We start from the raw sequence: 71,285 nt of genomic DNA on the forward strand, positions 1-71,285 counted from the left end.
TTCTTTACGAGGCATTGAAAAACCTCCCTGGTCTTTTGGTTGAATCTATGTTTGAAATTCACTGCTTGACTGAGGGACCTTACAGACAATGGTAAGTGTGAGGTACTGTACAGAGATGAGGTAGTCATTCAAATATCAAGTTACACACTATTATTGCATACAGAGTGAGTCCATGCAAGTTATTATGTGACTTGTTTTGGCTTACCATTGACTCAAGACATGCCACTTAACATTTGTTTTAAATTTGTACAAATTTATACAAACAATTCCACTTTGACATTATGGAGTACTGTGTGTAGGCCAGTGACACAAAATCTCAATTGAATCCATTTTAAATTCAGGCTGTAACACAACAAAATGTGTAAAAAGTCAAGGGGTGTGAATACTTTCTGAAGGCACTATCTGTCTGTCTGTCCGTCCGTCTGTCCGTCTGTCCGTCCGTCCGTCTGTATATCTACAGTGCCTTGCAAAAGTATTCTTCCCCCTTGGCATTTTTCCTATTTTGTTGCGTTACAACCTGTAATTTAAATAGATTTTTATTTGGATTTCATGTAATGGACATACATAAAATTGTCCAAATTGGTGAAGTGAAATGAAAAAAATTACTTGTTGAAATAATTCGTTTTTTAAATTTAAACTGAAAATTGGTGTGTTCATATGTATTCACCCCCTTTGCTATGAAGCCCCTAATTAAGATCTGGTGCAACCAATTACCTTCAGAAGTCACATAATTAGTTAAATAAAGTCCACCTGTGTGTAATCTAAGTGTCACATGGTCTTAGTATATATTCTGAAAGGCCCCAGAGTCTGCAACACCACTAAGCAAGGGGCACCGCCAAGCAAGCGGCACCATGAAGACCAAGGAGCTCTCCAAACAGGTCAGGGACAAAGTTGTGGAGAAGTACAGATCAGGGTTGGGTTATAAAAAACATCCCACGGAGCACCATTAAATCCATTATTAAAAAATTGAAAGAATATGGCATCACAACAAACCTGCCAAGGGAGGGCCGCCCACCAAAGAGGAAATTAAAGAGGAAATTAATCAGAGAGGCAACAAAGAGACCAAAGATAACCCTAAAGGAGCTGCAAAGCTCCACAGCGGAGATTGGAGTATCTGTCCATAGGACCACTTTAAGCCGTACACTCCACAGAGCTGGGCTTTACGGAAGAGTAGCCATAAAAACAGTCATTGCTTAAAGTAAAAAATAAGCAAACACGTTTGGTGTTCGCCAAAAGGCATGTGGGAGACTCCCCAAACATATGGAAGAAGGTACTCTGGTCAGATGAGACTAAAATTGAGCTTTTTGGCCATCAAGGAAAACACCAGACTGCTCGCGCGCATGTCGATTTCTGTCTACCTACACCAGACGCGATCAGGACACACGCATGTTGAAATATCAAAACGAGCACTGAACCAACTATATTAATTTGGAGACAGGTTGAAAAGCATTAAACATTTATGGCAATTTAGCTAGCTAGCTTGCTGTTACTAGCAAATTCATCCTGGGATACAAACATTGGGTTGTTATTTTACCTGAAATGCACAAGGTCCTCTACTCCAACAATTAATCCACATATAAAAGGGTAAACCGAGTTTGTTTCTAGTAATCTCTCCTCCTTCATGCTTCTTCTTCTTCTTTGGACTTTATATGGCTGTTGGAAGTGGTGGAAAAAGTACCCCTTTTTTTATACTTGAGTAATAGTAAAGGTACCTTACAAGAAAATGACTAAAGTGAAAGTCACCCAGTAAAATACTACTTGAGTAAAAATCTAAAAGTATTTGGTTTTAGATGTACTTAAGTATCAAAAGTATAAATTATTTAAAATGTCTTACATTAAGAAAACCAGACAACACGATTTTCTTGTTTTTGTTTAATTTACAGATAGCCAGAGCCACAGTTCAACACTCAGATAAAATTCACAAACAAAGCATTTGTGTTTAGTGAGTATGCCAGATCAGAAGCAGTAGGGATGACCAGGGATGTTCTCTTGATAAGTGTGTGAATTAGACCATTTTCCTGTCTTGCTAAGCATACAAAATGTAATGAGTACTTTTGGGTGTCAGGGAAAATGTAAGGAGTAGAAAGTACATTATTTTCTTTAGGAATATAGTGGAGTAAAAGTTGTCAAAAATATCAATAGTAGAGTAAAGTACAGATACCCCCAAAAATGACTTAAGTAGCGACAGGTAGCCTAGTTGTTAGAGTGTTGGGCCAGTAACTAAAAGGTAACTCTGCCGTTCTGCCCCTGAACAAAGCAGTTAACCCACTGTTCCTAGGCTGTCATTGTAAATAAGAATGTGTTCTTAACTGACTTGCCTAGTTAAATAAAAAAAATTGTACTTATAAGTATTTTTACTTGTGTACTTTACACCACTAGCAGTTGACAACCAACTTTAATGTGCATTACCACTACCATCTGGTCTGGAGTGTGGACCTCAGTTCATCTTTCAATCACCCATGTGGGTATATGCTCCTAAAAACAAATGAGGAGATGGGAGAGGCAGTGTGGGTGCAGTGATTGAATAACATTCATATGTACATTTATTTTGCGACGCGAGCGGTGTGGTAAAATGTAAGCCATCTCTATTCAAAGGAAGTGAAAACCTAGTCCTCAAGTTCAGTTGTTGAGACCAACATTTACAGTTTTACAATAACCTCAAATACAACTTGTTGGATATTATTCCACCAATCTCTTAGCGCTGGACATGAACAGAGTATACGCGTAATAGAAGCATCAACACCTTTACATCTCCAACATCTGTCGTCTGGTATGAACTTAAGCTTATATAACCTTTGTGGAGTCCAGTACCATCTATATTTTATTTTCAACTGGATAAATTAATTTCCCATTTCTTTATACTGTACATGGTATTCAAATTAGACAAGATTTCCACTCCTCATGGGATATATCTCGAGGAAATTATTTTGCCCATTATTCTTTAACCTTATTTAAAGGATCAGACAATTGCTCCTGTAGCAGATGATAAATTATTGGAGCCAGTCCCGTTATGGGTTAATGGCTTGGATAGTATTTATTTAATCGGGCTGGCTATGTGTAACGGCCATCGTAGGAAGTGGACCAAAATGCAGCGGGTACGTGAATGCTCATATTTATTTTATTACGAACTCCACACAAAAACAACAAAACAAAACCACGAATGACAGCTAACAGTTCTGCAGGCTAAACATAGCAGTGCAAGAATACAACTTCCCACAAAGGGACATGTGAAAAACAGGCTACCTAAGTATGACTCTCAATCAGCAACAACGATGTACAGCTGTTCCTGATTGAGAGCCATAGATAGAACCTAGAATACGACACATAGAACATAACCCAAAAACCCCGGGAATACTCAAACCAAACACCCCTCTACATAAACACACACCCCGAACCACATAAAACAAATACCCCCCTGCCACGTCCTGACCAAACTACAATAACAAATGACCCCTTTACTGGTCAGAACGTGACACTGTGGGACAGGTACAGGGGCTTCCCAATCATTTTGACAAAGAACTTCGTAGCTCGAGGTGTCTCCAATACTGATTCTGTGGCAGCTTATACTTCTCAGTAATTTGGGTAAAATTATTGCTTACAATGCTCATCAAATTGATCCAACAGATAATTGATTCCTACTTGTTGCCACTGTACCCAAAACATTGTTTTACCTCCAATTAGGATACGCTTATTGTGCCACAGAGGGGCGTGAAGCTATTTATAAAGGTCCCAGCGTCCAGCTCTATGTATCTTACCCCACAAGGTTCTGGTATTTGTAACAGTAGGGTGATCCTTCAGTTGTGGTCTCACTGTGCCAAACATTCCAAGCCAGGGCGAAACTCCCCCACAGGCCTCAGACTCCATCTGGAACCAGCCTGGTTTAGACACTCCCTTCCAACATGGCAACCAAATACTGATATGTTTGACATTGATAGCCCAGTAGTACCACCTGAAGCTAGGGAAACCAAATCCACCTTTTTGGGGGGGACATGGATGTTTTTTTATACCAAAAAGGTGCTGAGAGTTACCCCAAAGAAAATCTAGGACATGCCTGTCAATATCTTTAAAGTAAGAATCCTGGATATACTGTATAGAGGGAGATGAGATAGAAAATAATATATTAAAGGTGCCAGCATCATTTTAATAGAATTCATTATACCCCATAATGAAAGATATATTTTTGACCTTCTAGCTAAATTATTTGTTATATTTAGAAGTAAGGGTTTCATATTCTCTCCAACAATATCCCTGTGGCTGGGTGTTATTAGAATGCCAAAGTATTTGATACCCTTACGGGATCATCTACATTTCCATCGGTTAATGTTTGGGCGCATGAACCGCTAGCGGGACACCTATGACAACATCCGGTGAAACTGCAGAGCGCGAAATTGAAAATACAAAAGTCGTAATATTAAACATTAATGAAAATACAAGTGTCATACATCATTTAAAAGCTTAACTTCTTGTTAATCCAACCTCGTTGTCAGATTTCAAAAAGGCTTTACAGCGAAAGCATACCATGCGATTATCTGAGGACAGCGCCCCACATCAAAATACTTTTTCAACCAGCACCGGCGTCACAAAATCATAAATAGCGATTAAATAAATCACTTACCTTTGAAGATCTTCCTCTGTTTGCAATCCCAAGGGTCCCAGCTACACAATTAATAGTAATTTTGTTCGATAAAGTCCTTCTTTATATCCCAAAAAGTCAGTTTAGTTGGCGCCAATGATCTCAGTGATCCACTCGTTCAACATGCATACAAACGAATCCAAAAAGTTACCAGTAAAGTTTGTCCAAACAAGTCAAACGATGTTTCTAATTAATCCTCAGGTACTCTAATATCTAAATAAACTATAATATTTAAGACGGAGAATAGTATGTTCAATAGGGAAGATAAGTAACGAAGAGTGCGCACCTCATTCACGTGCCAACAAGACAACTTTTCTAATGAGAGACACCTTGGAAAAACTATGACTACTTGCTCATTTTTCAAAAAACAAGCCTGAAACCCTTTCTAAAGACTGTTGACATCTAGTGGAAGCCATAGTAACTGCAATCTGGGTCCTATATATATCCCATAGGCTAGCATTGAAATGGCCTGTGACCTCAAAAAAAAAAACTCTGGGTTGATTTTCCTCTGGTTTTTGCCTGCCATATCAATTGTGTTATACTCACAGACATAATTTTAACAGTCTTAGAAATGTCAGAGTGTTTTCTATCCAATGCTACCAATTATATGCATATACCTGCTTCTGGGCCTGAGTAACAGGCAGTTTACTTTGGGCACGTCAGTTTTACAAAATTCCGAACAATAACCAGTATGCTAAAGATGTTAAAGAGAGTGGATAAAGATAAAGGAAGAGCCTCATATTTATGCCAGTTAATATGATAAACAGATAATAATGTAAATTCATCAACAGTTTGTAGTAAGCAGGGACAGATATCTCATGTTGAGACAAGAAGAGTAACATACCCGCTATAACTCCATGAATAAGCGGGTGACCTCTCAGTTTCTGGGCCAGGGGTTCCAAAACTTGCACAAATAGACCGGAGCTTAAAGGCCATCCCTGTCTTGTATTTCTATTTAACTGGAAAGGGTTGGATATGAGACCATTCGTTAAAACACAGGCATAAGGAGTGTCATATAACGTTTTAAATGCCAAATTGTGTAAGTGGGGGATAAAGCCAGTCTGATCCAGGTTGATGATGCTACCAATGACAGACGATCTGTTTGAAAGCACTTTTGCTAAGATCTTTTCATCACTATTAATAAGAGAAATAGGCCGATATCCTATCGGATCAAGTGGATCTTTCCCTTTTTTGTGGAAAAGAGAGATACTTGCTGTATGCATGGAAGAGGGAAAATATCCAGCTTTATATGCATCATTATTTACCTCTAGCAAAACTGGAGTAATAATTGTCTCAAACGTTTTATAGAAGTCAGAAGGGAGGCTTGTTAGAAGGCATATTCTTGATAACCTAAGAGATCTCTTCAACCCTAAGTGGCGCATCTAACTAATCTTTATTCTTATCTGAGAGTTGTGGTAAATTCAGGTGTGCAACAAAGCTATCCAACTTTTGTTTGTCCAGTACACCCTGTGATGTATAAAGGGTGTTGTAGAAGCCTCTAAACTCCTCATGTATCTGCTTTGAAGAGGTAGAAATTGCACAATCTTGCCAATCTATGCCAGCTATATGGTTCCTACTGTTTTGCGGCTTTAGTCTGTATGTCAGCAAGCAGCCAGGTTTTTCACCCATCTCCCAGTAAGATTGGTTAAGGCGGAACTGTGCATACTCAGCTTTTTTATGATATAATCTATTAAACTCATAATTAGCAATAGTAGCAATTATCTTGTTTAACATAGTTCTCTCTCTGTTTTGGGAGTATAAGGTGTTAAGTGCCTTAAACTAACATTGTAGTTCAGTGGAGCGTAGATTGGCTGTCTTTTTCTTGAATCAAGCATAAGATATAATCCTCCTCCTCAAATATGCCTTAAGAGTATCCCACCAAACCGTCAGAGTACTTTCCTGTCTCTTGCTAGTTTGCTCAAAAAATAGATATCTCATCACTAATCATTTTGATGAATATACTATATTTTAACAGAGACGTGTTCAAGTGCAATATGCGGCTCCTAGGAGTCTGTGAAAACTTGGAAAGGCATATGAACACAGGAGCATGGTCTGAAATTACTATATTACCTATAGTAGCACTGAGAGATATATCCATTAGCAACTGTGAGATTAAGAAGTAATCAATCCTAAAGTAAACATTGTGCGTGGGGGGAAGAAAGAATAGTCCCTCCCATCGGGTACATTAATCTAGGTATCTTTTAAGACTAAATCCCTAGCTAGAAGTCTTATTGCAGCTGCTGATTTACTCTCCACCCTGTTCTAGGCTGAGACCTGTCAAGATCCTTGTATAGAATCTGGTTAAAATCACCCGCCAACAATATTTGGATGTCACCCAGTTCTAAGAGAGTTTGAGATAAGACATGAACAGAATTGTGCCTGTCTGCATTAGGTGCATATTCAGTATATTGCAAAGAACACCTGAAGTTCCCATCAAGAGCCTGCAAACTATAATATAACGACCATCTGAATCAATTAGCACTTTAGTTTTAGTTAAGTTCACGGCCTTCCTTATGAATGAGAATAGATACTCCCCTGCACTTGCCTGTACCCGGGCTAGAGAAAGCCTTTCCCACCCAAGACCATTTTCGTTTTTCTGATTCCTTTTTATTCAAATGTTTCTCCTCGACAAAAGCTATATCCACCTTAGAAGACTTGAAATATGCTAACGTTTTCTTTTTCTTGATTATATGGTTAATCCATTTAAGGTTCCAGCTGGCAAATTTTAATTCAGCTATATTGGTCATTGAGTTATAAAGAAGTCATAATAAGCGTATGTACAGTTCTTCCACATTTAGTTCTGTTACAGCCTTATTATTTTCCTCATAAATCTACACACAATACCCCATAATGACAAAGCAAAAATCGGTTTTTAGAATTTTTTCCAAATGTATAAAAAAAAAAAAAATTAATTAATATATACATTCACATAAGTATTCAGACCCTTTACTCAGTACTTTGTTAAAGCACCTTTGGCAGAGATTACAGCCTTGAGTCTTCTTGGGTATGATGCTACAAGCTTGGCACACCTGTTGTCATGTCCTGACCAGCAGAGGGAGTAATTGTATTAGATTTTGGTCAGGACATGGCAGAAGGGTATTTGTTTTATGTGGTTCGGGGTGGTGGTTTGTTTAGTAGGGTATTTGATTTATGTATTCCGGGGGTTTTTGGGCACTGTTCTATGTTCGTGTATTTCTATGTTCTGTCTAGTCTTTTGTATTTCTATGTTTTGTTAATTGCGGTTGGACTCTCAATTGGAGGCAGGTGTTTTCTAGTTGCCTCTGATTGAGAGTCCTATATATAGGTGTGTGTTTGTTGAGTACTGTGTGGGAGATTGTTCTGTGTATAGCCTTGTGCCTTACCAGCATGTATATAGTCGGTGTGTTTTCTTTGTGTACGTGTTTATTTTTGGTTCTCCTTCTTCACCAAATAAAAGAAGATGAGTGCACATATTCCTGCTGCGTTTTGGTCCACTTTATCCGACGACAACCGTGACACCTGTATTTGGCAAGTTTCTCCCATTCTTCTCTGCAGATCCTCTCAAGCTCTGTCAGGTTGGATAGGGAGCGTCGCTGCACAGCTATTTTCAGGTTCGATCGGGTTCAAGTCCTGGCTCTGGCTGGGCTACTTCAGGTCATTCAGAGACTTGTCCCGAAGCCACTCCTGCGTTGTCTTGGCGGTGTACTTAGGGTCGTTGTCCTGTTGGAAGGTGAACCTTCGCCCCAGTCTGAGGTCCTGAGTGCACTGGAGCAGGTTTTCATCAAGGTCATGGGGTCTGAATACTTTTCGAATGCACTGACTGGAAACGCGAAGCAATTGCTTCACATTTATACATCCTGTGAAATATCTGTCTCATTGTTATATCTGTGGCTATAGTTCTTTGTCAACACCTACTGGAAAATCATAGCTTTGCATTGAATTCACACTTAATCTTTAAATAGTGCTAATCTGAAGGCCCTTAAAAAAATATTGAATTTTTTGCTGTTGAGAAAAACATTAAATAAAAATAGCCTACTGGTAAGAAACAGTCCAGTCAAATCCAGCCCTAGGGCTGAGTCTAGTAATCTCTCCTCCTTTCTAAGCCATTTATCAGAGAGACCTTGATAGTCCTGCATCCAATAGAATTCTGGGTTCAATGGTCCTCTCTGGCGGATCTTTTCTGGATGAAGCTGAGGCTTCGTCTGGTGAGTCAAACTTGAGCTTGGCTTGATTGAGTTTGATCTCAGTTTTTACCTGTTTGAATGCCATCCTCCGGTCGTTAACTTGTTTAGAATAGTCTGGGAAGAACATAATTGTAGATCCCTGCCATGTCACCTGTCTCTTCTCTCTCGCTGCTCTGAGAATATCCTCCTTCACCTGATAACGTAGCAATAATAAAGAAATTTGGCTTGGCCCATAAGACCCTCAAACTTTTACAGATGCACAATTGAGAGCATCCTGTCGGTCTGTATCACCGCCTGGTACGGCAACAGCACTGCCCGCAACCACAGGGCTCTCCAGAGGGTGGTACGGTCTGCCCAACGCATCACCGGGGGCACTCTGCCTGCCCTCCAGGACACCTACAACACCCGATTTCACAGGAAGGCCAAAAAGATCACCAAGGACATCAACCACCCGATCCACGGCCTGTTCACGCCGCTATCATCCAGAAGGCGGGGTCAGTACAGGTGCATCAAAGCTGGGACCGAGAGACTGAAAAAGATCTCAAGGCCACCAGACTGTTAAATAGCCATCACTAGCCGGCTACCACCCAGCTACTCAACCCTACACAACCTAGAGGCTGATGCCCTATATACATAGACATGGAATCACTGGCCACTTTAATAATGTCACTTTAATAATGTTTACATACTGCTTTACTCATCTCATATGTATATACTGTATGCTATTCTACTGTATTTTAGTCAATGCCACTACGACATTGCTCATCCTAATATTTATATATTTCTTAATTCCATTATTTTACTTTTAGATGTATGTATTGTTGTGAATTGTTAGACACTACTGCACTGTTGGAGCTACGAACACAAGCATTTTGCTACACCTGCAATAACATCTGTTAAATATGTGTATGTGACCAATAAAATTTGATTTGATGGGCCGCGGCCGGCCTCCCTCTTTCTGCTCTCTTCTGGGTGGGCCTGTGGGGACTGTATCTCAAGTGGCCTCTCAAACTGGCATTCCAGCTTATTCGGGATTTCGCTCTGTAGGGACTGTATCATGTCTTTGTTTTCTGTCATCTCAGGAACGCCCACGATTTTAATATTACAGTGACACCCTCTGTTGTTGTTTGTCCCTGGTCCACTGTCTGTGTTTCTCTGTGTCTCCCAGGGGCGAGTGGAAGTGGAGGCCGGGAACGAAAACATGAAGTTTGAGACAGGACCATTCTCCTTCTACGGTGTCATGGCCCTCAGTGCTCCCACGTTAGGCGAGTCCTCTCTCTCTTCCATTACATGCTCTGTCTGTTTCTCTCTCTCTTCTCTCTCAAAGCACAACCTTTTCTCTCTGCTTCCTCTCTCTCTCTCTCTCTCTTTCTCTCTCTCCTCTCAATTCAATTAAATTCAAGGGGCTTTATTGTCATGGGAAACTTATGTTTACATTGCCATAGCAAGTGAACTAGATAATAAACAAAAGTGAAATAAACAATCAAAAATAAACAGTAAACATTACACTCACAAAGGTTCCAAAGGAATAGAGACATTTCAAATGGCATATTATGGCTATATACAGTGTTGTAACGGTTTGCAAATAGATAAGTACAAAAGGGAAATAAATCAACATAAATGTGGGTTGTATTTAAAATGGGGTTTGTTCTTCACTTGTTGCCCTTTTCTTGTGGCAACAGGTCACAAATATTGCTGCTGTGACAGCACACTGGTATTTCAACCAATAGATATGAGAGTTTATCAAAATTGGATTTGTTTTCAAATTCTTTGTGGGTCTGTGTAATCTGAGGAAAACATGGGACAAGATCAAATTGGTCCTATAGTAAAACTGATATGTTTTTATTTATGACATTTGTTGTTGCCAATTTTGGTCTTTAATAAAGGGCAAACAAACACGTTTCCTACCATCTACCCCTTTCACTTGTTTTTTTTAATAAATTTGTATATTTTGTCGTACTACACTGCTCAAAAAAATAAAGGGAACACTTAAACAACACAATGTAACTCCAAATCAATCACACTTCTGTGAAATCAAACTGTCCACTTAGGAAGCAACACTGATTGACAATAAATTTCACATGCTGTTGTGCAAATGGAATAGACAACAGGTGGAAATTATAGGCAATTAGCAAGACACATCCAATAAAGGAGTGGTTCTGCAGGTGGGGACCACAGACCACTTCTCAGTTCCTATGCTTCCTGGCTGATGTTTTGGTCACTTTTGAATGCTGGCGGTGCTTTCACTCTAGTGGTAGCATGAGAAGGAGTCTACAACCCACACAAGTGGCTCAGGTAGTGCAGCTCATCCAGGATGGCACATCAATGCGAGCTGTGGCAAGAAGGTTTGCTGTGTCTGTCAGCGTAGTGTCCAGAGCATGGAGGCGCTACCAGGAGACAGGCCGGTACATCAGGAGACGTGGAGGAGGCCGTAGGAGGGCAACAACCCAGCAGCAGGACCGCTACCTCTGCCTTTGTGCAAGGAGGAGCAGGAGAAGCACTGCCAGAGCCCTGCAAAATGACCTCCAGCAGGCCACAAATGTGCATGTGTCTGCTCAAACGGTCAGAAACAGACTCCATGAGGGTGGTATGAGGGCCCGACGTCCACAGGTGGGGGTTGTGCTTACAGCCCAACACCGTGCAGGACGTTTGGCATTTGCCAGAGAACACCAAGATTGGCAAATTCGCCACTGGCGCCCTGTGCTCTTCACAGATGAAAGCAGGTTCACACTGAGCACGTGACAGACGTGACAGAGTCTGGAGACGCCGTGGAGAACATTCTGCTGCCCTCAACATCCTCCAGCATGACCGGTTTGGCGGTGGGTCAGTCATGGTGTTGGGTGGCATTTCTTTGGGGGGCCGCACAGCCCTCCATGTGCTCGCCAGAGGTAGCCTGACTGCCATTAGGTACCGAGATGAGATCCTCAGACCCCTTGTGAGACCATATGCTGGTGCGGTTGGCCCTGGGTTCCTCCTAATGCAAGACAATGCTAGACCTCATGTGGCTGGAGTGTGTCAGCAGTTCCTGCAAGAGGAAGGCATTGATGCTATGGACTGGCCCGCCCGTTCCCCAGACCTGAATCCAATTGAGCACATCTGGGACATTATGTCTCGCTCCATCCACCAACGCCACGTTGCACCACAGACTGTCCAGGAATTGGCGGATGCTTAGTCCAGGTCTGGGAGGAGATCCCTCAGGAGACCATCCGCCACCTCATCAGGAGCATGCCCAGGCGTTGTAGGGAGGTCATACAGGCACGTGGAGGCCACACACATTATTGAGCCTCATTTTGACTTGTTTTAAGGACATTACATCAAAGTTGGATCAGCCTGTAGTGTGGTTTTCCACTTTAGTTTTGAGTGTGACTCCAAATCCAGACCTCCATGGGTTGATAAATTGGATTTCCATTGATTATTTTTGTGTGATTTTGTTGTCAGCACATTCAACTATGTAAAGAAAAAAGTATTTAATAAGATTATTTCTTTCATTCAGATCTAGGATGTGTTGTTTAAGTGTTCCCTTTATTTTTTTGAGCAGTATATTTGTTCTGTCTTTTCTGAAGGATGGAACTGGAATTGCAACCAGCTTTGTGTATGTCTTGTTTTTGAAAGGGAGATATTTTGAAAAAAGGTTCAATTTTCAATTAACTTAAAGTGAGAGGTTGTAATCTGGATAAAGGGAAAAAGTCCATTTTTGAACAAGTGATGAGCCATTCTAACTAATCTACTGGAGAACCTGTTCAAGTTTAAGTATAACTTTCGTATGACTGATACTTTTAGTGAGAGGTTTAATTCTTTAATATTGAATTATTTTATCCCCCCAAACTCATATTCATTATATAAATAAGCACGTTTACACAATTATTGCTGAATGAGCTTCCTTGATGTTTTCCTATACTTCCCAATACCTTTCTGGTGCATTTCATTCACTTCAAACCATACTTACAAATCAGTCTGACAGTATTTTTGACTAATTGTTGTCATAGTGTCAATTACAAAAGTAAACATTGGCTGGATCGTGAAAAGAATTTGATCTCAAAATGGGGTCACAGGCCAAAAGTTTGTGAACCCCTGGAACCCCACTGTCATGGAGGGCTCACATACAGTTTTCCAATTTATTGGTTAGGAGTGCTTTGTGATTGCTCCTTCAGCATATTCTATTTTACTTCGTCCCGCACGAGCCGTTGTTTACAGACAGATGGCTCGTTGCCGACGCTTCTGTAGCCTGCCGCCCTTGATAAACCAAATCTAAACAATTCGGTTTTAGCAAAATAACGTTTCCAGTCAACAGAGGCATCCCACTAAGCATTTATAGTCAGGCAACGTCTTAAGGACGTATTTGTTTGGTCCTATCCGGACCGACAGGTTTTTTTGGTGGAGTCTGGACAGGCCGTGATTTCAACATCCACGGAACCAATCATAGACGCCTATATTTGGTTCAGATTTGGTCTGGATCAGCCTTGATTTGGCCCAAACATAGATGTCTATAATTGGTTCAGATTTGGTCACTACAGTTTTATCTTTTGTTGTATATGCAATGTAAGTGCCTTGATGTGTTTGGACCCCAGGCAGAGAAGCTGCTGCCTTGGCAAATACAAGTCTATCTTTCACAAGTTTGGAAAGACCAGTATAGTATAGTAAAGCACAGCAGAGTACAGTACATTACAGTACAGTACACAGTACAGTAAAGAAAATTATAGTAAAGAACAGTACAACACAGTAGAGCACATTAGAGTACAGGTAAAGCAAAGAAAAGTAAAGTATAGTGTACTGTTTTGTACTCTAATGTACTCTACTCTACTGAATTCAACTCTAATGCACTCTACTGTTCTCTATTGAATCAAACTCTATTGTACCATACTCTACTCCATTGAATTATACTACTGTACTGTACCATACTCTACTGTACTCCAGGGGTTCCCAAACTTTTTCACTCCCCCTTCACACCTCCCCCTTCCAGCATTGGGAAACATCCCTGCGCGCACACACCACGTCTATATCTATAGGCACAAGCATTGTTCATGACACAAACTGTTCACATGCCTCTTGTTGGCGGAGACAACATTTTGTAAGTTTAAGACTAATTTCCTGCAATTCTATAAACTTTGCCATGGGATGCAGAGAAAATTGTGTAGTTTTAATGCTCATTTCCATGTTGGGTTGCATGATTTCAAAATGGGGTCACATTTGTTTTTCAAATCAGTTTCGGAATTCTGACTGTCCAAACAGCAAGTTGAAGTGTGGCTTGAAATATCAGATTCCATGTGCTTTTTGGCTGTTCAGACAGCTAAGATGTTTTATAAATCCATGTGGCTCCACTTCACTGAGGCACTGGCATCGTATGTTATTCCATGGTAGCTTATTAACATTGCGAATTGCGACATCTGGTGGTATCAGTGTGAAGTTAACAGATGTCTAGTTTGTGACGTGTGTGTGTGTGTGTGTGTGTGTGTGTGTGTGTGTGTGTGTGTGTGTGTGTGTGTGTGTGTGTGTGTGTGTGTGTGTAACACTTCTGACTTTCTCTCACAGGCCATTTTAACATAAAGTGGATATGTGTGTGTTTTTATGTGTGTTTGCTTTGAGAAGTAATGTCTCTTGCATTAACTGTATTAATATGTCTCTAGAATGCACCTTTGCCTGGTTCGACAGTGGCATTCACATTATTCACATTTAGCCTACCAGTTCGTTGCAGTTTTGCCTGTGTTAGAGTGTGTATGCATTTTTTTGTGTGCCATCGCCATATCCTTGTGTGCATGCGTCTGCACATGAGAGTGTGTGTTTTTGTTGATGACTCTAACGCTACATTTTATGTGTGTGTGTGTTTCAGAGTTCTGCTGTCCGTCACACATCAGTGGTTTGAACAGGACAGCATCTCTGAGCGCTGAAGATAGTACAGAGTCTCTGTCTGTCAGCGGCAGCAATAGCCAGCTCAATACTCAGTTCACTGTCCCCTCACCAACATACACCCCCGACTTCTACGTACGAGCTCTCACAGACCTGCAGTTTGTCAAGGTAAGGAGGACCATCCATCCATTGGAGAAATCTAACACAGCAAGGTAGCTAAGCTGCAAAAAGTTAAGAGACTGAACTCTCTGCATAATTATATCAAAGCAAATGCCAAGCTTTAGAAATACAATACATTTGAAAGGATTCCCAACTATAACTTGCAATGATCATTGTTCCTCTTACTCTTTTCTACTCTCTTTCTCTCTCTCCCTCTCTCCATCCCTTTCTCCTTCCTTCTCCCTCCCTTTCTCTCAGATCTCGCAGGCCCAGTATCAGAACGGTGTGAGGTCGTCTCGTCTGGACTCCATCCCCCAGTCACCTGACTTCGGCCAGCCTCGACTGGAGGGTACAACCTCCCCCGTTTTGACCACCACTCCCGGCCTCCTATCCTCCGACACTCCCAACCCAACTTCCACCGCGGAGACCGCCTCCCTTCTGGCCGACGAAACCACCTCCCTCCTCAACGAGCAGGAGTGTCTGCCCCACAACCTGTCAGAGAGCAACATACGACACACACACACACAATAGTACACATACTTATATATGTGCGTATACACACAACCAAGGACTGTGGGCGCGAACATCCATACACACACACCCTGATGGTGAACAGCAGGGTCCAGAGAGACAGAGCAGGCCACACACATTATTTTCAGGTAACTGAAACAGTAATGGAAACACTTGAGTAAATGAGAGATACAGGTGTAGTTCCTGAGTTAATTATGCAATTAAAATCCCATCAAGCTTAGGGTCATGTGTAAAAATGCTGGGCAGGCCATTATTTTGGCTAGAATGGCTATGCCCCCATAGGATGACAATCCCCCATCCACAGGGCACGAGTTGTCACTGAATTATTTGATTAGCATGAAAACTATGTAAACCATATGCCATGGCCATCTCAGTCACCAGATCTCAACCCAATTGAACACTTATGGGAAATTCTGAAGCGATGCCTGAGACTGCGTTTTCCACCAGCCTCAATGCTAAATGATGGGATTTCTTGTAGAAGAATGGTCTCGCATCCCACCAACAGAGTTCCAGACACTTGTAGAATCTAAGCGGTTCTGGCTCGTGGTGGCCAAACGCCCTATTATGCCAAACGCCCTATTAAACCTATTAAGTTGGGGGTTTCCTTTATTTTGGCAGTTATGTTTATGTACATATGCAAAAACACACAGACATACACACACCCTAACTGGAAAAAATTATAGTTGTTTCAACTAATTATAATTAAGTAACTGGTTCCACACTTTTTTAGTTTACTCAACTATTCGATCAAAGTGTTACCTGAACTTACAATTTTTAGTTGAACCAAACATGGCTTCAACTTGAGAACTTCCAGTCAGCTTAAAATGTTGTAAAAAAGGCTGTGGAACTAGTTACACACAGACAGTGCTTTTGACATTCAATAATTTCAACATACATGTTTAACACATAGTACATGATCATTTATACAGTAATTATTATTCAACATGTCCTCACCTGGGATTTGAACTCACAACCTCTTGGTTCAAGGCATACTGAGCTTCCTGCTGCACCACCATGGCTCTGTCAATGACTGATTTCAGTTGTATTGCTACACTTTGCACTTCAAAGTAAATATCAGATCTGTTAAAAGTATAGTTGGATTAACTGATAATTGATACAGACATGGTGGCATAGCAGGACGATCGGCATGCCGTGAACCAAAAGGTGAGGATATGTTGCATAATCACTGTATAAATGACCATGCACAAAGTAATAATGTACACTCAGTGTACAAACATTAGGAACACCTTCCTAATATTGAGTTGCACCCCTTTTGACCTCAGAAAAGCCTCAATTTGTCGGGGCATGGATTCTACAAGGTGTTGTATTTGTATTTATTATGGATCCCCATTAGCTGCTGCCAAGGCAAGATTAAGGCAGTTATACAATTTTGTATAAAAATATATTAATTACAGAATTCACAACACACTAAGTGTGTGCCCTCAGGCCCATACCTCACTGTCATATATCTACAACGCAAAATCCATGTGTACGTGTTTGTATAGTGCGTGTGTTATCATGTGTTTGAATGCATGTATCTGTGCCTATGTTTGTGTTACTTCACAGTCCCCGCTGTTCCATAAGGTGTATTTTTACCTGCTTTTTAAATCTGATTCTACTGCTTGCATCAGTTACCTGATGTGGAATAGAGTTCCATGTAGCACTGTGCGCCTCCCATAGTCTGTTCTGGACTATGAAGAGACCTCTGGTGGCATGTCTTGTGGGGTATGCCTGTGTGTCCGAGCTGTGTGCTAGTATTTTAAACAGATGGCTCGGTACCTTCAGCTTGTCAACACCTCCTACAAAAACAAGTAATGAGGAAGTCAATCTCTCTTCCACTTTGAGCCGTGAGAGATTGACATGCATGTCATTAATGTTAGCGCTCCGTACACTTTTAAGGGCCAGCCGTGCTGCCCTGTTCTGAGCCAACTGAAATTTTCCTGAGTCCCTCTTTGTGGCACCTAACCACACGACTGAACAGTAGTCCGGGTGTGATAAAACCAGGGCCTGTAGGACCTGCTTTGTTGATAGTGTTGTTGAGAAGGCAGAGCAGTGCTTTATCATGGACAGACTTCTCTGTAACATCTGTCTTCAAGAATGGACCAAGGCGCAGTGGGAATGTGGATACTCATGGTTTAATTCAAAAAAGAGTAAAGCATCGACAGTGAAAAAACAATAAACAAGACAGCAACAGTTTTGCAGGCTAACTAAACGCAGTGCAAAAACAATTACCCACAACCCCAAAGAAAAACACACACTCCTATATAGGACTCCCAATCAAAGGCAACTCAACACACCTGCCTTCAATTGGGAGTCCAATCACCCACACAACATTTAACAAACACAAACCCCCTGCCACATCCTGACCAAGACTAACACAATTACGCCCTCTGCTGGTCAGGACGTGACAGTACCCCCCCTCAAGGTGCAGACCCCGGAATGCACCTAAAAAAAAGAAAACACAAAAAAATCCCCAATACCCCAACAAAACCAATAAACAATAACCCCTAAACAATAAGGGAGGGAAGGGAGGGTGGCTGCCGTCACCGACGGCACTGTGCTACACCCTCCCTCCCCAACCCACCTATCCTGGAGGTGGCTCAGGTGCAGGACGTGGACCTCGCGCCACCTTCGGCGTCACCCACTTCGGTGGCGCCGATAGCTGCGCCGGGCAGACGGACCACTCTGGCTGGGCCGGAGGACAGGCGGGCCACTCGGGCTGGGCCGGAGGACAGGCGGGCCACTCGGGCTGGGCCGGAGGACAGGCGGGCCACTCGGGCTGGGCCGGAGGACAGGCGGGCCACTGTCTGGCAGACCCGGAGGACAGTCGGGCCACTCTGGCAGACCCGGAGGACAGTCGGGCCACTCTGGCAGACCCGGAGGACAGTCGGGCCACTCTGGCAGACCCGGAGGGCAGTCGGGCCACTCTGGCAGACCCGGAGGGCAGTCGGGCCACTCTGGCAGACCCGGAGGGCAGTCGGGCCACTCTGGCAGACCCGGAGGGCAGTCGGGCCACTCTGGCAGACCCGGAGGGCAGTCGGGCCACTCTGGCAGATGAGGGCAGTCGGGCCACTCTGGCAGATGAGGGCAGTCGGGCCACTCAGGCCACTCCGGCAGACCCGGGCAGTCGGGCCACTCCGGCAGACCCGGGCAGTCGGGCCACTCCGGCAGACCTGGGCAGTCGGGCCACTCTGGCGACTCCTGACTGGCGGGCGGCTCTGGCGACTCCTGACTGGCGGGCGGCTCTGGCGACTCTTGACTGGCGGGCAGCTCTGGTGACTCCTGACTGGCGGGAAGCTCTGGCAGCTCCTGACTGGCGAGGCTGGGCTGACACACTAGACGCCTGATGCGTGGGGCTGGTACTGGACGTGCCAGCCTGGAGACACGCACCTCAGGCTTAGTGCGGGGAGCTGGCCTGGGGCCCCATTCCTGCCCTGCAAAACTGCCCTTGGGCCCCCCCCCAAAATTTTTTTTTATTGGGGCTGCCTCTCGAGTTTACTTAACTCTTCCATAGCCCTGGAAACGCTCATCCTTAACTCTGCCCATGTCCATCCTTCCTCCTCGTTCGTCCGCTGCTTGGTCCCTTGGTGGTGGGTAGTTCTGTAACATCTGTCTTCAAGAATGGACCAAGGCGCAGCGGGAATGTGGATACTCATGGTTTAATTCAAAAAAAGAGTAAAGCATCCACAGTGAAAAAACAATAAACAAGACAGCAACAGTTTTGCAGGCTAACTAAACGCAGTGCAAAAACAACTACCCACAACCCCAAAGAAAAACACACACTCCTATATAGGACTCCCAATCAAAGGCAACTCAACACACCTGCCTTCAATTGGGAGTCCAATCACCCACACAACATTTAACAAACACAAACCCCCTGCCACATCCTGACCAAGACTAACACAATTACGCCCTCTGCTGGTCAGGACGTGACATTCTCCCCATTTTAGCTACTGTTGTATCAATATGTTTTGACCATGACAGTTTACAATCCAGGGTAACTCCAAGCAGTTTAGTCACCTCAACTTGCTCAATTTCCACATTATTCATTACGAGATGTAGTTGAGGTTAAGGGTTTAGTGAATGATTTGTCCCAAATACAATGCTTTTAGTTTAGGAAATATTTAGGACTAACTTATTCCTTGCTACCCATGCCGAAACTAACTGCAGCTTTTTGTTAAGTGTTTCAGTCTTTTCAGTCGCTGTAGTAGCTGACGTATATAATGTTGAGTCAAAGCCAGTGGCATGTCGTTAGTAAAGATTGAAAAAAGCAAGGGGCTAAACAGCTACCCTGGGGAATTCCTGCTTCTACCTGGATTATGTTTGAGAGGTTTCCATTAAAGAACACCCTCTGTGTTCTGTTAGACAATAGTTCCCAGCACTGTGGCTAGGCTGGACAATAGAATGAGTCAAAATTCACCCAAGGCTGAAAAATGGCAAATGAACGTTGGTTAAGCTGAAACACTTGTGCAAGCCCATAGAAAATGAATGGAATCAAACATTCGCAGAGCCTGTTTTGACTGGAGTGAAGCTTAGAATTAATTTTCGCCTAAATGGCACCAAAAAATGTATCCTTTTTTATTTGACCACTACAATCTGTTCTTAGGACGAAACTGAAAAATAACTTGTGTAGAAAGTAAACATCCGAACCTTGATGGTGCCAAGTGTGCTTATGTCTGCATAATGAGGAAGTAGGAAAAAAATGGCAACCTCTGACTATTTCTGTTCTAGCGTTTGATGGCAACTGAATACATGTCGGACTTGAAAAAATCTAAATATACACATTGCGAGATATTTGCCGAAATATACCAGCGTGCTTCTCCATAGGAAAACAATGGGGGGAGCTCAGCATTCCAAGGGAAAAAGGTATTTCGTGGACTTTGATGATAACAGAATACACTGCCCAGCCTTACATAATTAGAAAGAGGAGATTCTCATGATTAAAATGGTGTCCAATTTTTATTTTTTTATCGAAATATACGCATTGTGAGATATTTGGCGAAATAGACCGGCATACCTATATTTCCCTATAGGAAACAATGGGATGACCTCAGAGTTCTATGATTTTTTGTTGTTTACATTTTAACTACAAACAACGTGGGCATGTCTCATTGCCAACAATAGCAAAGCAGGCATTGTGATGTAGAACAATAAGCTAGGTATCGAACGTTCAGAAGGCGAGTTGGTGCCACGGTGCCCAATAGAACTAATAGGAGCCGGCAGGGTGAAAAATGCCATAAAATAAGGCTTGTTTTTTTGTGATTACTTCAAAACTATGGCAAACAGCTGGGACATATGGTAATATTATGAAACTGGGCTCCATGGCGGATGCAATGAACTAGGTTTTATCAGGAAAAAGGAATGTTAAAAATGTCATGTGTCCAGCCTACTGAGGCATTGTACCCACTTTGCTTATTGTTGTTTAGCTAGCTAGCGTTAGCTGTCTGGCTCATTAGCTAATGTTACGTGACATGTGTGATCTTAAACGTTGTTTATCTAGCTAGGTTCATTGTTTACCTAGATAGCTAGCTATATGTCTTAAGCTAAAGTGTACTGTCAGCTAGCTAGCTAACGTTAGCTGGCTGGCTCCCTAGCGGACGTTATTATTCATTCCCCTGAGCTGTTTGCTTTTCTAGTTAGATCCTAATGTTAGGCAGTGTTGGCACTTTGTTCATTGTTGTTTAACAAGCTAACATTAGCTGGCTGGCTCGTTAGCTAACATTACGTGACGTGTGTACATCCCCCGTTGAATATGGACGGTGTCAGTAAACGTCTGCAAAAAGCGTAATGAAATTGTTGCCAGCAGAGCTGGTTAGACTGTTTTTAATATTATCCAGAGATAAACAAATCATCGGCCAGATCGTGAAGTCTGCGCTCTGAGAGCGAAACGAGATGGGTGGGGCTAAAGCTTAAGAGGGTGTGAACGATGCTGAATGGGTGTCGACAAAGAAGAGCTCTTCACTAGATACCAAAATATTCAAAGGCGATTTTCTCAAAAGCAGAATTACTTTCCCGTTGTTCCTCAAATGCGGTGTATGATATACCATTTTGTAGCTCTGAGTCTCTACTTTTATCTAATGTAAAAAACACAATTTCACATTTTGCTACATAAGACCAAATCCAGGTGGTGAGTCACATATCGTCCGATATTATCCTCAGTAATTTTCCATCCAGATTGTCAGACGCCAGTGGCTTGTCATTGTTGATAGACAACAATCATTTTTTCACCTCTTCGACACTGACTTTACGGAATTCAAAAGTATAATTCTTGTCTTTCATAATTTGGTCAGATATACGTGGATGTGTAGTGTCAGCATTTGTTGGTGGCATATCATTCCTAAATATGTTTATCTTGCCAATGAAAAGTCAAAGTAGTTGGCAATATCAGTGGGTTTTGTGCTAAATGAGCCATCTGATTCAATGAATGATGGAGCCGAGTTGGCTTTTCCCCCCAAAATGTCATTTAAGGTGCTCCAAAACTTTTTACTATCATTATTTATATAATTTATCTTTGTTTCATAGTAGTAGTTAATTTTTATTTAGCTTAATCACGTGATTTCTTAATTTGTAGTACGTTTGCCAATCAGTTGGGCTGCCAGACTTATTTGCCATACCTTTTGCCTCATCCCTCTCAACCATACAATTTTTTTTTAACTGTTCCACAAGGATGCTAGCCCATGTTGAAAGGCACTTCAATCTTTTGTCTTACCCATTCACCCTCTGAATGGCATGCATATACAATCCATGTCTCATTGTCTCAAGGCTTAAAAATCCTCCCTTAACCCGTCTCTTCCCCTTCATCTACACTGGTTGAAGTGGATTTAACAGGTGACATCGATAAGGGATCATAGCTTTCACCTGGATTCACCTGGTCAGTCTGTCATGGAAAGAGCAGGTGTTCCTAATGTTTTGTACACTCATTGTAGAGTCCAGTTTTGGTTCCAGAATCAATGTTAACACTTGTTATTTTAAAGGAGGTGAGTGTTGGCCCACCAGTCCAGCGCAAAGATATTACAGAGAATATATCCATTTGGTGACTGTGTTCTTTTTGGAATCTGCTGTGGTGCTGTGTTGTTTGATTTACAAAACATTGATAAATTGAAAGGAAATATAAAGTGATTACTTGGTAAAATAATGTTGTGCATTTGGACCACTACTATATATTTGGTACATTGTTAATGTTTTGTACAGTCAGTGCATGACAACCTGTGTCAAATATCTATGTTGAAAACATTGTATGAGGATCCACCCCTTTTATTCAATTTTCGCCTAAAATGACATACCCAAATCTAACTGCCTGTAGCTCAGGCCCTGAAGCAAGGATATGCATATTCTTGGTACCATTTGAAAGGAAACACTTTGAAGGTTATGGAAAGGCAAAAGGAATGTAGGAGAATATAACCCAATAGATATGGTAAAAGATAATACAAAGGAAAAACAATTTATACAATTTTTGAAATGCAAGAGAAAGACCCTAATGTATTATTCCAGCCCAGGTGCAAATTCGATTTTGGCCACTAGATGGCAACAGTGTATGTGCAACGATTTAGACTGATCCAATGAACCATTGCATTTCTGTTCAAATTTTTGTATCAAGACTGCCCAAATGTGCCTAATTTGTTTATTAATAACTTTTCATGTTCAAAATTGTGCACTCTACTCAAACAATAGCATGGCATTATTTAACTGTAATAGCTACTGTAAATTGGACAGTGCAGTTAGATTAATAAGAATTTAAGTTTTCTGCCAATATCAGATATGTCTATGTCCTGGGAAATGTTCTTGTTACTTACAACCTCATGCTAATCACATTAGCCTACGTTAGCCCAACTGTCCCGTAGACGGGACACCGATCCCGAAGAAGTTTTAAAAGCACTGTGTGTAACCAGCTGCAGCCTTTTTTTTGTTAAGATGCCCAAATAATAGTTGAATGAACATATGAGACAAATTGAGCAAACACATCATTTTATGTTGACTGAATTATTGCCTGAGTTGACTTTGGACCTAAGTTTGGGCCAACCATTTTTTTTTTAAGTTAAAAAAGGTTGTGGAACCAGTTACTTTATAATAATTCGTTGAAACTACTTTTTTTTTTTACAGTGCTGACATAATGCCATTCTGACTTTTACCCATTTCAAAAGTCAACCCTGTGGCTGGTAATGAGGGACATCGTCAGCTAGCCCCCAACCCCTAACAGTCTTCTCCAGCATGGCAATTTTCCCCAAAAATATGAATATTACTAACAGATTAATCTAATTTTGGCCAAGGGATCCATGGAATAATTTTCGAGGGTGTAATACAATACCATGTAATATTATGAATCTACAATGTATGTTCTTAACCCTGGGCAACATGGGCCTTGGAGCCTCACAGGGATATTGGTATCCAAAGTACTCCTTTTCGTAATCCCCCAAAATATTTTTTTTTGCATAAATGCACTGTAACAAAGTTCTCTGCCACATGACAACATGTGTAGAATTGTAGGAAATGAACTCATACTGCAAAATTCTCTTTAATGCCAAGAGGCGGGCCTTTAAAATGTTCCTTCCCAGGGCCCGAGACATGGTTCATCCGGCGATGCACTGCCGAAGTCCTAGTAAATATCCTTGTATGCAATTTTTTATCTCACTCAAGTTGTTTACTAATTATGAGGGGGTCCCTGATAAATTAACTATCACAAAAGGGATCCCCTTTTCCAAAACGTTGTACTACGCCCCCTTTTTTATACACAATGGGAGGTCCTCAAGACTAAGCTAAACATAACAGGTTATTTGGCATCAAGGAGTGGAGCATGGGAATCAGACAATATCAGATCTCACAAACAAATATCAATAGGTTTATACATTTCATTCACATACTCAAACAGACAATGATAATGTGCTGCAACACTCACGGAGGGCGTGCCCAGGGAGAAGGAGAGCAGGTCTAGGTGGTATGGGCTACCAGCTCTCACAGTCTCACGTCATAATTACCTGTTCATCCATGTTGCTTACACGTCAAAGTTTTCAGTTGGTACCAATGTCCTTTCAAAGTGTGTTTAAGGTTAATTTTAGGCATTAAATGCATATTTTTAACATTTGTCATTAACTCAGAATGGTTCAGGTGGGTTGGTGTAGGCTTAAAACTAAAATATGAAAAACAACTTTCTATCACTGAATTTGAACATGCAACCTTTCGAATTAGAGGCAGATGCTTACGCCCATCCTCGTCCACAGAGAAGCAGATGATTACACCTGTAAAAACAGCCAACTCATCTCCTTTCCAAGACCCCAACTTTCTTTTGGTTTTCCTGTTGAAATAAGGTCACACCAACCATTACAATTTTATTACCCAATTAGCAGCCTTTTTTCCCCGGGACTTAGCATGATACCCGATCAGGCAGGGCCTCAGGCAGTCTGTAGTTTCCATTCTGATGACCAACCTGTTTTATTTATTCTAGAAGAAATTGCTTTTCTTTCTGATGTTTATTGTACGCGGAGCTAAATGTAAGTGCCAAAATCCTGATGTCTTGTTGTTTGGAGCTAAATAGTGTCTGTTGTAAATACAGTGCCTTCGGAAAGTATTTAGACCCCTTGACTGTTTCCACATTTGTTACGTTTTAGCCTCATTCTAAAATTCATTAAATAAATAACAACTCCTCAGCAATCTAAACACAATACCCCATAATGACAGGTTTTGAAAATAGGTTATTAGAAATGTTTGCTAATTTATTAAATATAAAAACCAGAAATACCTTTTTACATAAGTATTCAGACCCTTTGCTATGAGACTCAAAATTTAGTTAAGTTGTATCCTGTTTCCATTGATCATCCTTGATGTTTATACAACTTGGTTGAAGTCCACCTGTGGTATATTCAATTGATTGGACATGATTTGGAAAGGCACACACCTGTCTATATAAGGTCCCACAGTTGTCAGGGCAAAAACCAAGTCATGAGGTCAAAGGAATTGTCCATAGAGGTCCAAGACAGGATTGTGCCAAGGCACAGATCTAGGAAAGGGTACCAAAACATTTCTGCAGAGTTGAAGGTCCCCCTGAACACAGTGGCCTCCATCATTTTTAAATGGAAGAAGTTTGGAACCACCAAGACTCCTAGAGCTGGCCTCCCGGCCAAACTGAGCAATCTGGGGAGAAGGGCCTTGGTTTGGGAGGTGACCAAGAACCGCATGGTCACTCTGAGAGAGCTCGAAGAGTTCCTCTGTGGATATGGGAGAACCTTCTAGAAGGACAACCATCTCTGCAGCACTTCACCAATCAGGCCTTTATGTTAGAGGGGCCAGACGGAAGCCAGTCATTAGTAATCAGGCACATGACGGGATACGTTATCAGAGTCGGTAAAGCCACCCGGTTTCTTCACGCATCGCGCCGACAGAAACAAACATCTTTCTGGTAAGAAGAAGGGTGGGGGTGTATGCCTTAAGATTAATGAGTCGTGGTGTGATCATAACAACATACAGGAACTCAAGTCATTTTGTTCACCTGACCTAGAATTCCTTACAATCAAATGCATTATCTACCAAGAGAATTCTCTTCGTTCATATTCACAGCCATGTAAATCCCCCCAAAGCAGACACCTCGACGGCCCTGAAAGAACTTCATCGGACTCTATGTAAACTAGAAACCACATATCCTGAGACTGCATTTACTGTAGCTGGGGATTTTAAAAAGGCTAATCTGAAAACAAGGCTCCCTAAATGTTATCAGCATATCGAATGCGTGACCCGGGCTGGCAAAATTCTGGATCATTGCTACTCTAACTTGCACGACGCATACAAAGCCCTCCCTCGCCCTCCTTTCGGCAAATTTGACAACGACTCCATTATGTTGCTTCAACCTATAGACAGAAACTAAAACAGGAAACGCCCGTGCTCAGGTCTGATCAACGCTGGTCCGACCAATCTGATTCCAGACATGAGACGTATGTGGCAGGGTCCACAGTCAATCATGGATTACAAAAAGAAAACCAGCCCCGTCGTGGACACTGACGTCTTGCTCCCAGACAAACTAAACAACTTCTTTGCTCGCTTTGAGGACAATACAGTGCCACTGACAAAGCCAGCTACCAAAGCCTGCGGGCTGTTCTTCACCGAAGCCAACATGAGTAAAACATTTAAACGTGTTAACCCTCGCAAGGCTGCAGGCCCAGACGGCATCCCGAACCGTGTCCTCAGAGCATGCGCAGACCAGCTGGCTGGTATGTTTACGGACATATTCAATCAATCCCTATCCCAGTCTGCTGTTCCCACATGCTTCAAGAGGGCCACTTATTGGTCCTTCGAATTCCTAAACAACCCATTCATGCCGCATGAAGTAACTGCCAGATTCCAAAGATGCCAGTCACCAGAGAAGATCCTCCACAAGTTGTGGTCCACCGTCAGGCTCGCCCCCCACATCGTCTGGTCGACTATGAGGTAAGCTACAAGACAAGGCAGACACCACATACAACAACACACCATTACAATGAGGGACAACAAAAACAGCAGCAGCTACCCTCCTGTACAAGATGAGAGAGAAACCAGTTCTTCTTCCAGAACAGTCTTAACGTGCCTGAAACTGATAGAAGAGGAAACTGAGAAGTTGACACAGGAGATACTGGAACTATCGGAAGAGCTAAATTCATCCGCTTCAATGAGTCCCCAACTGTTCAAGTCATTACCCATGCTGACCCGCAACAGTGAAGATGGAGCATGACCTTCATCGGTTGCCAACTCACCAGCCCTCCATAGCAGGCGCACATCAACTAGAGATTGCCATCATCAAAGTCAGCCTGAGCGGGCACAGCTGGTGACAACCAGAGATGGTAAACTGCAGTCACAAAGGCAGCGCGATAAGATAGAGCAGCTCATTGAAAACCTTGGGATCAGAGGGCTCTCCTTCTCAGACCAGTCATCATCATCGTCATCATCTACTCAGTCAACCCCTCGCAGTTGTGAGCCAACACACCAGCGAGACCGGTCGTCTTCTCATTGCAGAAATTGTAGCCCTACAGCGCCACCTAGAGGGCTGAATTCACATGATTGACAATGTCAGTCAAAACCTAACCATTGTGGTCAGCCTACACCTGATCGTCGTCGTCAGCACACACCTGACCGTCGCCGCTGTGACTACTCACCTGATGAGTATGGTCAGCCTACGCCTGATTACCGTTGTAAACCCTCAACTGATTGCCATTGTCAGCCCACGCCTGACTGTTGCCGCTGCGACTATTCGCCTGACCATCGCCGCTGGGCCTACTCACCTGATCGTCATTGGCACTCACCTGTCCCCTACCACACACCTTCTCCACCCAGCCGGAAGCGCGCCTATCGTGGACCAACTCCTAACATCCCCAACTTCATCAATGAAGACCCATGAGAGTTTGCAAGACTGAACGTGGCCCTCGACAATGTGCTGCCTGTAGATGCAACAGAGTGTTTCAGATATTGGTGGTAAGAGCTTGAATGAACAACTCTTTTCCAGACCTACCTTGGGAGCTACTCTGCTTGGAATCCTTCTCTGTTTCCAGAACTCTGTGGTCATCAGCAGTGACATAAAGGGGATGTTCCATCAAGTCCGCCTGCTACCCGAAGATCAGCATCTTCTCCGGTTTCTGTGGCGAGACCTAATCCGTGATGATTTCAGGTGAGTGGCAGGTTCTTCACTTTGGGACAACATGTAGCTACCGCCGCACCATGTTTGCCCTTCAGAAGTATGTGTTCGACCACAGCGACCAAGAAGAAGATGTGCGCTTCTGTGTAGAATGCTGTTTCTATGTAGACAACTGTCTACAAAGCCTCACTTCTGTGGATGAGAGTCCTGGTCGGAGAGCAGTGAGCTGTTGTTTACCCAGGATGGCGTGGAACCCCAAGAGAACACCCTTGGATTACGATGGCAATGTCTGTCTGATACCAAAAAATGATGTCATGGCTTTAGAAGCTTCTGAAAGGCTAACTGACATCATTTGAGTCAACTGGAGGTGTACCTGTGGATGTATTTCAAAGGCCGACCTTCAAACCCAGTGCCTCTTTGCTTGACATCATGGGAAAATCTAAAGAAATCAGCCAAGACCTCAGAAAAAAATTGTAGACATCCACAAGTCTGGTTCATCCTTGGGAGCAATTTCCAAATGCCTGAAGGTACCACGTTCATCTGTACATACAATAGTACGCAAGTATAAACACCATGGGAACATGCAGCCATCATACCGCTCAGGAAGGAGACGCGTTCTGTCTCCTAGAGATGAACGTACTTTGGTGCGATAAGTGCAAATCAATCTCAGAACAACAGCAAAGGACCTTGTGAAGATGCTGGAGGAAACAGGTACAAAAGTATCTATATCCACAGTAAAACGAGTCCTATATCGACATAACCTGAAAGGCCGCTCAGTAAGGAAGAAGCTACTGCTCCAAAACAGCCATAAAAATGCCAGACTACGGTTTGCAACTGCACATGGGGACAAAGATCGTACTATTTGGAGAAATGTCCTCTGGTCTGATGAAACAAAAATAGAACTGTTCAGCCATAATGGCCATCGTTATGTTTGGAGGAAAAAGGGGGAGGCTTGCAAGCCAAAGAACACCATCCCAACCGTGATGCACAGGTGTGGCATGTTGTGGGGGTGCTTTGCTGCAGGAAGGACTGGTGCACTTCATAAAATAGATGGCATCATGAGGAAGGGAAATTATGTGGATATATTGAAGCAACATCTCAAAACTTCAGTCAGGAAGTTAAAGCTTGGTCGCAAATGGGTCTTCCAAATGGACAATGACCCCAAGCATACTTCCACAGTTGTGGCAAAATGGCTTAAGGAGAACAAAGTCAAGGTATTGGAGTGGCCATCACAAAGCCCTGACCTCAATCCTATAGCAAATGTGTGGGCAGAACTGAAAAAGCGTGTGCGAGCAAGGAGGCCGACAAACCTGACTCAGTTACACCAGCTCTGTCAGGAGGAATGGGCCAAAATTGACCCAACTTATTGTGGGAAGCTTGTGGAAGGCTACCCAAAACGTTTGACCCAAGTTAAACAGTATAAAGGCAATGCTACCAAATACTAATTGAGTGTATGTAAACCTCTGACCCACTGGGAATGTGATGAAAGAAATAAAAGCTGAAATAAATCATTCTCTCTACTATTATTCTGATATTTCACATTCTTAAAATAAAGTGGTGATCCTAACTGGCCTAAAACAGAGAATTTTTACAAGGATTAAATGTCAGGAATTGTGAAAAACGAGTTTAAATATATTTGGCTAAGGTGTATGTAAACATCCGACTTCAACTGTATATAAGCCAGTCTATTTTATTTCAAACATGAATGAGGTGGCATTGTGTGACAATAAATGGTGATATCTTAGTTTTTGTGGTCAGAAATGGCATAGGCCTAAACCTATACCATGAGTGTGAATCTGGAAATGAAATTCAAAGATTTTAAGAGTGGAAGTGGGGAGTGTCAAATATCATCTTGAGAAATCCTTGACTGCTTTCTAAACATGTTGAATCACTGGGAAATCCGTTGGTAAACCGGTTTCGTGAGAACCATAACCACAAAGACAGTCTGTGTCTGGAAAGTCACCCAATTCTCTATATAGTACACTACCTTAGACCAGGGTCCATATTTTACTTATCTGGTCAAAAGTAGTCTACTATATAGGGAATAGGGAGCAATTTCAGACACACGCCAGATAGTCATACCTTGGTAGGTTTCTGTGATTTAGTCAACATTCCAATCCCATAGGTTTCATACAGGGGTGATAAGAATTGATATACTGTTACACAACTTTTTTCGTTATGTCCAATGGTTATTCTATACAGGTGAAACGTTAGTGAGCCAAACACAATACATTAGAAGAATACTCGTTTTGTGGCATATTATTGAACATATTGACCAGATTGAGCATGTTTCCATAGGGAGTTCAGATATTATACAAAAAATCCTGATATTTTTGTGAATTTGGGAGATTCACCCAATGGGTTCTAACAATGACTGGCAAAGATAAGCTAATATGGTAGTAGGTAGCTGGACACAGTCCAAGAGTCTGTCTGTCTGTTGTCCTGGCAGATTGTGGTCTATGTTCTAACCTCTCGTGACAACTACATTACTTCAGGAAATGGGGAAATAATAGAGGAAGTCCCTTGTTACTTCACAATATGATGAGCCGAGATTAAGGAATTTACTAACATCTGAAAATTCCTTAAATTTAAGCAGGCTTGACATAATCAGAAATGACAAGATTAGGAAATTATAGAATAGAACAAAAACGTATAGTATTTCACCTGAGGGAACAACAGGATTAAGCCTACTCTCCATTTATTTTTATGACCTCAGGCAACTTTAGTTTAGTTTCCTAGGCCTTTAGGAAGACGAGTATGGATTTAAACATACAGTAAATATTGTATTTGTATTTACATATACATTACATTTTTTGTCATTTAGCAGAGGCTTTTATCCAGAGCTACATGTATTTCCAGTCAATCAGGGCATGTAACTAAATTGAGTAGGGAAAAACAACCACATATGATACCACAGTCATTTCAACTATAGACAATTCTTTGCACTTTAACCGTAATGTATGAAAAGTAATTTACAAGTAAAATTAATGTAAGATAGTATTATAATACGTTTTATTATAAAGTCAGGTGTTAAGTTGCTTAATCTGACTCATCTTAGTGTTGACATGAACAATGTTTTATCTTCTATTCATTTAGTTATATTGAGATTTGAAATATAATTTCTAATAAAAAGTCATGAAAACACACAAATGTCTTTAATAAAGTATATTGGCACGATTACAATGCACTTACTCTATCAACAGGAAAAAAAGACAAATGCATTAGTTTCCTGTTTTTAAAACATTTTTATTTAACCTTTATTTAACCAGGTTAGTCCCGTTGAGTTAAAAAACATATTTCTTTGAGAGACCTGGAGCAAGACAGCAGCCTCAACACATCAGTATCAGACAAACAGGCATATGACATCAACCAGAAGATAAATCAATACAATAAGTGGCACGTCAGTAACGAGCATGTACACAAGCCAGAATTTAACATATGAGTGCAATACTGTACGTCAAGCTGTTGCGAGTCCAGTATTTCATCACCAACATCATTAAAGAGGCAATCTGCAGATGTTACATTCATTTTTGGAATAAATTAATGACATTTAGGCATACCCATTGATTCTTGAATTTATAAATGCCTCATGAGCATATTTCAGGATATCTATAGTACCCCATCAGAACCCAAAATATAGCTTGCTTTACTACAATGTTTGTAAACAGAACATATAAACAAACACTATATAGCTTCAAAACATGGTTAAAACGCTATTTTTTTTTATATCGTGGATGGTCAGTTATTGCATTCATAGCTCTGTCTCTGAATTTGAGAGTGGTTACATTTCTCCAGCCCCATCCCTCAGCTTTTTACTGAAACAGGGGCGGGAAAACGCTTTGTTTATTGTTTGAACTACGGATTGTCCCTTTAAACAATACAACGTACTAGCTGGTCTGGTAAAACCATCCCACTTCCTCCTGTGTGTAAAGGGAAATTCCTAGTGTGTGCCCAGGGTGTATATAAGACATACAGCTCACCACATGTAGTCAGAAAACAACTTAGGATTCACAAGGACTAAGGACTGAATACAAGACACTGTTACCTACCTACAAACTACAAAACAACTCAAGGTAAATTAACTTTATATCCTGTCTTTACTCATGTTTGCTATAATACTTCTACTGTATTGATGTCCATGTATTATACTGCTAATTGTGGTAGCATTATTTATTGCTATATAGTGTTAGTAATAACACATATTTAAAAGGTTTATTTAGACTGGACTGTATATGTATTTACTGTTTCCAAAAAATCTGAATGAGCTTTCAACTCTTCAGCATCTTTAAGCAACTGACTAAGCATGATGCCAATCTATTATGGACAGGACAGAGCTTTACAAACGGATCATTTTATTTTCCAGATCTAACTATACAGACATGGAATTTGAGTCAAACTACAGTTTAATAAAGGTGAGTCCCCAGCTCCTACAAGGACAAGACATACCCACAACATTTGGACATAAAACATGAAAATGTAATATTTCCTCCTCCCCATGTGCAGAACACCTCTGAAAGTAAGGCATGGAGCTCCAAGCTGCCTCAGGGTCTGGATCTGGAGGTATCCCATCACCCCATCACCATGCGTCACATTGCCAACCTCATCATCGCCATGGAGAGGTTAAAGGGTGGCGAGGGGGTTACCATGGGAACCGAGTTCAAGGACAAGGACCTGCTCAACTTCTTGCTGGAGAGTGCTGTGGAAGGTAGGGAGCAAGGTCAAAGACAATGGACTGGATTGGAGGAGCACCCTAAGGGGCTAGCCTGATCCCAGATCTGTTTGTACTGTTTGGTATGACAATGACCATAGGAGTTGGCAAGACAGCACAAACAGATCTGGGACCAGGCTACCCCTAAGGGGATTTCCAATGTGTACCACTACAATACCATTAGCTATCACCACTGGCCTATGTTCCAAAGTTCACACTATAGAATACCATTTAAAATGCATGCCCAACACATTGCTTCATTAAAAGTGGTATGCTACTGTAGTTTGGATATCATAACAGAGCCCATAGACCAGTAGGGATGGGATGGAATTAAATTATTATAATTTTTTACATTTAACCTTTATTTAACTAGGCAAATCAGTTAAGAACAAATTCTTATTTACAATGACGGCCTACACCGGCCAAACCCGGACGGCGCTGGGCCAATTGTGCGCCGCCCTATGGGACTCCCAAACACGGCCGGTTGAGATACAGCCTGGAATCGAACCAGGGTGTCTGCAGTGACGCCTCTAGCACTGAGATGCAGTGCCCTAGACCACTGCACAACTCGGGAGCTCAATCAAGTGTATTCATACAACCATTCACTCATCTCCTACATCCTTTTCTCTCTTCTCATCAGAACATATAGTGTTGGAGTTGGAGTCGGCGCCCCCTACGAGCAGGAGGGAAGCAGGGTTCAGCAGTACATCACAGTACGAGTGTAGCGTCACTGACTCTGAGAACAAGTGCTGGGTCCTGATGAGTGAGGCTATGGAGCTGCACGCCATGATGCTCCAGGGAGGCAGCGGCTACCACAAAGGTATGTTAACAACTGAGGCTCAGTCCCAAATTTCAAGGATTTTATGTAATATATCACAAGACATCTAGTGGCCCATTTGGGTACTTCAGATAATCACAGCTGTCTGTAATCATTTTTGGCCCTCTGTGTGGCATTATCACATGCAAAATATATGAACTAATTAAATAAGATGATTTTAATTCACAGTTGAGTTCTGATGAATCATGCTGACTCTCTTCTCTCCTCTGTCCCAGTGCATTTGAACCTGTCTACGTACGTCACGCCCGTCCCCATTGAGACTAAAGCCAGACCTGTAGCCCTAGGCATAAAGGGATCCAACCTCTACCTGTCCTGCTCCAAATCGGGAGGCAGGCCAACCCTGCACCTAGAGGTAAATACCACGACTACTAAATGAATACTACTACTGAATGAAAACTACTTCTGAAATAATAATACTAGAACTGAATAATAATAATGCATAATACTACTACTGAATAATACTATAACTGGATAAATACTACTACTTCTGAATAAACAGAACTACATTTTGGGGAAAAGTGCCTGCAAAAATAGATCGTTCAGTCTTACAAATGGCACCCCATACTACTACATGTGGAATGTAGGAGACAGTTGCAGTGTAGTTAAATAAGACTCGATAGCTAGGCCAGGGGTGGCCAACCCTGGTACTGGGGAGCCACAGTGTGGACAGGCTTTTGTTCCAACAGCCACATCCTCAAACCAATAGCCAGAGAAACATTTATATTCACTCCTAGTGACCTTTGACCTTTAATGTTGAGTTTAACCCCTGATCCTCTCTCTCTCCTCAGGAGGTTGCAAACAAAGAGCAGTTGAAGTCCATCAGCCAGCAGAGCGACATGGTGCGTTTCCTTTTCTACAGACGGAACACCGGGGTTGACATCAGTACCCTGGAGTCTGCCGGGTTCAGGAACTGGTTCATCAGCACGGACATGCAGCAGGACAACACCAAACCGGTGGACATGTGTCAGAAGGCAGCCCCCAACCGCCTCACCACCTTCACCATCCAGCGCCACAACTAAGATGGCCGCAAACACTGTGACAACACCAGTCAGGCCAAGGCCTCCAATAGAGATCCTCTACAATTTATGTGATTCTATGGGGCCTCTGTGATCAAGACTGGGTTGCCACTGTGGGTGCACGCACATCAACATATTTAAGTGTATTACTTGTAAGACACAAGAACTTCATGAGGTTTAGAGTATGTACTGAGTACAGCATGTTACCATTGGAGTGTATTGACGTAGTCAATATTGTGGTAAGCGCCCCTGATATAATCAAAATATCCTTAAAACGAAAACTTAGTCATTATTGTTCTACTATTTATTAATATATCTCTAATTCAGTAATTTATACATATTTATCAATGTATTTATTTGGCTCTGTTGATGTTGCACATATTCATTGATACATGCAAACATTTTAAATTATTATGTGCTCTTTTAATAAACAAATAGAAATATATATTCACTCTCATGGTACTGAAATAACATGGTCATTGGGAGACCAAATACCAGAACCACAACACACCACTAAAAAAAGATGACAAATGTACATAAATCATAGTACTGATAATGAATTTTCTAGAAATGCATAACTTTAGTTGGAGTACCCAGAGCCATATATTAAGAAAATGTTATATATGGCTCTGGGCATACCATAGATAAAGAATCATACATATGGCTGCGTTCCACAGCAAAGGCGATGTGACACAATAACCAATGAATGGTTGAGTGCTACATCATCGACTGACAGATTGCTATAATATCCAATCAAAACAAGTTACAACTGGGAAATCTACGACTTCTGACTTCAGTGAATTCCAGACAATTGGGAACTCTGGAAAAAAATGAGCTCCAACTGGGAAAAACTCGGAATTCCAAGTTGGAAACTGTCATCTTTCTAGAGCGCCAACATTCCGAGCTGAAGAGCACGGATGTCATGATTTGACCTTGTTTTTTTCTCCAGATTCCCCAGTTGTCTTGAAAGCACCATAACATATGATGTGGTCAGAGCCATATATTTAGAGTTATGGTGCTTTCTAGACATCTGGGAACTCTGAAAAATACAAGGTCAAATCATGACATCAGTGATCTTCAGGACGGAAAGTCGGAGTTCTAGAAAGAGGCCCGAGTTGGAATTCTGAGTTGGATGACCGTTCAAAACGATTTTTCACTGCCAGAGCTAGTTGTTTTCCCAAATTCCCAGTTGTCTTGAATGCACTGAAGTCTGAGATTTCCAAGTTCCCAGTTATTTTGAACACTGCATTTGGCCAACTTTAGGAATATCTAATATTGTTCTAATTCTAGACATTCAGTTAGATAGCATTGTTTAAATATTCCCCATGAAATGTTTGTGGGGAGTTAACATGGCTAACATAGAATGTTATAGCGTCATGTAAATCAGAAATCTGTATATAATGAGAAGATGCTCATGTCTCCACCCTAACAATGGAAGTCATTGTCCCAAAGGCGGGAAGGCAAAAGACAAGGGGTGCGTTTGTAAATTCACTCTGGAGTGCCAGAGTGCGCTCTGGGTGTTTGCTTATTCTGAGAGTTGTCAGGTTGTCCGATCGAAAAATTCAGAGCGTTTCGAACACACATTGGATGCTCTGGCCGAGGAGTAGAGCGTTCTGACCTCACAACGGCAGTCAAGCACCCAAGTTAACTAGCTAACATTGGCTAGCTACTTCCAGACACAAATGAGAAAACACCTCTCTGACCATTTTACTCACCCTAGCAGATCTGGTTAGGCTGTGTTCATGATATCCAAAGCATTGTTGACTGTAACTGTGTGACAAGTGGACTCTGCAATACGCCCAAGCTTAGGTCCAAAATAAGCCCATAGAAATCATTGGGCTTGTTTTGGACATATTTTGGCGAGTGTAAAACATCTCGCACTGCCTCTTCCTCTGTGTAAATGCATCATAATGCTCATTCTATACATTTAGTTGTATAGTATTTTTTTTTCAACATTCTCCATGTAATGTTAATGGGGAGCTACCATGGCTGCCATAGAATGTTGAAGTGTCAAGTAAATGCATCATAATGTAGAAACTGCATTGGCCTCTAACTCTCTAAATCAGTGGTGATTTTAGCATGTAAATCTGTGATGTGTTAAGGTTGGACCCAGGTGCAGAGAAGAGACCAGACGAGGAATCAGTGGTTAAGGATAAACATAATACTTTACTGTGATACGGTAGACGCAGGATCACAGTACACCTGAAAAAACAACAACCAGTAAGTGTCGACTACTCACTCAGGAACCAATCGCACACGGTAAACAATTCAAGCTTCTGCAGATGACCACAGAAATCACACCTCTTTTAACAGGGAGACAATCATGAAATAATAAGACACACCTGAGTCCAATAAAGGTCTCCAGGATGGTCTCTGCCGCCTCTGGTGCGATGACAAAATCTTGGTGGAGCAAACAAAAAACATTTTTGGGGATACATGCCAGCAAAGCCACTACACAACACATTAATTGCACTATAACAGTGACAAACGGTGCACACAAACTGTTAGAGCCTAAAGCTGTCCCAACAGCAGAGTCCCAACACCTTACTATTGCTACACCTGGCTATCAGCGAAGCCTTGTCTGGCAGCAAAACAGTTCATTCAGCCTCATTTACTGCTTTAAAAAATATATATAGAGCTAGGACGGACGTAGTCAATTTAAGCATTTGTTCAGCACTTTTGAAATGTACAGCGACAGAATTTAGAACATGGGCCATTCTTACAGTATTCTCCCTGTACACCAAGTCAGAATGGTAGGATAAATAAAATGGGCATATAAGCAGACAATTAAAGCTCGTACAATATTCGATGATTACATTTCTCTAAAACACGTTATAGGCTACATGTGCATGACCAAGTCAGAACACTGGGTGAAATTAAGAGGGGAAAACAGACCAAATTATTAGGATGAGGCACATTGGCTACTAACAGCTTATTACACAACATACACTTAGTATTACATTCTTAGCTACAGTATACATATCTCCCTTGCATATTACACCATTTAATCAGCAGCATACCAAACATTTTTGGACTCACCTTGTTGTGCTGTGCTCACTTGAACAGGAAGGTGGCGCGGCGGTCCTTTGTGGGCAAATTTTGCCATCAAACTTTGTCATCAAAGTCTGGCATTCTCTGGATTTATGGTGCTTTCAAGACAACTGGGAACTCTGAAAAAAACAAGGTCGAATCATGATGATGTCAGTGATCTTCAGGTCGTAGCTCTAAAAAGAGGCCCAAGTTCCCGACTTACAATTCCGAGTTGGATGACCGTTCAAAACGTATTTTCCCAGTTGGAGCTAATTTTTTCCTGAGTTCCCAGTTGTCTTGAACTCACTGAAGTCAGATTTCCCAGTTCCGAGATAAGTTGTTTTGAGCGCGGCAGAAATCATGGTGGATTGACAGCATGGCCAATGTTGAATGTTTATCATTTTAAGCTTGGAAAAGAGACCCAGACTTGAAACTCCACACCCACTCCACTGAATAGCAGGCTAGTGATTGCTTTGCAATGCTTGCAGTTAGCCACTGATTCCTTCGAAACCACTCATTGTTGAATTTGCAATTTCCAACTTGTTGTGTAATGTTTATGTCCAATGGATGATTAGCACCAATACATTTTATCTATTATTTCTCTTAATTTTGTATCTTCATATGACAAGGATTAAAATGGATTTGCCAGTAGATTGTTGACTTATTTCATGATGACTGCTAGCTAAGATTTTGAAAGTATGATGTTGACATGATCAGTCCAATCAAAGTTACTGTAGACATAACGTGATTTAATGTCATTTTATCTGTGGCCAATGACTTTGAGCCTTCTTGGATGGGCACTTCTAATGTAACTCTATGCCAGCACCCAAGGGGCTTGAATTTTTTTAGTCCTACCCTTAGATTTGGCAGTGATGTAGTGTCCCCATGAGTGCCAGAACACTGAGCCAATCACTGTGCAACTAGAGAACATTACCAACCCCTAAGCTCTGTATTTTCCACTGGCTGCCCCACCACCACAGAAAGCACTGAGTAAGCTGAAACACCTGCATTTTGGAGCTGCCTTACTCAAGAAAGCAAAAAAAGAGACCATGTTTGTTTGCGACTTTATTAACTCAATGATTAAAAAAGTACAAAAAAAGGTTTTTCAACTTTTTTGCTAAAATGTGTGGCTCAAAATGACAGGTCGCCACTGCTCTAAATACATGGCTCTGGATGTGGTTAAAATACACACCCTAACCTCTCAGCCCTCAAATTAAGTGGACACTTCTGATGACGTCTGACTAGTATACACTTGCAAAGCAAGGGCGGAAGAAATTATTTTTAAATTCGTCACTCGTTCATCCAACGATGATAGTGTTTTCAGACACCGGTTGCTTGTGAGTGCTAGTCAATTAAGAGTGCATGTCTACTTATATTAAATATATCATTATTAACAATGCTCCTACTGTATGATAGCTAGCAAATGAATTAGCTAACTAACGTGAGCCTACCTAGCTGGAACTGCTGAAGGAAAAAACATATTTACTTTATGGGACGTGTTTGTGCCGTCATGTACATTAGTAGCACAATTTCTAACTAATTTGCATTCGTTTTTACTTACACTTGTATGTTCCATTGATGTTGTTTTTAAGTTTTCGCGGATGTACAATCGTAGCAAACTTAATTATGGGGAGTTTCAAGGCCCCGGGGTGAACATAATTGTACACTACACTCGCAAAGCCGACTAAAACCGAGGGTTGAGGGGTTTACGTTGCAAACTTCCCTTGCTTGACTGAACGGCAAGATGGCGGGATTCCCCCAGGTGCATAAGGCGATGGTAAGTGGACGAGGGTGTGTCTTAAGAATTCGGCAGACAGAGTGGGAGGGTCGTCACAAAACTTCAAATACCTAGCTTTTCAGGCGTTGTAGATCTGTCAAGAGCCTGCAGCGTCCAATGCTGCGTTCAAAACAACTGGAAACTAGGAAATCTCTGAATAAAGTGCGTTCAAAACAACTGGGAACTCGGAAAAACGTACTCTTACTGGGAAAAATCGTTTTGAACGGTCATCCAACTCGGAAGCCAGGTAATTGCGTAACTTTTATTCCATTAAAACGTAAGTAATTTACACTAAAACTTTTCTCAAGTGTTTAGGTTTTCGTACAAACAGCAATGGAGGCAGAAGAAATGGTGACTAAAATCAACAGAAAAGGTAAGGTGTTACTGTTAGCTAAATGCAAACGTAGCTCAACGGAGAGTACTGTAAGTGAATGTCCTTTTACGTAGTTAGTTAACGTTAACTAGTTCGTAAAGTTGGAGAATAGCCATCATCCTGCAACAACTATGTTGCGGGGCACATTGGCGTTACCGAGGTAAAATTTTATATTGGATATTCGGTCAATAGTTATGAATCCAACCATGACTATGAAGATGGTATATTCTGAATCAGTGGTGGATGGAGAAAAATCAACAGCTTTTTTTCATTTTTGTTCTTGCTTTCAATCTTCAATAGTTCTTACACGGTGTGCCATAACTATGGAAGTTATATATTCTGAATCGGGGGATGATGGACAAAAATTCACGGCTTAATTTGTTGTTGAAATGTTTTTATTTATTTTGCCTTAAATTTTCAAAAGCTGTGGATTTGTGTCCATCTTCCCCTGATTCACAATATATCATGTTAATAGTCTTGGCACACTTTGTGTAAGAGCTATTGAAGATTGAATGTTTAAAAAAATGAAATAAACATGTATTTTTATCAATTAACGTTGCTTCTCTCTTTTACAGAATTGCGCAAGCAGAAGTTGATGGAGTACTTAGCAATCAAGGGAAGACTGAAGCCCCCCAACCCAAAGTAATACATCTGCCTGGCTAGACAGCTATAGTATCTATGGCCAGTATGAAGTATGGCAATATTTCAGTTTAACATGTCTTATCCATAGACTTGTGTAAATAATGTCTATCACACATTACGTATTTCAGACCTTATCTTCGAGATGACATTAAAGCAGAGAATACCAGCATGACTACAGTGAAGGATGATGTAAGTAATTCTCCCTTTTCTCTCCTTGACAGTCTCTCAAAGCAAGCTTGGCAGTTTGCGCACTATCAATTATAATTTACTGATGTTGAGAAGTAGGGCCCACTGTTTATTATTTATTTAACCTTTATTTAACTAGGAAAGTCAGTTAAGAACAAATTCTAATTTACAATGACGCCCTACCGGGGAACAGTCGGTTAACTGCCTTGTTCAGGGCAGAACGACAGATTTTTATCTTGTCAGCTCAGGGATTCGATCCAGCAACCACTGTTGATTCAAAGCAGAAAGGTTGCTAAGCTAGCTAGCTATATTAACTGATGTTGTTTGTTATTACACATATATAGAAGTAGTCACAAACTATATATAAGCTCCCAGTAATTTATTGGGTAAACCACCAATGTTTCGGCATCACTGTGCCACCTTCAAGGTAATATCATGAATGCGTGAACCAAGTTATGTAGACAAATAGTGCAACCAATGACAATAGTGAGGGGTCTGTCATCGTAACCTGGTTCAAGCATTCATGATATTACACTGAAGAAGGCACAGTAATGCCGAAACGTTGGTGGTTTACCCAATATATTACTGTCAGCTTATACACTGAGTGTAGAAAACCTTCCTAATATTGAGTTGCACCCCTTTTTGCCCTCAGAACAACCTCAGTTCATTGGGGCATAGACTCTACAAGGTGTTGAAAGCGTTCCACAGGGATGCTGGCCATGTTGACTACAATGCTTCCCACAGTTGTGTCAAGTTGGCTGGATGTCCTTTGGGTGGTGGACAATTCTTGATACACATGGGAAATTGTTAAATGGAAAAACCAAGCTGTTCTTGACACTCAAACCGGTGTGTCTGGCACCAACTACCATACCCTGTTCAAAGGCACTTCAATATTTTGTCTTGCCCATTCACCCTCTGAATGGCACACATACACAATGTCTCAAGGCTTAAAAATCCTTCTTTAACCTGTCTTCTCCCCGTCATCTACACTGATTGAAGTGGATTTAATGGGTTACATCAATAAAGGATCATAGTTTTCATCTGGATGCACCATGTCAGTCTGTCATGGAAAGAACAGGTGTTCCTAATGTTTTGTACACTGTGTGCAACTCTTTATTTTTATAGTCTACAGTTTACTCGCCATTATTCAGGACCTCTACCAACTTTGTGTTTACAGCTGGCCAATGGGAAAGAGAACCAGGCCATGGGGAAAGAGAACCAGGGTCCAAATTCCCTCAAGATGAAAACGGAAGCCGTGAAGGTTCAATATCTGACGGCCAAAGCATCTTCCCAAACCACTGGTACATTGCACAGTACCACCAACAAACAGAGTTTCACCACTAGCAGCAGCACTCTGCATCCCCTGTCTGCAGCATCTCAACGCAATCAAAGATGCAATAAAGCCTTCTGCAGTTGCCCTAAGTCACCCTGCCCACCTGAAAATAGTCCCAGCCAGACCACACTCCACTCTCCCTACAAAAACATGCCCAGGCACCACCAACCAGCCCAGAACTGAGCCCAACCCAGCTGTTAAAGCTAGCAATACATGCCCTAACTTTCCCTTTCACTCTGGTTGGTTATCGAAAGGGAGAGAGCTGGAAAGATTTTTCAAATATATTGAGGAACTATGGTTATTCTCAACGGATATAAAAACAGACTTCATTTTTTCTAATGTATTAAGTGTGTATGATTATCCTGTGTTATAATTTAGTTAGCTAGTAAATACATAATTAAACCAATTTGTGTAGTACTGACTCATAAGACTGGGGATTTTGCAGATGCAGGTGGTTACGACTGTTCAGAATGAAGATATAATAAGAGGTTATAACCTCTTATAGCTCCTTAAGGATAGGGGGCGCTACAGCGAATTTTGAAAAAAATACGTGCCCATTTTAAACGGCCTCCTACTCAAATTCAGAAGCTAGGATATGCATATAATTAGTAGATTTGGATAGAAAACACTCTAAGGTTTCTAAAACTGTTTGAATGGTGTCTGTGAGTATAACAGAACTCATATGGCAGTCAAAACCCCGAGACAGATCCTAACAGGAAGTGGAAATCTGATTTGTGGACTCACCTTCAGCACTTTGCCTATAAAACACACCGTGAGTTAGGATTCATTGAGCACTTCCTAAGGCTTCCACTAGATGTCACCAGTCTTTGCAAAGTGGTTTGAGTCTTCTATGGTACAAACTGACCGAAAGAGAGGCTTTGGAAGTTGGTCACAGGGGGAGGGCCATTACCACTATGACGCGGGCACCCATGGCTACCCTCCCCTTTCGAAACGTTTAGTAAGACAATGCAATCGTCCCCCTTGAATATTATTGAAGCTCTGGTTGAAAAAGGCCCTAAAGATTTATGTTATACAACGTTTGACATGTTTGAACTAACTGAAATATTATTTTTTTTGCACATTCGTGACGACAAGTCCCGTGCGCTTCAGTACATTATGAGTAGCCTTCGGAACGCGCTAACAAGAAGGAGCTATTGGGACATAAATTATTAACTTTTTCGAACAAAACTACATTTGTTGTGGACCTGGGATTCCTGGAAGTGCCTAGGAGTGTCATCTGATGGAGATTGTCAAAGGTTAGTGCTTCATTTAGCTGTTTTTTGGTTATTTGTGATGCATGTGGTTGGTCGGAAAATGGCGGTGTGGCTATTTTGATGATGTACTCTCCTAACATAATGTAATGTTTTGCTTTCGCTGTAAAGCCTTTTTGAAATCAGACAACGTGGTTCGATTCAGGAGAAGTGTATCTATAAAACGGTGTAAAATAGTCCTATGTTTGAGAATTTTTTTTAATTAGATTTGGTTATGGTTAGGTTATGAATATGGCGCTCTGATTTTTCGCTGGATGTTGATCCCGCATATACGGGACCAGCCTTTCAAGAGGTAGTAGTAGTACGTTGACTGTTTTATGGATGTGATAGGTAAAGACCTTTTAGAGTTTAATTCGGGAGATGGTAACTCTTTAAAGAACCGCTCTTGTGGTGCCCCAAATGCCTAATGAATTAATGGTTACATTATTAATTTAATCAGGTAACAATTAAACATAGCTGATTCGATAAATAACAGTCATCAGATTAACGAAAGTAGTCATAACACATAATACTTGTAGAATTATGCTGAAACGGTCAGGGCTTTGGTTAAAAGTGGTGCACTGTGTAGGGCAATGGTTCTCCAACCACTCCTTGGGGACACCCAGCTGTTTCACAATTTTGTTGTAGTCCTGAAATAGCTCAGCGGATTCACCTAGTCAAGGGCTTGATGATTAGTTGACAAGTTGAAGGTGTGCTAGCTCTGGAATAGATCAAATGCATGGAACAACTTGGGATTCCTGAGGTTTGAGAACCACTGATATAGGGTGCCATTTGTGATTCAGCCTCTGCCTTCACTGCGAGAGCAAGACATTTGGAGAAACACCTAATTTATAACCGTTGCTGTATCTGACTGTTTCTAAAAGACAAAAACAATTGCTAATTGTTGTGGACCTGTAAACAGATCGTTTGAATTCAATAAGGATTTTCATTCACTTTTTCCTGAACCTAAATATGCTGCACTGCCTGGGAAATCTGAAACATTGTCTACTCTGAAAAAAATGTAAACTGCAGTAGACCTACTTACAGTGGTAGCTATCACACTTAAGTGCAAAATTTTTTAATTCTGTTCACCTGTACAATTCGACTGTATGTTATAAACCACACTCTTTCAAATGCATAGAGAAAAAACTTGAAATTATAATAGGCCCAATTAAATGAGATGCTCATGGTAATTTGTTGGATGGCTACTTCAGGAATATGAACTCATGGCCAGAACAGGTGAGGAATTTATTCTGCAATGGTTAAATTAAGTATTGTCTACTTGACAAATTTGACCCGTCTGTTCTACCATTAAACTGCACTTCGGGTCGCATAGAGCAAAATACTTGAAATAGCTCATCTATTTACTACTGTGAAAAGGTCCAATTAAATGAGAGAAGAGACGCATGGTATCCAACTTTTTGTAGGACTGGTTGGTGATTTCACTAGTATGAAACCATCACAGTCAGAAACGTTGAGGAATTTATTCTGCAATGATCATGGAAATTAAATAAATAATAGGAAATAAATGCCTATTTGTAATTATTTAAAAATGCAAAGATAAGAAAATAAATGTTCGCTCTTCTCGCTAACGGCAAATGATTGCATCTAGTTATTATATTTAGCTAACTGTTTTTTGTTATGAGTAAGAGTGTAATCATACAGTGCCTTGCAAAAGTATTCACCCCCCTTTGCTTTTTTGCTATTTTGTTGCATTACAATCTGTAATGGACATACACAAAATAGTCCAAATTGGTGAAGTGATATATATATATATATATATATACACTGCTCAAAAAAATAAAGGGAACACTTAAACAACACATCCTAGATCTGAATGAAAGAAATAATCTTATTAAATACTTTTTTCTTTACATAGTTGAATGTGCTGACAACAAAATCACACAAAAATAATCAATGGAAATCCAATTTATCAACCCATGGAGGTCTGGATTTGGAGTCACACTCAAAAGTAAAGTGGAAAATCACACTACAGGCTGATCCAACTTTGATGTAATGTCCTTTAAAACAAGTCAAAATGAGGCTCAGTAGTGTGTGTGGCCTCCACGTGCCTGTATGACCTCCCTACAACGCCTGGGCATGCTCCTGATGAGGTGGCGGATGGTCTCCTGAGGGATCTCCTCCCAGACCTGGACTAAAGCATCCGCCAACTCCTGGGCAGTCTGTGGTGCAACGTGGCGTTGGTGGATGGAGCGAGACATGATGTCCCAGATGTGATCAATTGGATTCAGGTCTGGGGAACGGGCAGGCCAGTCCATAGCATCAATGCCTTCCTCTTGCAGGAACTGCTGACACACTCCAGCCACATGAGGTCTAGCATTGTCTTGCATTAGGAGGAACCCAGGGCCAACCGCACCAGCATATGGTCTCACAAGGGATCTGAGGATCTCATCTCGGTACCTAATGTCAGTCAGGCTACCTCTGGTGAGCACATGGAGGGCTGTGCGGCCCCCCAAAGAAATGCCAACCCACACCATGACTGACTCACCACCAAACCGGTCATGCTGGAGGATGTTGCAGGCAGCAGAATGTTCTCCACGGCGTCTCCAGACTCTGTCACGTCTGTCACGTGCTCAGTGTGAACCTGCTTTCATCTGTGAAGAGCACAGGGCGCCAGTGGCGAATTTGCCAATCTTGGTGTTCTCTGGCAAATGCCAAACGTCCTGCACGGTGTTGGGCTGTAAGCACAACCCCCACCTGTGGACGTCGGGCCCTCATACCACCCTCATGGAGTCTGTTTCTGACCGTTTGAGCAGACACATGCACATTTGTGGCCTGCTGGAGGTCATTTTGCAGGGCTCTGGCAGTGCTCCTCCTGCTCCTCCTTGCACAAAGGCAGAGGTAGCGGTCCTGCTGCTGGGTTGTTGCCCTCCTACGGCCTCCTCCACGTCTCCTGATGTACTGGCCTGTCTCCTGGTAGCGCCTCCATGCTTTGGACACTACGCTGACAGACACAGCAAACCTTCATGCCACAGCTCGCATTGATGTGCCATCCTGGATGAGCTGCACTACCTGAGCCACTTGTGTGGGTTGTAGACTCCGTCTCATGCTACCACTAGAGTGAAAGCACCGCCAGCATTCAAAAGTGACCAAAACATCAGCCAGGAAGCATAGGAACTGAGAAGTGGTCTGTGGTCGCCACCTGCTGAACCACTCCTTTATTGGGGGTGTCTTGCTAATTGCCTATAATTTCCACCTGTTGTCTATTCCATTTGCACAACAGCATGTGAAATGTATTGTCAATCAGTGTTGCTTCCTAAGTGGACAGTTTGATTTCACAGAAGTGTGATTGACTTGGAGTTACATTGTGTTGTTTAAGTGTTCCCTTTATTTTTTTGAGCTATATATATATATATATATATATATATATATATATATATATATATATATATATATAATTTTTATTATTTTTTATTTTTTAATAAATAAACGGAAAAGTGGTGCGTGGATATGTATTCACCCCCTTTGCTATGACACCCCTGAATAAGACCTGGTGCAACCAATTACCTCCAGAAGTCACATAATTAGTTAGATTGCACACAGGTGGACTTTATTTAAGTGTCACATGATCTGTCACATGATCTCAGTGTATATACACCTGTTCTGAAAGGCCCCAGAGTCTGCAACAACACTAAGCAAGGGGCACCACCAAGCAAGTGGCACCATGAAGACCAAGGAGCTCTCCAAACAGGTCAGGGACAAAGTTGTGGAGAAGTACAGATCAGGGTGGGTTTTAAAAACATATCAGAAACTTTGAACAACCCACGGAGCACCGTTAAATCCATTATTACAAAATGGAAAGAATATGGCACCACAACAAACCTGCCAAGAGAGGGCCACCCACCAAAACTCATGGACCAGACAAAGAGGGCATTAATCAGAGGGTCAACAAAGATGCCAAAGATAACCCTGGGCTTTACGGAAGAGTGGCCAGAAAAAAAGTCATTGCTTAAATAAAAAAATAAGCAAACATGTTTGGTGTTCGCCAAAAGGCATGTGGGAGACTCCCCAAACATGGAAGAAGGTACTCTGATCAGATGAGACTAAAATTGAGCTTTTTTGGCCATCAAGGAAAACGCTATGTCTGGCACAAACCCAACATCTCTCATCACCCCGAGAACACCATCCCCACAGTGAAGCATGGTGGTGGCAGCATCATGCATTGGGGATGTTTTCATCAGTAGGGACTGGGAGACTGGTCAGAATTGAAGGAATGATGGATTGTGCTAAATACAGGGAAATTCTTGAGGGAAACCTGTTTCAATCTTCCAGAGATGTGAGACTGGGACGGAGGTTCACCTTCCAGCAGAACAATGACCCTAATCATACTGCTAAAGCAACACTCGAGTGGTTTAACGGGAAACATTTAAATATCTTGGAATGGCCTAGTCAAAGCCCAGACCTCAATCCAATTGAGAATCTGTGGTATGACTTAAAGATTGCTCTACACCAGCAGGAACCCATCCAACTTGAAGGAGCTGGAGCAGTTTTGCCTTGTAGAATGGGCAAAAATCCCAGTGGCTAGATGTGCCAAGCTTATAGAGACATATCCCAAGAGACTTGCAGCTGTAATAGTTTTTTTTGTCTTATTTCTTGTTTGTTTCACAAGAAAATATTTTGCATCTATTTTGCATGTTATGATACAAACCCCCCCCAAAATCTATTTTAATTCCAGGTTGTAAGGCAACAAAATAGGAAAAATGCCAAGGGGGTGAATACTTTCGCAAGGCACTGTATATTCCTGAACAAGGCTACAACTAGGCTACTTTTTTGCCTGTGCCTACACATGGCCTAAAGTTTGCGGGAGTATAAGCACATCAAGTTAAGTTTTTATAAATGCTATTTTAAGCATTTAAACTGGCACACGTGTGTTTTGGGGCATATTTGTGCATACACAACGTTTCTAAATGAGAATCTGGCATGGGCCATTATTTTGGAGCTGCCCCACGCCGGGCACATTAATTCTAAGCCCCACCCAATACCTGACATCAGGACAGCTTTTTCACTGCAACCAACCCACCCGCATAGAATTTTTCATAGTAACTTTAATTAAATCTGTTTTTTGATGAGAATAGTGGTTTTAGACTTGGTGATAGTGAAATACTTTTATATTCTGGGTTTTCATTTTGACAGTTCGTTGCAAAAGTTGCATATTTTGGTCTTTTTAGTAGTAAATCTAGCTCTAGCTCTTTTGAAATGGTGATGTTGAGGCACCTTGAGAAGGTGTTTCTGCGTCATCCCAAGGGAGGGGTTCGGTATGAAATACACCCTTTATAGATGTGCTGGGTGATACCACTTCAAGGCTTATTATAAAAGCAGGTGACAGTGCGCCTTATTTGGCAATGGTCTTGGTTAGTTGAGTGTGGCAATATTTTGCATGATGCTACTTTGACTAGACTACTGACTTTACACAAGATTTAAAAAGGCAGTAAGGCGCATATGACCAAATTCAACATTTTTGCTTTCCGTTTCATACACATCTGTGCTTTTACGAAAAAAAAAAAAAACATGTAGGCTATGATGATTAAAAATTAAATCAAATTTTATTGGTGACATAGACATGGTTAGCAGATGTTATTGCGAGTGTAGCGAAATGCTTCTAGTTCCGACAGTGCAGCAATATCTAACATGTAATCGAACAATTCCACAACAACAACCTAATACACACATCTAAGTAAAGGACTGGAATAAGAATATATGCATATAAATATATGGATGAACAATGACAGAGCGGCATAGGCAAGATGTAATAGAAGGTATAAAATACAGTGAGGTGAGTAATGCATATGAGGTGAGTAATGCAAGATATGTAAACATTATTAAAGTGACTAGTGATCCATTTATTAAAGTGGCCAATGATTTCGAGTCTCTATGTAGGCAGCAGCCTCTCTGTGTTAGTGATGGCTGTTTAACAGTCTGATGGCCTTGAGATAGAAGCTGTTTTTCACTCTCTCGGTCCCAGCTTTGATGCACCTGTACTGACCTTGCCTTCTGGATGGTAGCGGGGTGAACAGGCAGTGGCTTGGGTGGTTGTTGTCCTTGATGATCTTTTTGGCCTTCCTGTGACACCGGGTGCTGTAGGTGTCCTGGAGGGCAGGTAATTTGCCCCCAGGGATGTGTTGTGCACACCGCACAACCCTCTGATGAGCCTTGCGGTTGTGGTCGGTGCAGTTGCCGTACCAGGCGGTGATACAGCCCGACAGGATGCTCTCAATTGTGCATTTGTAAAAGTTTGAGGGTTTTAGGTGACAAGCCAAATTTCTTCAGCCTCCTGAGGTTGAAGAGACTCTATTGCACATTCTTCACCACACTGTGTGTGTGTGTACCATTTCAGTTTGTCCATGATGTGCACGCCGAGGAACTTAACTTTCCATCTTCTCCACTGCTGTCCTGTCGATGTGGATAGGGGGGTGCTCCCTCTGCTGTTTCCTGAAGTCCACGATCATCGTTTATATTAGTAGCTATATTCATCCTAACAAGAAATAGATGACACTGGTGGTCATGTCAACACATTGTATTTTTTCCTAACTGTAATGACTGATTGGTGCTGTCCGTTAAGACAGTTGGCTCATAGTTTAATGATCAGGCCGATATCTTTTATTTAATTTTTTTTGTCCTTTATTTGAAATATGAATCCTGTGCCCACACAGTTGTAATTCTGAAAAGTGAAAGCATACCTATGAGGGGGTCGACCTAGTTATAGTTTTTATACAGTAACCAAAACCAATCTATGAGTTAATTTGACCATTGTAAAAAGAGCTACTGTGTAAATACTGCAATGCGGTTTGGATTGAATTGAGCCCCGCATCTTAATTTTAAAGGTGACGATTGCACTTTTCTTCCCAAACAATACTGCAATAAATGTGAGTCCACATTTCAAAGATTTTTTTGGGCACCCCATGGGAGATTTGAAGTTACACCGCAAGTGGCAATAGAAGTCAGGAACTCTGCGCCTTACTACTGTGCGCTAACTATCCCGAGCCAATTTGCTCGTGATGCACATAATGTTATTATCAGAGCATGCCAGTGGACTTCTGGTAAGTATGCTTTAGTGAGAAACTGTTGGGATCAGGTACAACTATGTTTACCCACCACCAAAATTAATATTTATGATCAATTCCCCCACCCACAACTTCTCACCTGAATGCATTTATTTTTCATTTGAAGGGGTTGGGCTGAAATTGGTATTTAATTATTTGTATTCCTCCATAGTAGGTAGGCTTTATTATAATAATTACTATTATTATTATTCCCCTTCCCTGCCTGAATTAATTTGTCTGCATTTCTATTCAATATTTGAATATGCCTCACATTGACAACTCAAATCGCTTTGCAAAAAAGCCTTTTAATTATCCTTCTTACCTAATGAAAGCCTATAGCCGACATATCAAAACAATACCTTTTCAATTCGATATTGTTTAGATAATCAAATGGTTTAGGCCTAATAAAACATAAATAAACAATTCCCAGAATTGAATATAGGCTGCAAAAATAGGCTACATTTATTTAGTAGGGTAGTCAAACTGCACTGGTTTACACTGTATATGGCCTGCATAGCCTATGGTCTAATGAACAAAAGCCTGAATTAATGTTATAATTGACTGAATTATCGAAAATAAATTCCTACCTGCACTTTTTGAAGGCTGTATATATCCATTTGTCCTTTCAAACTGGGGATTTCACTCTCGCAGCACCTGCTACTGTAATGGTGTAGTCTATTTTTCCCCCATCAAAACCTATTTCTCCGGCTAGGCCTACGTTAGCCATTTTCGTGTGAGCTGGGCTAGCCAGGGTAAGTAAACTTGGCAACGTGTCGTATTCTCACGTGGGGAGAGGGAACATAAAGATTTGCAAGTGGACAAATTAGAATGTTTCAGTGTCACACAAATAATGGACAGTTCCCTGCTCCACACACACTCAATGCATGCGTGGCTGGTAGCCTTAAGTCTGCCTCGCCGCTCACAATGCAACACAACAAGCTCCTGGGTTTGTAAAAAGTGTGATCTTCATTTAAAATGTTTCCAACCCACAACATAATTATTCTAAACCCTGAGATGACCCACAGGTTGAAATAATGTTTTAATTCCACTAGAACAGTATATTATTCGTGGTGCAACTCTTCCAGGCTGTGTAAGGCACACATACGTGCATAACCTGTGGCTATTAACTTCACTTGATGATGAACTGTTAGTAACATTTGGTTCCCCTTGATGTAGCAAGAATATAACTTCCCGACGTTCACGTGGTCGCAACAGTAATGATAATTTCCTGTAGCAATGTTATAACGAAGAGATTGTTGTTTATGGTTCCCAAACCTCTTATGACCTGTGGTGGGGAAAGAAGGGGTGCGTCCCGCACTCGTTCACTACTTCCCAAAAAATCCAAAAGCATTGGATTGGTGGAGGCATAGGACAGGGAAGGGAAGTGAACAATGGCAGACTTTGAGAGGATTGAGAGATAATTGGAACACAGCCGAGATGTTCAACATCACTTCTTTTGGGGTTTGATGAGTTCTTACACACATCATAAATGAGAAAAACAAGCAAGTTCGTTGAACCTTCATATCTTCCCAGCGTGGCCTGGCAGACCCTTTTTAAACATCTGGGGCGGCAGTGTTGGACTAGTAACCGAAAGGGTTTGCAAGATCGAATCCCCGAGCTGACAAGGTAAAAATCTGTCATTCTGCCCCTGAACAAGGCAGTTAACCCACTGTTCCTAGGCCGTCATTGAAAATAAAAATTTGTTCTTAACTGACCTGCCTAGATAAATAAAGATTTACATTTTTTTTATTTTTTATTACTGAATAGCACATCTGGTAATTTTTTGTAGGAAAATACAACACAGTTGATTAACATATTTGTGTAATTTGTAATAGCCTCAAAGATTTGGTAAAGAGTGTTTGTGTGTACGTGTCTCTCTGACTGTGTGTGTCTCTGACTGTGTGTCAACATCTACCCCCTACAGGGCTGCCCGTCCACCCAGGTGCAGGAGATATTGAGAGCAATCTGGATGTGCTGCCCCTGTTTGAGGCGGCAGTACGCATGATGCTAGAGGTATAACATACTCTCATCCCTACCTATGACTCTCTCCCCCCGCTCTCTCTTTCTACCTCCTTCTATACCACTTTTTAATGTTTTACTTCTGGAGGTCCTGCCCCTGTTTGAAGAGGCAGTACGGGTTGGGTGTTGTATAGCGTACACCCTTTACCTAATCCCTCTCTCCCCCCCTTATTATGTAAAGCGCTTTGGGTGACTAGTGATACATGTATTTATCATACAGAAGAGACCAAAGTCTAAGTTTCAAATGCTTACTCAGCAAAGATGTAACAGCTGACTACATTTTATCTTTATTTAACTAGGCAAGTCAGTTAAGAACAAATTCTTATTTTCAATGACGGCCTAGGAACAGTGGGTTAACTGCCTTGTTCAGGGGCAGAACGACAGATTTTTACCTTGTCATCTCAGGGATTTGATCTAGCAACCTTTTGGTTACAAGTCCAACGCTCTAACCTCTAGGCTACCTGCCACTGTGCCCACTTATACCTTCAGCTCTCGCCCCCTCCCTTCCCAAATATATATTCAGTACTTTTCCATCACCCAGGATTTCTCCGTACTCCTCCGTGCATATCACAGGACTTCTTATCAGTCAGGAGAGGCCTTGAGTTATTGAGAGTAGATTCCTACAATCCTCTGCAATCCACTAAATAATTACACTTCCCATACAAAGAACTTGAACCTAAACAGTACTTTCAATCTCTAAGGATATAATAAAAATAATCTATTCACACTAAGAGGGTATAAAACCGTAATTTACAATCTATCACTAGAAAAATATACAGTGCATTCGGAGAGTATTCAGACCCCTTCCCTTTTTCCACATTTTGTTAGGTTACAGCCTTATTCTAAAATGTATTCAATTGTTTTTTTCCCTCAATCTACACATAATACCCCATAATGACAAAGTATTCAGACCCTTTGCTATGAGACTCGAAATTGAGCTCAGGTGCATCCTGTTTCCATTGATCATCCTTGATGTTTCTACAACTTGATTTGGAGTCAATCTGTGATAAATTCAATTGATTGGACATGATTTGGAAAGGCACACCCCCTGTCTATATAAAGTCCCACAGTCTATATAAGTTCCCGCAAAAACCAAGCCATGAGGTTGAAGGAATTGTCCTTGAGCTCCGAGACGGGATTGTTTCGAGGCACAGATCTGGGGAAGGGTACCAAAACATGTCTGCAACATTGAAGGTCCCCAAGAACACAGTGGCCTCCATAATTCTTAAATGGAAGCAGTTTGGAACCCCCAAGACTTTTCCTAGAGCTGGCCGGCCAGCCAAGCTGAGCAATCGGGGGAGAAGGTTCTTGGTCAGGGAGGTGACCAAGTACCCGATGCTCACTCTGACAGTGCTCCTCTGTGGAGATGGGAGAACCTTCCAGAAGGACAACCATCTCTGCAGCACACCTTTATGGTAGAGTGGCCAAGCAGAAGCCACATGACAGTCCGCTTGGAGTTTGCCAAAAGGCACCTAAAGGGCTCTCAGAGCTTGAGAAACAAGATTCTCTGGTCTGATGAAACCAAGATTGAACTCTTTGACCTGAATGCCAAGCGTCACGCATGGTTGTGGCAGCATCATGCTGTGGGGATGTTTTTCAGCGGCAGGTACTAGGAGACTAGTCAAGATCGAAGGAAAGATGAATGGAGCAAAGCACAGAAAGATCCTTGATGAAAACCTGCTCCAGAGCACTCAGGACCTCAGACTGAGGTGAAAGTTCACCTTCCAACAGGACAACAACCCTAAGCACACAGCCAATACAACGCAGGAGTGGCTTCGGGACAAGTCTCTGAATGTCCTTGAGTGGCCCTGCCAGAGCCCAGACATCTCTGGAGAAACCTGAAAATAGCTGTGCAGCGGTGCTCCACATCCAACCTGACAGAGCTTGAGAGGATCTGCAGAGAAGAATGGCAGAAACTCCCCAAATACAGGTGTGCCAAGCTTGTAGCGTCATACCCAAGAAGACTTCAGGCTGTAATCACTGCCAAAGGTGCTTCAACAAAGTACTGCGTAAAGGGTCTTAATACTTGTTTAAATGTGATATTTCAGTATTTCATACAATTTGCAAACATTTTCAAAAACCTTTTTGCTTTGTCATTATGGGATATAGTGTGTAGATTGATGAGGGGGGGGGGGGGAACTATTCAATCCATTTTAGAAAAATGCTGTAACATAAGAAAATGTGGAAAAAGTCAAGGGGTCTGAATACTTTCCGAATGCACTGTAAATTAAATCAAATATTATTATTATTATTATTATTATTACTATTACCTCTCCCTCCTTACGACCCTCTCTGGCTTTCTCGCTGCCTTTCTCTCCTGTTTGAGGAAGCAGTACGAGTGGTCCCACAGTTGAAACATTCTATCCTTTGTCTCCCTCCCACACTCCCCACTCCCTCTCTTCTGTATCACTATTAAACCACCTGGCTGGGAGTCTAGTTATGTCAATCATCAATCTCTTTCTGAGATTAGTCTGTTTCTGAAGATTTCCTTAAACATAATGTAATCAAAAGAAAAATAATTGCCTCCCTTGGTATCTATTTCCTCTCCCCATTCTCTCCTTCAGCCAGTGGATGAGCTGCGGACTGTTGTGTTTGAGATGCTAAAAAAATGGAAGAGACACAAGGTAATGAGGCAGCAACATCCCCTATTAAACAATGACTATCTTTCCTCGCATCCTCTCTCTTCGCCTCAGTCTCAAAATGTGTTGAAGAAGGTCTGAAGGCAGGGACAGTGGATCTTCTCCTCCAATACGTTTGAGAAGAATGCAAGGAATTATTATTTGAGATAGAAGTTCGAACGAGTGTTGTCTGAGCTCTGAGGTTGATTCCCCATCTTAACTGGATGCCCCTAAAAGGTTCAGCTCACTGGTGTGCCATTCTACACTTGTTTTAGATACATTCAGCATCAATTCGTTAAGGGAAATATAGTATTCTTTCTAACAAAGTTCTCTTCATAATATTTCTGGATTTTGTGTATCCTTGGAAATAATCAGAATTAATGTAAACATAGCAGTTTTGAAAACGTAGCTTGTCCCAAAAAAGTGGTCTCTTGGCACAACTTACACTGTTTTTAATGGGGTAAATTGAGCATAGGGACACCTTTCTAAAACGTTGTACTTTTTAAAAACACTTAACATAGGCTCAGGCCCTGGTGGAACTTCATATCCCAGTGATAATGCCTTGCATTAAGCCTGGGAAGAAAACACTTCAATTGTGGCCTAAAGGGGAGGCAGGTAGCCTGGAGGTTAGAGCATTGGGACAGTAACCGAAAGGTTGCTAGATCGAATCCCTGAGCTGACCAGGTAAAAAATCTGTTGTTCTGCCCCTGAACAAGGCAGTTATCCCACTGTTCCTAGGCTGTCATTGTAAATAAGAATTTGTTCTTAACTGACTTGCCTAATTAAATAAAGGATAAAATAAATTTAAAAAGGGGGCAAACCCAACTGAGGAAGCCATTTTTTCTCATTTGAACTTCACGAATGTGAGGTGTCTTGAAAATACTATGCATATTATGTATAAAACGGAACATATGTAATGATAATTTGTATGGGGTATATTGGCTTAACTTGCCCCTGGCCAATTGGCACAATTTACCCCAAAGCAACCATTTTTATTATATTAGCCCACACAGCTAAAGGATGCACTTTCATGCTCAGTTTAGGACCTCAAATTGTTTTATACATCTGTTGGAGTCTCTATAAGCAACAATCTTAAAATGATCTACTTTGGTTTAGAAACCACTTTTTCCAATTGGTTTCTTCAGAGTGGAAGCGAGAAGGATAACTGTAGGTCAATGAGTGTGATGAATTTGGTTAACAAAAAATGTAATGTCTTTTTTTGCTACATGTGGCTTATTTGATTGACTAGAAGTTGTGTAATGCTTAGGTTTTTACGAGTGTACACATACACTGAGTGTACAAAACATTAAGGATACCTTCTTAATATTGAGTTGAATCCCGCCCCCACACACACTTGTTGGGGCATGGACTCTACAAGGTGTTGAAAGCATTCCACAGGGATATGCTGACCCATGTTGACTACAGTTGTCAAGTTGGCTGGATGTCCTTTGTGTGGTGGACCATTTTTGATGTGCACGGAAAACTGTTGAGCGTGAAAAACCAAGCGGCGTTGCAGTTCTTGAATCACTAACCTGTTATCACACTCAGGCGGCAGGTAGCCTAGCGGTTAAGAGCGTTGGGCCAGTAACTTCAAGGTTGCTGGTTCGAAGGTGGAAAAATCCGCAGTTCTGCCCATGAGCAAGGCCGTTAACCCCTAACAACTGCTCCCAGGCATGGATGATGTCGATTTAAGGCAGCCCCCCGCACTTCAGGGGGGTTGGGTTAAATGCAGAAGACACATTTTGGTTGAATGCCTTCAGTTGTGCAATTGACTAGGTATCCCCTTTCCCGGTGCACCAGGCATCTACTACCATACCCTGTTCAAAGACACTTTATTACCAGTAAGGTAATTGGGACTAGTAAATTCTAGCAATGCCCTTGAACAAAGAACGGAGCACTTTTTTAATGCCATTTAGCAGAGACTTTTATCCAAAGAGACTTGCAGTAGTGCATGCATACTTCTCAGTAGTTGACTAACTTTATTATTGTTATTATTATCCCTATTACTTCCAGGTAAGTCTTCTGTAGCATCAGATGGGGCTGAGGGACAGGAGGAGAAGGATTAAGAGAACAGCGTGGAGCCTGACTCTACACCAGACCATATGGCTACACCCACAACTGTCAAAGCCCTGATCTGTGGTGACAGAGGAGGATTGTCTGTGGTTAAGTACAAGATCACAGCCACTCCAGGGTACGTTTGACCTCTCACTGTGTGACCTCTGGCCTCACTTAACGTTGTCCTGATTGACCTCTCTATGATCCAGTCAGCCATTTTAAAGGTGCAACCTGGGATTAAAAAAAACAAGAAAACGGCAGCCCGCCACTTGTTTTGATGTACAGCCAATTTAACCTAAGCAGAGACTTTGTATCTGTATCTCTGGCTGGTCTGGGCCCTGCCTGGAGTTTACATACACCGACTAGGGCTTCATTTTATGCCACATATTTGTGCCCAGCCACTACATGCAGTCCATACAACAAGTAGTCAGGTTGGTGCATGTCCCGTATTCAAATCCATCACCATGTCTTTGTCTGAATTGGCACCCTATTCCCTGCACTACTTTTGACTGGAGCTGCTATTTCAAATCATCACCATCTGTATGTACTGTAACCTGTTCTCTCTGATTTTTCCCACCCGCAGTGGCTTCAGGAGCCAGCAGAGGGAGTTGGCGGTGGCCCGCGTGGTGGATGGACAGGAGCTGAGGTTTTTCACCCCCGTCAGGCGCTCTGTGAAGATCAATAGGTCTGCACTCCGCTACCCCGCCTCCCTCCAGGAGCACGACCTCTGTGTTGCCTCCTTCAATGACCTGATGGTCCAGGAGGAGGATAGAGATGTGGCGAGGGAGGGAGACAGAGAGGATGAAGGCAGCTCCGGGCTCATCCTGAATGGCCATCTGTACGTGTACAGAGAGAACGAGGCACTGAGAGAACAGGTCAATATCCAGCTTGTCTACGCTGAAGAAGACTAAGGGCTACATTCCAATACTCTGAAGTGGCGCTTCCTCTCCTGGTTTCATCCTAGCCTATCAATCCTGATCTAATAGTACAGGAATAGGTGCAGGGGTGGTGGTGGATGATGCCCATTCACCCTCTAGGAATGTAGCTTTCAACTGTCTAGTTGTTTGCCTTCAGTGCAGCGTCACAGTGTTGTGTTCGAGGCCACTTAAAGTGAGACTGATTTAAGACCGAGACCAGAACAGTGTGAGTCTAACTCAAGACCATGATTGTAATTGTGTCAAATCGCCACCATAATAACAGTTCAAAATGTTCAATATTTCCGAAGACCAGGGGTTTGTAAACGTTTTCAGCCTGGGAGCCAAATGAGAAATTCATAATTTTTTCATCAAAGTAGTATTTTTTAGCCAAGCAAAGCGGTTTTATGCCTGATTGAATGGGAGCTGATAATTAAGGTTTTTAATCCGCTGGTCTCCAGAAGAAATCATGAGTCCTCATTGTCCAAGGCTGAGTAAAAATGTATCCGACACCGAGATGAGACCGAGACACTGTGGTTTTGAGACCAAGATCGGTCTCTAGTACTACAACACTGCAGGGTCGAATTTTCCTCTAGTGGTGGATGGGTAAAATTCCTTGGGGAAGCCAGGAAAAAAGCTATGTTACATGTTATAATGTAATGTAATGTAATGTAATGTTATGATAATTGTGTTATTTCCTCTACAACCTGTTAGTTCATATGCCCTGAGACCGTGATATATACAGTGCATTTGGAAAGTATTCAGACCCATTGACTTTTTCACATTTTGTTACGTTACAGCCTTATTCTAAAATGGATTAAATTTTGTTTTTTACTCAATCTACACACAATACCTCCTAATGACAAAGCAAAAAGTTTTTTTTTTAATGATAAATAAATATATATATATATACCGAGTCTTTACTCAGTACTTTGTTGAAGCACCTTTTGGCAGCGATTACAGCCTCTAGTCTTCTTGGGTATGACGCTACAAGCTTGGCACACCTGTATTTGAGGAGTTTCTCCCATTCTTCTCTGCAGATTCTCTCAGGCTCTGTCAGGTTGGATGGGGAGCGTTGCTGCACAGCTATTTTCAGGTCTCTCCAGAGATGTTTGATCGGGCTCTGGCTGGGCCACTCAAGAACATTGAGAGACATGTTCCGAAGCCACTCCTGCATTGTCTGATTGTAACAGTTGTCCTGTTGGAAGTTGTACCTTCGTCCCCAGTCTGAGGTCCTGAGCAGGTTTTCATCAAGATCTCTCTGTACTTTGCTCCGTTCATCTTTCCCTTGATCCTGACTAGTCTTCCAGACCCTGCTGCAGAAAAACATCCACACAGCATGATGCTGCCACCACCGTGCTTTACCGTAGGGATGGTGCCAGGTTTCTTCCAGACTTGACACTTGGCATTCAGGCCAAAGAGTTCAATCTTGGTTTCATGGTCTGACAGTCCTCTTAGGGATCCCTTAAAGCGCCAATCCCGTTAGCGGGATAGATTTGACAACGTCGGTGAAATTGCAGAGCGCCAAATTCAAACTACAGAAATATAAATATTCAACATTCACGAAAATATAAGTGTAATACATCAAAATAAAGCTTAATTTCTTGTTAATCCAGCCGCTGTGTCAGATTTCAAAAAGGCTTTACAGCGAAAGCACCCCATGCGATTATCTGAGGACAGCACCCCGCATACAAAAACATGAAAATAATTTTTCAACCAGGCAGGTGCGACACAAAAGTCAGAAATAACGATATAATAAATGCCTTACCTTTGAAGATCTTCATCTCTTTGCAATCCCAAATGTCTCAGTGACACAATGAATGGTCGTTTTGTTCGATAAATTCCTTCTTTATATCCCCAAAATGTCCATGTTATTTGGCGCGTTTGATTCAGAAATACACCGGTTCCAACTCGCCCAACATGACTAAAGTATCTAATAAGTTACCTGTAAACTTGGGCCAAACATTTCAAACGTTTTTAATCCAACCTCATGTACCCTAAAATGTAAATAATCGATCAGATCTAAGATGGGATAAACAGTTTCCAATACCGAAGAAAAACAACACGGAGCGCACTCTTGTTTACACGCACCAAAAGACTAGAGACCTTCTGAGTGACACATGGAATGAATAGGACTACTTCTTCATTTCTCAAAAGAAAAACAAACAATTTCTAAAGACTTGACATCTAGTGGAAGCCATAGGAACTGCAATCTGGGCCCTAATAAATCAGGTTTTCCATAGAAAAGCATAGGAAAACACAATGACCTCAACAACAAAAAATTCCCTGGCTGGATTGTGCTCGGGGTTTCGCCTGCCAAATCAGTTTTGTTATACTCACAGACATTATTTTAACAGTTTTAGAAACTTAAGAGTGTTTTCTATCCAATACTACTATGCATATACTAGCTTCTGGGCCTTAGTAACAGGCATTTTACTTTGGGCACGCTTTTCAGCCGGACGTGAAAATACTGCCCCCTATCCCAAAGAAGTTTCAAGGTGCCTTTTGGCAAACTCCAAGCGGGCTGTCATGTGCCTTTTTCTGAGGAGTGGCTTCCGTCTGGCCACTCTACCATAAAGGCCTGATTGGTCTAACCACTAGGCTACCTGCCACCCCCAAATAAATAAGGTATTTCAGTTTTTTATTTTTAATACATTTGCAAAAATGTCTAAAAACATGTTTGCTTTGTCATTATGGGTTATTGTGTGTAGATTGATTAGGATTTTTTATAATTTTTTTAATCCATTTTAGAATGACGCTGAATACTTTGAATACTTTCCAAATGCACTGTAGAACTAAATGCAGAGACACAAAGAAGGCACAGTGGCAGAATAAATTCAACCACACCTTTGTTTTATCACGTTTTTTTGGTGCGCCAGGACCATTCACAGTTGAGCTCGCTCAGATTAGCACAACGCTGATTGGCAAATTTATTATACTTTTTTTTCATCAAGGGAGGCCAAATGCTTGCTGGCTTCTCTTGCATTCCATTCAATGCTACGGGCGGCAACAATGTCATACTCGTTTTGACCAGACAGCACCAAATAGGTGGCCTACATGTAGCGAGACAGAAGAGTGCCGTTTCGCTTGCTCGGACGCTTTCTCCGGTGAGATACATTCAGCATCTTGCGAATTGAAGGAAAATGATTGTTACGTTCCCCAGTTTCTGTGTTGTAGTTTGTATATTTGTTAGTGTGTTTCAGGTAATGGCTTCCTGAAGTTCTCCAAGCAGCTGATTGGTCGGCCCCATTGCTGATTGGAGAGCTGACCCCGCCCCCTCGTCAGGACGCAGCTGTCTCAATTAACAACCCCAATATAAGCCAGTGTGCTGTTGCTCAGGGAGAGGAGAGACAAGACATTATGTTACGCACGCCTCTAGAAAGAGGGAACGCAACACCCTGCTACAACTTAACTCTCCGTGTTGTGAAAGAGGTATGGAAGTGTAGGCGTGAGCAAGGATGACACAAAGGCAGAGAATACCGTTAACAGGGAATTTATTCCTTCACGCGGTAAGGTTGGGGAAAAGGGGCTGGACGGAACCAAAGCAAAGAAACTAAATATCAAAACCCCCTCTCCTACCTTACCTGCCTACCCACTACAAATGATGAAACCCAGAGAGACGAAAGATAAATAATTGTTTGTTTTTTAAATATTTTTTCATGGTCAATATTTTTAGGAAGCCTGGCTTCCTTTGGCATCCATGAATACACGCCACATTAGTACACACTGTAACAAAATGAAAACAGGTGTTTTTCTGTCAGTGCTTCCCTGTTTCAGACTGTTTCCTTACGCTTGTTTTCTAGTGAATAGGAGCCAGATGAAAGCGAGGAGATGAAGCCACTTGAAATGTCCTGAAATCCTAGGGGGATGGGGTTATACATCTTGACTTTTCTGTAGGCCTACAGAATCCTGCAGGAAGAACCTGTCTATCCATTTGTCTGTGTGAATGGGGGACCTCTGTCTGTCTGGAGTACAGTTACTCTTTTGTACAGTATGTCGAACAGGAGCGTTCATTGACTTTTTGGGTGGAATTTCAGCTTGACAGCGTGATTGAAATTTCAAGGTAATGTTCCCGCTGTTGTGGAAAACTCAATCCAAATATTAGGCAGAGTCTAATTTATAATTATAATAGTGAATCTGTAATACATGAGCAGCTGCAAGGTAGATCCCTCTGATTGCAGTCAGGGAAGGAGCTCAGAGAGTAAATGGTCAGGCTACATGTCCCTTATATAGTGGTAGGTGATAATACAATCATATTGTTTACACAACAGTTATTTTTATACAAGAAACAGTTTCAGAACACAATGGCCTTGTGTTAGGGTGCAGACATAACAGGAGTCTATGAAATGCACAACATCACAGTTCAACACAGAACAGAGCATACATCTTGAAGTTACAAAAGCTCACCCCAATTCTGCCATAACACCACTTTAGCAGCTCACTGCATTCACGCTTAACTCTGCATATGTCCGCTCAGTCAGAAATTGCCTTTACAGTTCTATGGCGGAATCTGTAACGCTTCACCTTTACAGAATAGAGCCACAGATACTTGACCAATGTCACATGCTTTCACCTCACAATGAGCGACCGCTGAAGCTAGTCCTAACCAGACTGACTGTTGAAACAGAAATCAATGTTCAAGTTGGAGAGGTGAGGATAAAGAAGTAGATGTGCTAATCCAAACATAATTAATTATAGGAAGTTCTCACAAACCAACATATGCACTTTACATTCCAATGTATATTCCAGACTCAGATTAATCATAGGTGTGTTGCTTCAATGACTGTAATGACAAACCAAGACAAACCAAGACCCCTGGGCTGCTGTTTACATACAGGTACCTCATCCTGTCCATCCATGCGAAACTTTGACTTCAGTATGGGGTCCAGCCTTGGAAACCTCGATATGCGTTTTAAATTCTACATTACTTATTTACAATGAAGATCTGTCTAGTATTTAGTCAACATGTGATAATAAACCAAGTACAAATATGTAGGTGTATTATAAATGGAAGTACTCATAAGCAATAAATAATTGCCACAGAAAAGCACAAGACTCCCAAAGCTCTAAGAATGATAATGGTGTAAGAAAGAGAACGTATGAGACATCAAGTCTTATAGGGCAGATATGGTTGTTGATTCCCGCTCAAGAGCAAACCAAAAACAGACTTTTACAGTATGTATTATAGCGAGTACCATACTGTAGTTACCAGGTATCAAGTTGTGCTCTTCCATACAAGAGATACTAATAGAGAGGTGTTTGAATACCTCCAGAAGGTTACTGGCTGCCAAGTGGCAAGGTGGATTTATGAATCCAGTATTTTATACTGCCATCTGAATGAATTAAAGGATCTTGAATTTAACCTCTTGAACTCTGATGCCCTCTGGTGGCATTTTCTAAACGACATATTGTATACTGCCCTCATAAAGTACATTTCGGTTTCAAGACTAAGTCCTACAAACACATGCTTAGTACTGTTATAAAGATAAGAACTGTGGGATTCTGAGTGTCAGAAACAATGTGACTACTACAGAGCACGAGATACAGCTGAAATGTACCCCTAAATGTTCCTGTGTTGGGGATTAAGAGATTTGAAAGTCTAGGTTTAAAATAACATATGTCACAAATTTACTGTTCCAAATGGATTTGTTTATTATAATTTGTCTAATTCTTCACGTAATGGTGGCGCTCTAAACATGTGCAAATTCCATAGGAACACAGACATTTTAAAAGTGCAGGGCTTGTGCAACGTGCCATGCCTTCATTTTTCGTTTTACAGGAATTAAATACATACTCATGTAGTAAACTCCTCAATTTTATCAGATGAATCCCATAAGATATTCCTGTCTCTGCTATAGCGAAACAGTTCTGTAGGTTAGCATCCGCTTCATCGGACCACTTCCGTATTGAGCGTGTCACTGGTAATTCTTGTTTGAGTTTTTTCTTGTAAGCAGGAAGCAGAAGGATAGAGTTATGGTCTGATTTGCAACGGAGGGCCTTGTATGCATTTCTGTGTGTGGAGTAAATGTGATCCAGAGTTGTGTAACCTCTAGTTGCACAGGTGACATTATGTTAAAAATGAGGTAAAACGGATTTCAGTTTCCCTGGATTAAAATCACCGTCCACCAGAAACGCCGCCTCTGGATATGCATTTTTTTGTTTGCTTATAGCCCTACATAGCTCATTGAGTGTGGTCCAGAAACGAAGAGCGAAGAGTCCTTCAATGACAGAGAGCCGAAAGACATGCTGAGGTCACCTTTACCTTATGATTGAGGTGACTTCGGGACCACAGACATAGGGAGGATACCCAATGCAGGAAGTCTCTCATCCACAGTACTACTGAGATGGTGGAAGCCATCAACTCCAGCACACAGAGACACGTTCGGAATGTGACCAAGTGCCCATGTGGAACAGGGAGAGGCACTGTCGGGACGATGCAATGCGCCCGTCCGAAAGAGTTGCCTGATGAGAGAGCGTCTAGCATAACACCTAGATATTCTATTCTCTGTGTTGGCACCAAACAGCTCTTTATCTAGTTTTTAAACCCTAGCTCGGAGAGGTGGGTTACAAGAGAAGCTGTGTCTTGTACTGCTTGTTCCCGAGTGGGGGAGAAAACCAGGTAATTGTCTATATACATGCGGTAAATAAGTCAATTGAACTCGACCAAAACAATGGAATGCCATAGAATCGCGTGGGAGAAAGGGCTGTTGGGGAAAGATCCCAAATATCCTCATTGCCCCCCAGCAAAATTAGCCGACATTTAGGCCAATGTTTATAAACTATGGCCAAAAGTATGTTAACACCACTTCAAATAAGTGGATTGAGTTATTATAGGCACACCTGTTGCTGACAGGTGTATAAAATCAAGCACACCGCCATGCATTCTACATAGACAAACATTGGCAGTAGAATGGCCCATACTGAAGAGCTCAGTGACTTTCAGTGTGGCAGTCATAGGATGCCATCTTTTCAACAAGTCAGTTGGTCAAATTTCTGCCCTGCTAGAGCTGCCCCGGTCAACTGTACATGCTGTTATTATAAAGTGGAAACGTCTACGAGCAACAACGGCTCAGCCGCGAAGTGGTAGGCCACACAAGATCGCAGAACGGGACCGCGAAGTGCTGAAGCGCGTTTAAAAAAAATAAAAATAATTGTGCTTCATGAAATCGGTTTCTATGGCTGAGCAAACTGCACAAAACCCAATGCCAAATGTCAGCTGGAGTGGTGTAAAGCTTGCCGCCATTGGACTCTGAAGCAGTGGGAGCGCATTCTCTGGAGTGATGAATCTCGCTTCACCATTTGGCAATCCGACGGACAAATCTGGGTTTGGTTGATGCCAGGAGAATGCTACCTGCCCGAATACATAGTGCCAACCGTAAAGCTTGGTGGAGGAGGAATAGGCCCCTTAGTTCCAGTGAAGGGAAATCTTAACGCTACAGCATACAATTACAGTCTAGATGATTCTGTGCTTGCACCTTTTATGGCAACAGTTTTGGGAATGCCCTTTTCTGTTTCAGCATAACAATGCCCTTGTGTACAAAGCGAGGTCCATACAGAAATGGTTTGTCGAGATCGGTGTGGAAGAACTTGACTGGCCTACACAGAGCCCTGACCTCAACCCCATCGAACACCTTTGGGATGAATTGGAACGCTGACTGCGAGCCAGGCCTAATCGCCCAACATCAGTGTCCGACCTCACTAATGCTCTTGTGGCTGAATGGAAGCCAGTCCCCGAAGTAATGTTCCAACATGTAGTGGAAAGCCTCCCCAGAAGAGTGGATGTTGTTATCCTGTCTGGGAACCGTGGGACGTTTGCGTCCCACCCTAGTCATCAGCCAGTGGAATCGCGTCGCGCGAAATACAAATACCTCATAAATGCTATAACTTCAATTTCTCAAACATATGACTATTTTACACCATTTTAAAGATACATCTCTCCTGAATTGAACCACGTTGTCCGATTTCAAAAAGGCTTTACAGCATAAGCAAAACATTAGATTATGTTAGGAGAGTACCCTGCCAAAAATAATCACACTGACATTTTCAAAGCAACTAGCATGCATCACAAATACCCAAAACACAGCTAAATGCAGCACTAACCTTTGACGATCTTCATCAGATGACACTCCTAGGACATCATGTTACACAATACATGCATTCTTTTGTTCGATAATGTTCATATTTATATATAAAAACAGCATTTTACATCGGCGCGTGACGTTCAGAAAATATTTTCCCTCAAATGCTTCCGGTGGAATCAGCGCTACAATTTACAAAATTACTATTCGAAAACATTGGTAAAATATAATATTGTCATTCAAAGAATTATAGATTAACATCTCGTGAATGCAACCGCATTGCCAGATTTAAAAATAACTTTACTGGGAAATCACACTTTGCAATAAACGAGGTGCTATGCTCAGAAAAATAGGCTAGGCGATACAGGTTAGCGCCATCTTGGATTCATCTAAAATCAAATATACTATTGTAAATATTCACTTACCTTTGATTATCTTCATCAGAAGGCACTTCCAGAAATCCCAGGTCCACAACAAATGTAGTTTTGTTCGAAAAAGTTAATAATTTATGTCCCAATAGCTCCTTCTTGTAGAAAGAGGAAGAAGGGAAGCGCTACTAAGGTACACAATAGTAAATGTTGGTAGACAGAAGGTGCTCTTTGGTAAAAGGGGTGAGTTGGTCATCAAAAAGAAAGGAGGACCAAGGCACTCTTCATATAATTTATTAAAATGCCTTTATTAGTATGGCATGTTCAATAGAAACAATGTTTTTTAAAATCCGACGCGTTTCGGCTGCATGGCCTTCGTCAGGGAGTACAAAGAAATAATACAATATCCTCTTTTTAACAGATTTTCCAATTAACCCTAATTTGAAGAGGGAGTGGTTAAAACTGATTGGACACACCTAGTAAGCAATAGTATACACACTTTAAAGTGAAATTCTGTAGCTATGTTATCATAAAAATTTAACTCCAAGCTAGAAGTATCAGAACACTTAGAAAGGTAGTTCTAACCTTAAATATGTCTGGGAGAAGTGTCAAGAATAAGAAAGCAATATATTCCATAGTACACTAGAACACAGCAAAACATGAACAACAAGAGTCTAAACATAGCTGAGGGCAATTGAGCAAAATATCCACTAGATGACAGCAAATGTACCCATCACAACCCTACAGGAAGGGTGAGAAATCCATATCTTCATTTAAACCCGGGTATTTAGTGGCCTGTAGTTTGTAAATCCAAAAACTTTCCATTTGATTTAACTGTTTAAGACGGTCCCCTTTTCTAATAGAGGCCGGGATATGATCAATACCCATAGCTTGTAGGGAGGCAGGGTTGCCATGGTGTAAGGACTTGTAGTGCCTTGCCATGCCTACCCGTATGGCGTACTTGTGTTCCGCTAGGCGATCTTGAAGGCGTCTCTTTGTCCGTCCAATGTAGAACACCTTGCACTGTGGACATTCCAATCTATAGATGACATGAGTGGTTTTGCAGTTAATGAAATGCTTGACGTAATACTCATAATGTCCGAGACGCGCGGGACTTGTCGTCACGAATGTGCAATTTATTTTTATTTACGTTCGTTCAAACATGTCAAACGTTGTATATCATAAATCTTTAGGGCCTTTATCAATCAGAACTTCAATAATATTCAAGGCGGACGATTGCATTGTCTTACTAAACGTTTCGGAACGAGAGAGTACCCATGGGCATGCGCACCATAGTAGTAAAGGCCCTCCCTCTATGACAAACTTTCCAGGCCTCTCGTTCGGTCAGTTTTTACCGGAGAAGACTCAAACCACTTTGTAAAGACTGTTGCCATCTAGTGGAAGCCTTAGGAAGTGCTAAATGAATCCTAGCTCACGGTGTGTTTCATAGGTAAAGTGTTGAAAGTGATTCCACAAATCAGATTTCCACTTCCTGTTAGGATTTGTCTCAGGGTTTTGACTGCCATATGAGTTCTGTTATACTCACAGACACCATTCAAACAGTTTTAGAAACTTCTGAGTGTTTTCTATCCAAATCTACTAATTATATGCATATTCTCGTTTCTGGGTAAGAGTAGTAACCAGTTTAAATTGGGTACGTTTTTTTATCCGGCCGTGAAAATACTGCCCCTATCTCCAACAAGTTTTAAAGCAGCAAAGTGGGGACCAACTCCATATTAATGCCCATGATTTTGGAATGAGATGTTTGATGAGCAGGTATCCGCATACTTTTGGTTATATAGTGTATCTACTGCTGTACATATAATTCTTAGTATATCTTGTGTGTATTCATCCGTGTACTGTAGGTATTCCTCTTGATGGGATAGGGCAGTGTGCAGTGCGACGTCGATTGCATCGTCTATGGATCTATTGGGGTGGTAAGCAAATTTAAGTGGGTCTAGGGTGTCAGGTAAGGTAGATATGATCCTTAACTAGCCTCTCAAAGCACTTCATGATGACAGAAGTGAGTGCTACGGGGCGATAGTCATTTAGTTTCTGTTACCTTTGCTTTCTTGGGTTCAGGAACAATGGTGGACATCTTGAAGCAAGTTGGGACAGCAGACTGGGATAGGGAGAGATTGAATATGTCCGTTAACACTCCAGCCAGCTGGTCTGCGCATGCTCTAAGGACGCTGCTAGGGATGCTGTCTGGGCCATGAGCCTTGCGAGGGTTAACACGCTTAAATGTCTTAATCACGTCGGCCATGAAGAAGGAGAGCCCACAGTCCTTGGTAGTGGGCCGCGTCAGTGGCACTGTGTTATCCTCAAAGCGGGCGAAGAAGTTGTTTAGCTTGTCTGGAAGCAAGACGTCGATGTACGCGACGTGGCTGGTTTTCCCTTTGTAGTTCGTGATTGTCTACCCTGCCACATACGTATCATTTCTGAGCCGTTGAATTGCGACTCCACTTTGTGCCTGTTTTGATTTCCTTATGGAGGGAATAACTACACTGTTTGTATTCGGTCATATTCCCAAATGCGGGGGTTTGCGATTTCAGTTTTGCCGGAATGCTGCCATCTATCCACGGTTTCTGGTTAGGGTAGGTTTTAATAGTCACAGTGGGTACAACATCATCTATACACTTCCTGATAAACTCAGTCACCGTATCCGTGTATTTGTCTATGTTATTCTCAGAGGCTACCCAGAACATATCCCAGTCCACATGATCAAAACAATCTTGAAACGTGGATTCCGATTGGTCAGACCAGCGTTGAATAGTCCTTTATACGGCTACTTCCTGTTTGAGTTTCTGCCTATAGAAAGGGAGTAGCAAAATGGAGTCGTGATCAGATTTGTTGAAGGCAGGGCAAGGAAGGGCCTTGTAGGCATCCTTGAAGTTGGAGTAGCATTGATCGGGTGTTTTAGTAGCGCGAGTACTACAGCCAATGTGTTGATAGAACTTCGGTAGCGTTTTCCTCAAATTTGCTTTGTTAACATCCCCAGCTAAAATAAATATGGCCTCAGGATATGTGGTTTCCAGTTTGCATAAAGTTCAGTGAAGTTCTTTGAGGGCCGTCGTGGTATCGGCTTGAGGGGGAATATACATGGCTGTGACTATAACTGAAGAATTCTCTTGGGAGGTAATACGGTCGGCATTTGATGGTGACGTATTCTAGGTCAGGTGAACAAAAGGACTTGAGTTTCTGTATGTTATCACAATCACTCCATGAGTGGTTAGTCATGAAACATACACCCCCACCTTTCTACTTCCTGGAGAGTCATTTATTCCTGTCAGCGCAATCTACTGAGAACCCAGCTGGCGTATTGACAAAGACGGTATATCCGGAGAGAGCCATGTTTCCGTGAAACAGAGTATGTTACAATCCCTCGTGTCTCTCTGACCCCCTCCCAAAATGGCTGCTGTGCCATTTCTTCCCCTTGCATTACTTGACATAGATCCAGAAACATCACAGCCGGCAGTGTTTTGGATCAGCCTCTGGAATGAGTTCAAAGATCCAATTCGGAAAAGTCATATTCCTGGTCATAATGCTGGTGAGTTATGCCGCTCTGATTATTTATATATATATATATATATATATATATATATATATATATATATATATATATATAAAGATACTAAATACTGCAAAGGTGCTTAGGAGCTTGAAGCAGCGCCGCCCTATCTGTCGCCTCCATCTTGTATCCACGAGATCATCCGTTCACATATTCTGCGTCTCACAAAGACACGGTGGTTGGAATCAAAAATCTCACATTTGGACACATCAGACCAAAGTACAGATTTCCACCGGTCTAATGTCCATTGCTTGTGTTTATTGGCCCAAGCAAGTCTCTTCTTCATATTGGTGTCCTTTAGTAGTGGTTTCTTTGCAGCAATTTAACCATGAAGGCCTGATTCACACTCCTCTGAGCACTTGATGTTGAGATGTGTCTTTTACTTGAACTCTGTGAAGCATTTATTTGGGCTGCAATTTCTGAGGCTGGTAACTCTAATGAACTTATCCTCTGCAGCAGAGGTAACTCTGGGTCTTCCTTTCCTGTGGCGGTCCTCATGAGAGCCAGTTTCATCATAGCACTTGATGGTTTTTGCGACTGCACTTGAAGAAACTTTCAAAGTTCTTGAAATGTTCCAGATTGACTGACCTTCATGTCTTAAAGAAATGATGGACTGTAGTTTATCTTTGCCTATTTGAGCTGTTCTTGCCCTAATATGGACTTCGTCTTTTTCCAAATAGGGCTATCTTCTGTATACCACCCCCTACCTTGTCACAACACAATTGATTGGCTCAAACACATTAAGAAGGAAAGAAATTCCACAAATGAACAAGGTACAAGTGAAATGCATTCCAGGTGACTACCTCATGAAGCTGGTTGAGATAATGTGAATAGTGTGCAAAGCTGTCAAAGCAAAGGGTGGCTACTTTGAAGAATCTCAAATATAAAATATATTTTGATTTGTTTATCACTATTTTTGGTTACTACATGATTCCATATGTGTTATTTCATAATTTTGATGTCTTCACCATTATTCTACATTGTAGAAAATAGTAAAAATAAAGAAAAACCCTGGAATGAGTAGGTGTGTCCAAACCTTTGACTGGTACTGTATGCGATTGGTTCTTTGAGCTTAGGCAAATATAACTTTTTCCCATAGGGATACATCGAAACAAGTAGTTGAAAGAGAACCTGTTTTCTTATTCTTGATTCATTCCCATACAGCTGTCATCAATAAATAAATCACTAACTGTGAGTGTCAGTGCTAAAAACAGCACTTTTCTCATAAGCTGCTAAAATTCCACAAATCTGCTAATTGTGTCACAATGGAATATTTCCAAGCTGTTCCCCTAGGTAAAGTTCTAGGATCAGCTTCCCATTCCCTAATTTTAACCATTAGTGGGGAAATTTCTAAATTGACTTCAATCTACTCCCACCAAAATCACTTCCCATGGCAATTGTCACTACAGAAGTGTTAACCCCAGTGTCTCTAGGTTCCGTATGAACGGTGTTACGCAATTGAGGAGCCTCTGAAGGAATGCAGAGTCCAAGTTGAGCTCCGTTCCACAACGCCGTGCGCCTCCCAAATT

At 41.8% G+C, this 71,285-nt stretch overlaps 3 protein-coding genes and 1 long non-coding RNA gene across 8 annotated transcripts; 3 read left to right on the forward strand and 1 right to left on the reverse strand.

Annotated features, from left to right (window-relative positions):
* Nucleotides 1-31,144: 31,144 nt before the first annotated feature.
* On the reverse strand, nt 31,145-39,249 carry LOC106584894 (uncharacterized). The gene is made up of 4 exons (XR_014382486.1): nt 39,073-39,249; nt 37,521-37,651; nt 36,824-36,881; nt 31,145-32,615 (listed from the first exon to the last, which is right to left on the reverse strand). It is a non-coding gene; the product is annotated as an uncharacterized LOC106584894 (long non-coding RNA).
* LOC100136449 (interleukin-1 beta) lies at nt 31,924-34,926 on the forward strand. Of its 2 annotated transcripts, NM_001123582.1 has the most exon segments (6): nt 31,924-31,992; nt 32,283-32,331; nt 32,423-32,624; nt 33,268-33,447; nt 33,681-33,817; nt 34,254-34,485. In NM_001123582.1, coding segments are annotated over 5 exon segments (783 nt in total). In that variant the 5' UTR covers nt 31,924-31,992; nt 32,283-32,298; the 3' UTR covers nt 34,485.
* On the forward strand, nt 38,767-43,233 carry LOC106584893 (uncharacterized). 4 transcript variants are annotated; one of them, XM_082968390.1, is made up of 5 exons: nt 38,767-38,848; nt 39,604-39,661; nt 40,237-40,303; nt 40,432-40,492; nt 41,667-43,233. In XM_082968390.1, the coding sequence occupies exons 2-5, from the start codon at nt 39,622-39,624 to the stop codon at nt 42,003-42,005; spliced, it is 507 nt and encodes a 168-aa protein (XP_082824516.1). In that variant the 5' UTR covers nt 38,767-38,848; nt 39,604-39,621; the 3' UTR covers nt 42,006-43,233. The 4 variants fall into 4 exon arrangements, 2 of the variants coding, with proteins under 2 accessions (XP_082824516.1, XP_082824517.1); XR_014382484.1 differs by lacking the exons at nt 38,767-38,848; nt 39,604-39,661 and adding an exon at nt 39,293-39,535; XR_014382485.1 differs by lacking the exons at nt 38,767-38,848; nt 39,604-39,661; nt 41,667-43,233 and adding exons at nt 39,293-39,535; nt 41,142-41,655.
* A 13,092-nt stretch (nt 43,234-56,325) lies between these two features.
* On the forward strand, nt 56,326-60,407 carry LOC145863995 (cytoskeleton-associated protein 2-like). Its single transcript, XM_082968778.1, has 2 exons — nt 56,326-56,961; nt 57,409-60,407. Exons 1-2 carry the CDS (start codon nt 56,873-56,875, stop codon nt 57,734-57,736), a joined length of 417 nt encoding a protein of 138 aa, XP_082824904.1. The 5' UTR covers nt 56,326-56,872; the 3' UTR covers nt 57,737-60,407.
* Nucleotides 60,408-71,285: the final 10,878 nt, after the last annotated feature.

Source organism: Salmo salar, chromosome 24 (assembly GCF_965601325.2).
Source record: "Salmo salar chromosome 24, fSalSal1, whole genome shotgun sequence".
Taxonomy (NCBI): Eukaryota; Metazoa; Chordata; class Actinopteri; order Salmoniformes; family Salmonidae; genus Salmo; species Salmo salar.

Coding starts and splice junctions, on each gene's coding strand:
- LOC145863995 (XM_082968778.1), top strand. CDS start 56,873: ATGGCTACACCCACAACTGTCAAAGCCCTGATCTGTGGTGACAGAGGA. Junction 56,962..57,408: donor AAGATCACAGCCACTCCAGG/GTACGTTTGACC, acceptor TCCCACCCGCAG/TGGCTTCAGGAGCCAGCAGA.
- LOC100136449 (XM_014170479.3), top strand. CDS start 32,239: ATGGACAGGACAGAGCTTTACAAACGGATCATTTTATTTTCCAGATCT. Junction 32,625..33,267: donor GCTGGAGAGTGCTGTGGAAG/GTAGGGAGCAAG, acceptor TCTTCTCATCAG/AACATATAGTGTTGGAGTTG. Junction 33,818..34,253: donor GGCCAACCCTGCACCTAGAG/GTAAATACCACG, acceptor CTCTCTCCTCAG/GAGGTTGCAAACAAAGAGCA.
- LOC106584893 (XM_082968390.1), top strand. CDS start 39,622: ATGGAGGCAGAAGAAATGGTGACTAAAATCAACAGAAAAG. Junction 40,304..40,431: donor CTGAAGCCCCCCAACCCAAA/GTAATACATCTG, acceptor TACGTATTTCAG/ACCTTATCTTCGAGATGACA. Junction 40,493..41,666: donor TGACTACAGTGAAGGATGAT/GTAAGTAATTCT, acceptor TTGTGTTTACAG/CTGGCCAATGGGAAAGAGAA.